Raw genomic sequence first — 63705 nt, 5'->3', positions numbered from 1 at the left:
GCAAGTGAAATTAATATTTCTAACTAACGAAGGTATGAAAGAATCGGAGATATATCCCACTAACCTTCCATACACCTGCTCATCCGACCCTAGATCGGCTTTAAGTTTGTGTTCAACCATTATGTTGTTGAAGAAATTCAATAAAAGGAGACCATATTTTTGAAAATTGATCTGGTTTGTCAGTCAAGACAAGCCTTATTTTTTCTAAATGTAGTGTCTCAGTCATTTCTGTGATCCACATCTTCATTGTGGGGACTGTTATCTTTTTCCAGAATTTAAGTATAAGTTTTTTCGCAATTATTAAACCATAGTCAAGGAAGCGTCTTTGAAATATCGTTAGATTAGGGCAGTCCTCTGATTAAATAAATATTAGCCTGTGAATTTTTTATTATATACTGCAAGCGATTTTATGATTTTACTTCGGAGTCATGTGAGTGATTCCGTGAAGAAGTCCCGCCAGTGCGCATGCGCGTCATTACGCCAGACGCATGGCGCAGCGACGGGCTGCAGGGCGCAGCTCCACCAGCGGTAAGTTAAAAACTCGCAGGTAAGTTTTTAAACTACGCTGCAAAAGTTCTTGGGTTCTGTAAGACTGGTTCAGGAACCAGCGGGAACATGAAAAAAACAGTAAAAGGGAGGGCGAGGTGTGCCGCTGGGAAATTTAGCGAACAAGACCACGGGAGTGCGGTCAGCGGGCGGGCGCTTACTTCACCTCCAGAGCTGCCGACTGATCAGCCAGCGGCAGCTATTCCGGTGCCAATCCAGAGCACCATGGCCACTCCAGTACGGAGGAAGGCAAAAAGAAAATCGGTAAGGCCCATGGACTCTGATGAGTCGGGCCAGGAGGACTCTCCTTCCACCATGAAAGACGTCTGGGGGCATCTGGACAAGATGGAGCACCTTATGGAAAGGATGCTCCATCATGACGTTTTCCAACGTGAGTTCTATACTCATGGGTAACCCCATGAGTTCGCGGCAGCAACCTCCAGCAGAGGTCTATACAGGGAAGACCTGTACCAACAGGAGGAACCATATATCCACGGGTCTACATGGGGGCCCATACCAGCAGCGCCATGTCAAGAGCTGCATGAAGCCTCCCTCATGCAAGAGGAGGGAGAGCCAGGGCAGTATGGCACTGACCCAGAAGTTGGAGGTATAGCGGAGGAGCATATCCCAAGGCACGAGAGCTTAGCTCCAGGTGTGCCGGATGTGGCAAGCAAATTCACCATACTGGCAGGAACTGGTGAGGCAATGGAGGAGAATCTGGCCAGAAACATTATCTATATGGCCTCTCACCAGCTCCAAGAATTAATAATGGATGAAACATCCAAACGCTATGAAACACCTGTAAATTGTGCATCACTCAGAGTGCCCACCGTGAACCAGGCTATCTGGGGGCAAATGGGTGCAACCATGCGATCGCAAGTACTAAGGCTGCAGAAAGTCTTAAAACTAATCGGATCGGGCATAAAAGCATTTGGGCGGTCAGTCAAAGGGGCACCACTATCGGACACACAGCAGGATACGTTGGCCCTGCTGTGTAACGCCCACTTCGAGATCAACTGCCTGAGGAAGAACGGCATCAGGCCAACGTTAAATCCGAAGTTTGTAGCACTATGCAGATCGTCAAACATACAGCCACCAAACTTGTTGTTTGGAGAAGACCTGGCAAAGCAAGTCAAGGACTTGTATGATGAAGCAAAGACGGTCGCCCTTATCAAGGCACATACGACTAGCAGGATGCCGCCTCGTCGACCATACCACTTCAGACGGGTCACAGACGATGGTGCGGGCAAGGACCAAGCCGGGCTCTCCCATCACTATGCCATTGGCGTGCACCAGTGCATATCCCCATGAAAATTCGGAAGCAAAAGAATCCAGCAACCATGGAGGTACGAGCAGCTGGACTTGTTCAGGACATATCCTCCATAGACCAGTCACCAGTAGGGGGTAGATTACAACTGTTTTACAATGAATGGTGCTGCATAACATCAGATCCGTATATACTGGACAGCATTCAGGGGTTTCGAATAGAGTTTATTTTTGAATTACATCCACCCACTCAACATGCAACAAGTTGGAAATTGGGAGTTTTCAAAACCAGATACTTTACAGGTAAATGATGAAAATGAAACATTATTCACAAAAGGTGTAATTGAAAGGATGGTTCATCAGCCTCAGCAGTTTGTGTCTAATATATTCCCCAAGCAAAAGAAGGATGGTGGGTGTCGAGTCATTCTTGATCTAAACTGACTGAATTCCTATGTCCAGTATAAACATTTAAAAATGGAAACTTTTGGTACTGCTAAGCAATTGGTTTCCAAAGGATGTTATATGGCAAGTATAGATCTGAAAGATGCATATTATTCAGTACCAATTCATTACAAATACCGTAGATATTTGAAATTTAGTTGGTGCAGACCATTTCTCGGTGGCTGAAACAAGTTTTGGATTGTGCTGGAGTGGACACTGATGTGTTTAAATCTCACTCCACCAGGGCGGCATCAACATCCGCAGCGAGGGCACTGGACGTCCCTTTAGATCAAATCCTTGGAGCCGCAGGATGGTCCAGTGAAGGGACTTTTCAACATTTCTATAACAAACCTGTCCTCACGCCGGAAGGATTTGGGCATACTATTTTGGGTTCTGTTTTATAACTTCCCCCTGGGAAAGAGTGGTCGTTATTGTTTCTTTTTGTTGTTATTAAAACATTAATTTGTATAATTCAAACTATGTTGAATACATTATTTGTTTATCCTGTGTCAACTGAAGCAGTGTGTCATATGGACCTGTATCTACGGCATGAAATCACAGAGCTATGAAATCTTCATGGAATCACTCACGTGACTCCGAAGTAAAATAGTAAGATTAAACGAGAACTTACCAGTTTGAAGTTTGATCTTTATTTTATGAGGAGTTACGGTGAGCGATTACGTGCCCTCCGCTCCCGGCCCTCATAATCGCAAAGAGCATCTGGTAGTTCTAGTCTTCTGAGTCTTACTATGTTACTTCGACTGTAGTTACTGTGATTTCACGCCGCTGCTTTGAAGATTGACGCGCATGCACACTGGTGGACTTCTTCACGTAATCGCTCACCGTAACACCTTATAAAATAAAGATCAAACTTCAAACTGGTAAGTTCTCGTTTAATCCTACTATTCATCCTAACTCACCCAAACTTCCACCATCCGGGGACCCAAGCATTATTTCCAGGTGTTCGCATGAACAGCCCAGGTGTGGTGTTCACATGAACAGCCCAGAGCTGTCAGTTGCCTGCCATGATCATTCACCATTCCACTCCTTCTCTGATCTCCATTTTTCCCCTTTACTTGGTATCAAAAATTTTTATTTGATTACGAACACAATAAAAAAACAAAAAAAAAACAAAAACCATGGTGACACACCCACCACCATATTACAAAATTACCAAATTATTCAGACACTAAATTCCAAACAACCTTGTTACAAATATACTAAATAACTACAATACAACCATGTCCCTCTCTAACACCACCAGGGTGCGGACGTTACCCTGGAAAAGGGGCAAGCATCTGGCTTGGGCAAAGCCCTCTTCCGAATGGCTCCTTGAGTCGTGGATGGCCAGCTTGGCTAAGCCTAGGAGCAACCCAACCAGGACATCTTCAGCCCTCCCCACTCCCCAGTTCCCGTCACCAGTCCTTCGGTCGCTGACAGCAGAGCCACTCCCCCCCCCCACCCCCTACGTGCCCTAGGTGGCATGGCGGTGCTCCTTGCTCTCCGGACCCTGGCTACAAAGGACGTTCTACTTGTCCCTTCTCTGATCTCCCTGTCTGTGCTCTCCCCCAGTGCCACTGAAAGACAAGGACAAAGGACAAAGGACATTTATTGTCACATACACCAATTGGTGTATTGAAATTTGAGTTGCCATTTGCAGCACACCAATAAAAATAAGACACAACATTAAAGAAGAATTTAACATTATATTGCTAAAGGTAAGATCATGACCACTTCCTGTTTTCTGTTTCATGGTTTTTGAAAAAAACGCTGCCACTTATGGCTGTGATTTTTTGGCCATCTTACTCAGAGTCCCCCTCCGCTGCGCAGGACAAGAGGATTTTTTCCATCAATGAAAAATAAAAGAGTTATTAATGTTTTAAAAATGTTGAGATTCTCTCTGCTGCCCCTGCTGGTGGGAGGGGGGAGGGACTATAAAACCAGGAAGTGTTGTGCCTCACTCAGTCTCTGCAAGATGGAGGAAGCAAGAGGGTCACATCTCTCTGAGCTGTGAATAACACTGAACACATGTCACTCAACTGTGAGTGCCCTTAATGTGGTTTGAAAATGAAAATGTGGTTGCTTTGAAATGCTGCACTGCAAAAGGTTGTTGCTGCTGGTGGGAACTGCTTTGAAATGCAGCACTGCAAATTGTTGTTGTTGGTGGTGGTAACTGCTTTGAAATGCTGCACTGCAAAAATGGCTGTTGTTGGTGGCGGTTACTGCTTTGAAATACACTGCAATAAGGTTGTTATTAGTGGCGGTAACTGCTTTTAAATGCTGCGCTGCAAAAATGGTTGTTGGTGGTGGCGGTAACTGCTTTGAAATGCTGCACTGCAAAAATGGTTTATTGTTGGTGGCTGTGCTTTGAAATGCTGCTCTGCAAAAATGGGTGTTGGTGGAAACTTGACAACTTCCTGTTTGCACTGTATATTGTTTTTAGATAAAACACTACCATTTACAGCTGTGATTTTTCTCCATCTTACTCAGTCCCCCGCCACTCATCAGAGGATTCTTCCCAGCAATGGAAAATAAAAGTGTCATTAGTGTTTGAAAAAATGATGAGAATCTCTCTCCTGTCAATCACGCCATGAAGGCCACGCCCCTTCCGGTTGGAGGGTGGAGAGATTAAAAACCCGGAAATGTGGGTGTGGCTCATTCTCTGCAAGACGGGGGAGGGAGAGGTCATGACTGTCTGAGCTGTGAATCAACTAAACACACTGAACAGTGAGTGGTGTTTATGTGGTGTTTTGTGTGGTTTTATAGTGGTTTTATGGTGGTTTCACCCTGCTTGAAATGGTATGAAACTGCACTTGAATGTGGTGGCCTGGCACCCTGCATGAAATGGTATGAAACTGCATTTGAATTTGGTGCCCTTGCACCATGCTTGAAATGGTTTGAAACTGCACTTCAATTTGGTTGTCTTGCACCCTGCTTGAAGTGGTATGAAACTGCACTTGAATTTGATGGCCTTGCACCCTGCTTGAAATGGCATGAAACAGCACTAGCATTTGGTGGCCTTACACCCTGCTTGAAGTGGTATGAAACTGCATTTGAATTTGGTGGCCTTGCACCCTGCTTGGTGGCATGAAACTGCACTTGAATTTGGTCGACTTGCACCCTGCTTGAAATGGCATGAAACCGCACTTGAATTTGGTGGCCTTGCACCCTGCTTGAAATGGCATGAAACTGCACTTGAATTTGGTGGCTTGCACTCTGCTTGAAGTGGCATGAAACTGCACTGAATTTGGTGGCCTTGCACCCTGCTTGAAGTGGCAGGAAACTGTGCTTGAGTTTGGTGGCCCTGCACCCTGCTTGAAGTGCTAGGAAACTGCACTTGAATTTGGTGGCCTTGCACCCTGCTTGAATTGAAAATGTCAAGGAATAGCCATGAGTCAACTGTTAGCCCACCAGCCGTGAGTGAGCTGCCAGCACATCAGGCTTGAGGGACTGAGCTGCCACCCCAAGAATCCATTTGGCCCATAATGTCCATACTAGCCCTCTGGAAATCAGTCCCTTCAGCCCACAATATCCATACTAGCGCTCCAGAAAGCCCCCCCCACCCCACTGGCCACCAATATTGGAATTGATGGAGAGGTGGAATATTGCATTGGGGGACCAGCCCTCCCTTGTGATCATGGGACCCAATGGGTCCCACTTTGTCTAGCAAAACATCAAAACATCCCCCCACAATGGTTCCCATTGTGAGGGAAGGCACAAAGTCCAGTCCTTTTCCCCTTGTTCACCCATGGTCGGGCCTATTGAGGCCTCCACAATCGCCGCAACGGGGGCCCAATGTTACAGGACCTCTCGCCGGATGATGGAACTCTGCCGTCGGGAGAACACTCTCAGCGGCTTGGAGTGTCTGGAACGGCCGCTTCCTACCTGAGACCGCGGCTCCAGAAGTCCACAGGCCGCGCTAGTCGGAGCTCCGACATTGGCAATCTCGGCGAGAGATCCCATGCTCAGCAGTGTTCAGAGTCAGCGCCGCCCGCAGCTGGAAGCCCCGCGATCACAGCTCCGCGATGTAGGAGTCGGCAGTCACAGCACTCCAGAGCTTACCACATGGCAACCCTCGGTAAGGCATCGCCCACTCCGCGATGATGCTTCGCCGCTGAAGCTGAAGTTCCGGCCGGTCACGGCAGGAAACGCCGCTCCAGTCCCATTGATAGGCCACGAGGAAAGGGCGAAAACCGCATCTCCGACCAGGTTGGGACCGAGAGAAAAATATCCCCCTTCCTCTCCCCCCACCCCCCACATAGATAGACTAGAAAAACTCCAATACAACACTTTTTAGCATACTAAAAATTTAAATAATAATAGGTGAAAGGACGGACAGCTGCAGGCAGGACAGCCATACTCGACAGCGCCCCCACTCGACCCGATGCAACTCAGGTAAAAGCAAACTATCATCCATCCGGGCACAGCCCTCCTGCAGCCTTCCTGACTTAACATTGAATTCTCTAGCATTAGATCTTCCTGTCACCATCAGAACCACTCCCACCTGCCATCCTTTTTCTTTTCCCTATGTGACTCTGGCCTTATGAAAATGTCCTACTATGCCATAACCCTCTTAGGCCCCCTTCGGTCATGGCTGACCATGGGTGTCTTCCAGGGTGCTATTCCCTATATGGAGGACACCTGTGCATGCCTTTGTTTAACGTGGGAAGACTGGTGCACAGACAGCCACCACACGGTCCTTGACAGATCTGGGTCGGGATCCAGTGGCATGGAGTCCAAGACAACCAGAGACCTTTTTCTGCTGCAGCCTTCATCCGCCTTCCCAACCGTTGAGACACTCCATTAAGGTCAGCCATCATCCTCCGCCTGTTCCACCATTGAGGCCTTGGTTGGATTGCTCTTTCTCAGACCTCCTCCCCCTCGACCTTACTGCCATGGGTGGCCCTACGAGGAGCATAGCTCCAGATGGCATCGCTCTCAGGAACTCAGGTCCACATAAGCTTATCCACCACGACAAGGTGACAATCCACATCTGCAATAAATTACACACGAATAGCATCATATCACATCGGTCACATGTGTTCATTCTATCACAGGAAATCCCTACAATAGTTTGCTGCTATCCAGACTAAACTGGTTTCTCTCTTTCTCTGATCTGATGAAGGGCTTGCGTATCTGTGGCAATAATTCTCCCCTGTATCATAGACATGTTGTATTAATGTTGTACTGTGTTACAATAAGTGGTAGGCCATTTAGGACTGAGATGAGGAAAAACTTCTTCACCCAGAGAGTTGTGAATCAGTGGAATTTTCTGCCGTGGAAGGCAGTGAAGGCCAATTCACTGGTTGTTTTCAAGAGAGATTTAGTTTTAGGTCTTAGGGCTAAAGTAATCAAGGGATGTGGGGAAAAAGCAGGAATGGGTTACTGATTTTAGATGATCAGCCATAATGAATGGCGGTGCTAGATCGAAGGGCCGAATAGCCTAATTCTACACCTTTTTTTAATGTTTTCCATGTGGTAACAATATACTGACTTCCTATTTCATGCCAACACTTTACATCTTGAATTAATGTAGCAAGCAGTTAAAAAAAAAATTGCCTTAAAGCTATTCATCGAATGGCTACGTAAGAACATTTGTGATCAAGATCATGTAAAAATATTTAGGATTATACCAAGAAGTGTTGTTCAGTTTAGTTTAGAGATACAGAGCAGAAACAGGCCCATCGGCCCACCAAGTCCGCACCAACCAATGATCCCTGCACATTAACACCATCCTCAACACACTAGGGACAATTTACATTTATACCAAGCCAATTAACCTACAAACGTGTATGTCTTTGGAGTGTGGGAGGAAATTCAAGATCTCGAAGAAAACCCATGCGGTCATGGGGAGAACGTACAAACTCCGTGCAGTCAGCACCCGTAGTCGGGGTCAAACCCGGATCTTAGGTCCTGTAAGTGTTCTAAGGCAGCAACTCTACCGCTGCGCCACCGTGCCGCCCAGTGTTAATCAATGCAGCCAAAAGGACAGTCAAATCCTCAATAAGGATTGTATCATAGTTGTATAGTAGGTTATTACATGTTTGTATTGTATTATGGTGGTGGGTTCTGGCTTGTTTTATTGTAATGTAAATATTATTTTTAATAATTGAATCAAAAGGACATTTAATAGTCTTTCATGACTCATGGTCATAGTTATCAGCTGTAAATGGTCATAGTTTCATTTTTATTAACGTGTGTACTCAGCTGTGTTACTGTGTAATTTAAAACAGCAGCCAGCTATTTCCACAATGGCTCTCAATTGACCTAAAAGCTGAAGAGATTTCCAAGAAGATCGCGCCTTTACAGTAAGTCATCATTTGAATTCTCAAGAAAAGTAAATATTACTGCAGACATTTGATCGATATGTTGCAAGGCAACCCAACAATTGCTGGCTCCTTCTGGCATCACTGATTTTGCCATAAATGCCACAAATGCCTTTTCATGCCTTTTGGTGATTTCACCAGGATAATGCCTTTTTCATGATCGAGTGCCTAAATCAGCCTTTTTTTGCCGTTTTGCTAAAACGTGGTGCTAGTTCTTTAGTTGTACCGTGATTACAATGACGTTTTCTATGTTAACACATTAATATTAATATAAGAATAATAATAATAATTTTATTTATAGAGCACTTTAAAAACAAACATAGTTGCAACAAAGTGCTGTACATCACTAATCATTGACAAAAAAGTTAATACACACCAATAATAACAGTTAAAAGATGGAGTAAGTAAAGATATTCAGAATAAAGAAATATTAAAAAACACTACAAGCAGGAGCAAAGTCTCATGCATAGTCAAAAGCCAGGGAGTATAAATGTGTTTTAATACTGGAATTGAAGATGGACAGTGAGGGGGCCTGTCTGACGTGCAGCGGCAGAGCGTTCCAGAGTGCCGGAGCAGCAACAGAGAAGGCTCTATCCCCTCTGAGCTTCCGCTTAGACCTCGGTACCTCCAGGAGCAGCTGATCAGCTGACCTGAGGGACCGGGCAGGAGCGTATGGGTGGAGCAGCTCAGAGAGGTAAGGCGGTGCGAGCCCATTCAGAGATTTAAAAACAAATAACAGAACAGAATATAGTATAACATACAAGAACATTTCCACCACCGGGGCGAAACCGGGGGCGCCACCGTCGGCCGCTCATTCGTTCGTGCCGCTGCCCGCTGGTTCAGCATTCTCCAAGATCTATTTAAGAAAGAACTGCAGATGCTGGAAAAATCGAAGGTAGACAAAAAATGCTGGAGAAATGGAGAGACGGAATAGTCGACGTTTTGGGACGAGACTCTTCTTCAGACTGATGTGGGGGGGGGGGGACGGGAAAAAGAAAGGAAGAGGCAGAGGGAGTAGGACTGGGAGAGCTCGGAAAGGGGAGGGGAGGAGGATGAAGACAAGGGTTATCTAAAATTAGAGAAGTCAATGTTGATACCGTTGGGGTGTAGACTACCCAAGCGAAATACCCAAGCTTGTCTCCTCACTACATTAAATGCTGGCTCCAGTCGCAAATCTGAGTTTTCGTGTGATCTGTGCAAGGCATTCATTGATGCTGGAATTCCACTGTGGAAATTGGAAAACAAATCTCTCAGAGGTTTTTTAGAGAAATACACAGAGGAACATATACCAAGCGAGCCATCATTACGGAAACATTATGTTGACAGCAACTTCAACATTATTGTGCAGAAAATTAGAGATGAAGTTGCATGCAACAAAATATGGATCTCAATAGACAAGACAGCCGATGCTGTGGGGAGATATGTTGCCAATTTGGTCATCGGTACACTGGAGGCAGGTCAACTATCAAAGGAGTATTTGTTGACATTGGAAGTATTGGAGAAGTCAAACAGCTGAACCATTGCTCAGTTGTTTACATCTTCACTTGCTGTACTTTGGCCAGAAGGTATAAAACACGAGAATGTTCTTCTGTTTGTGACTTAAAGTTTTATACCACAAAATGTTGCATTTGACATGCTTAGCTCAAGGACTTCATATAATTGCCAAGCACATATGTAGCTTGTTCCCAAATGTCGATCGCCTAGTTTCCAATGTCAAGAAAATCTTCCTCAAAGCACCGTCACGTGTGCAGTTGTTCAAGGAAATGGCACCTGAGATTCCGCTGCCTCCTCAGCCCATTTTGACTAGTTGGGATACATGGTTCTCTGCTGTACTCTACTATGCTGCAAATTTTGGAAAGATAAAATAAATCGTCAACTGTTTTGAAGAAGAAGAATCTGCTGCAATCAGGATCGTCAGTGAAATCATGCAGAAAAAGTCCCTCCACCGTGATCTTGTGTTTGTTGCTTCCAATTTTGCAAACTTCCCACAAGCTATCACTTCCCTTGAGAAACGTGGCGAAACATTAGTGAAAAACTTGCAGGTTTTCAACAAAGTAACTGACAATATTCGTAAAGTTCCTGGCGATGTAGGTAAAGACATACAAGGAAAATGTGAGAGAGTGATTTTAGCTAACAAAGATCATGAAGAAATAGAAAACATAGCTAAAGTTCTCAAAGGTAGATGTAATGCACAAGATATTGACATGAATATAGAGTCTGTAGCTTGTTTCGGGTATGCACCAGCGACATCAGCTGAGGTAGAAAGACGTTTTTCACAACTGAAGCATATTCTGTCTGATAAACGGCATAGTTAACACCAGATCATTTGAAAAGAAATGGTAGTAATTATGTGCAACCAGGCAACTATGGTCATTTAATAGAAAGATTAAACGAGAACTTAACGTTTGAAGTTTGATCTTTATTTTATGAGAAGTTGAAGTGAGGGATTACATGAAGAGCCCGCCAACCCACATGCGCGTCAATCTTCAAAGTAGCTGTATGAAACCACAGAATAGTTGCTGACCTAAGCTATAGGAAGATTAAAGGGCTAGAACTACCGAATGATCTTTATGAGAATAGGGTTGGGAGTGGAGGGCACGTAATACCTCACTTCAACTTCTCATAAAATAAAGATCAAACTTCAAACGGTAAATTCTCGTTTAATCTTTCTATTTTATTTCGAAGTCACGTGAGTGACTACGTGAAGATTTCGAAGCTCTGTGGTGTCATGCAGTGACACAATATGTGAAATACTTAAACAGATAAACCATTAATGGTAGGAAAAAACATGAGTTATTAATATCATGATGCTAACTTGCATACATGGCCATTGTTCTTAAATGGACCGTAGTCCCAATAGACTGTTGAGTTAGACAATAACTCATGTAACACTGTGCATAATACTATCTGCAAATATCCAGACATATTCCACCAAATTTTATTATTTATTAACCTGCACTATGTAAACCTCATGCTGTATGATGAAAGGGGATTCCATTCTATTGGCTGCTAATGAGCCATCAGCAATGTCTTGAGCCTATTGAATAACAAAAGAACTATATTCCATTTCATAGGAACTAGCAACAGAGTGCACTTGTATACTTAATGACATCCCTGATCTCTGCTCTGGTGGGTATGCTGTCAATCTCAAATGTACGCAATCCTGCTCATTTTCTTATGAGATTATTTCTATAACAAGCTACCCTAATGTCAGTATGACGTAGAGACTAAGCCAGAGATTGAGTAAAAGCTGTGTTCTTTATGCTGAGATCAGTTGCTGAAAGCATAATCATCTTAAGATACTGGTCCCATTAGGAAAATTAGAGGAATATTTGCATAACAATTTACTGATATACATCGCACATTACAATGAGTGTAGGCTATTAGAGTGGTCAAATAAAAGACACCCTGCATAACATTAGAGAATAGTGGGTGAAGAACCAATCATTTATGTCCTACTTATGGTACTATAGAAATGATAAAGCAGCACAAGCAATGTCAAGTGTGCTATCACATAAAAGCTTCTTTAGGCTCAAATTGGAAGCTATACAAACCTCTGTTACTTCCGTTTAAAATTGACTCACATATGTTGTTCACAAGCTTCTCATACAATCGTGCAGAACTAGCTGCCCGAGAAGACAGGCTGTCCCAGCCGTCACTCGTGACTGAGTAAATAAGAGTTGCTTCAGTTGCCTACCATGGCGTGATTGACTAGGCAAATTGGTACTGTTAAATTTCATGTTGCCTCATTTGTAATATCGTAAAAGATATCTACCGACAATCCATAAGTTTTATCAGCTGCAATTTTGCATATCACCTAAAACTTGATGACATAATCTCCTTTAATCTGAGAAGGGCAGCATAGGCTTTCACCACTAGCTTTGTTATAAAAACAGCAGAATCTGTGCCTTATGTGTGTAGATATGACAGAGTATGCAACTACAAGATCGATTATCTGAGTCAGTTAAATTGCAGAAACCCAATCAGCCATCTTAAACTGGGTAAGTAAACCCACAATCCGATTAGCCTAATGCTAACCCGATTCGGCCTGCACCATATTTCTGTAATCTTGAGAAGTATACCCCTCTAGTTCTTGGCCAGACCACTCATCCTCGGATGAGCTGTCACTGATTGCACTCGGAACCGCTGTTCCTCTATTGATCCTACGGACGGAAAAAAAATTTTTGGCTTTCCTACCCGCGGAAGATGCATTATCTAGTTATTCATACATATCGCTGATAATATATAATAGTAAGATTAAACGAGAACTTACCAGTTTGAAGTTTGATCTGTATTTTATGAGGAGTTACGATGAGGGATTACGTGAAGAGCCCGCTCAGCACGCATGCGCGGCATACTTCAAAGCAGCGGTGTGGAATCACAGATAGACACAGTTATTGAAGTAAACATAGTAAAGACAAGGAGACATCAGTTTATCAGTTTGACCCATATTATTGAGGGTGGGAGCGGAGGGCACGTAATCCCTCATCGTAACTCCTCATAAAATACAGATCAAACTTCAAACTGGTAAATTCTCGTTTAATCTTACTATTTTACTTCGGAGTCACGTGAGTGATTCCGTGAAGACTTCAAAGCTCTGTGATTTCAAACCGTGTAACAGTTATTACTTCATGCACTGCCGAAGTCTTTGAGGGAGGAAGTGTGTTATCGTAATCAACCAATGAATCTGTTTGTAGAAAAACACAATGGTATTTTTTAACAATAACAACAAAGAAATTAAATTGCTCCCCTGGGCTTAAATTAAATATTTGCAGTCTGTAAAAAAATTTCTGCAAATAAAGCAGGTTTTGCCAACGGCTTATTATAAAATTTCTGAACGGTCTTTCCCCCGACCATCCTGCTGTAGCCAGGATGTGGTCTATAGGCACGTCCATTCTTTCAGCCGTCGACGTGGATGCTGCCCTGGTGGAGTGAGATTTGTACATGTTAGTGTTTATCCCAGCAGCTTTTAGCACCTGCTTGAGCCATCTCGAAATGGTTTGGCTCGTCACCCGACCATAAGGTTTTTTATGACTGACCCACAAGGCTTTTCATCTCCCTTGAATATTTTTGGTTGTGTCTATGTAGGATAGTAGGTGGGTCATGGCACATAACCGTGGTTCTGGAGGGTAAGCCCGGAATTCCACGACTGGATTAGGTGTTCCTGGTCTGCTCTGTTTGATCAGTCCCTGGATAATGACAGAGATCTGGTCTGGAGCTGTGAGCATGCTGTCCAGTCGCAATAGGTGTAGTGACTGGAACCTCTGTGCAGATACAAGTGCCATCAACATGAGTGTTTTGAGCATAGATTGTTCCAGGTTGAGGGATCTGGCTGGTGGCCATCCCCTGAGGTATGTCAGGACCACACCGACATCCCATATATGGGTGTACCTTGGTCTAGGGGGTTAGAGTTGTAAATACCCTTCATTAGTTTGACCACCAGCGGGTGGGATCTCATGGCCTGTTGTCCTGGAGCTGGTTTTAAATAGACAGGCAGGGCACTTCTAGCTGTGTTGATGGCTCTGTAGCTGAGTACTTCATCGTGGTGAAGGTTCGCCAGGAATTCCAGTACGTTGGTAACTGTAGCGGTTGAGTAGGTGGTCCCTGTATCCAAGCAGTACTTCTCCCATTTCTTGATGCTGGACAAGTGCTGTTTTTTAGTGGATGTTCGGAGGGATGCTGACATGGTGTCGACGGTGTGTTCTGATAATCCCAGTCCCAGAAGTGGTTTGTGCAGAATCTGCAACCCAGGAGTTTGATTTTTTCATGGCACGGGTGGCTTGTGCCCGACACTGGGTGTTAATAACTCTGGGTCACTGGGGAATACCATCGGAGTTTCAACAACCATGTCATGGAGTTTTGGGAACCATGGCTGCGTAGGCCAGTCGGGTACTATCAAAATACCTGAAGCAGAGTCCATTTGTATTGTGCGTAGTCCCCAACTGATGAGGCAGAAGGGAGGAAATGCATAGAAGAAGAATTTCCCCAATCCAGCGCGAACGCATCTACCGCTGCTGCCTCAGGGTCTGGTTCCCAAGCGACATACATAGGTACCTGGTGATTTAGCCTTGATGCAAATAAATCGATATCTGGCATGCCATATTGCTTGATAACTTTTGCAAATTTTTTGGGGTTTAACATCCATTCGATGTTGTCATTAAATTTACGTGACCTGGTGTCTGCCACTGTATTTAGCTTACCTGGCAGGTAAGTTACTGATAGCCAAATATGTCTTTCGACACACCATTGCCAAATTGTGTTGACCAACTTGTCGCATGATACCGATTTTATGCCGCCCATATGGTTAATGTAGGCCACCACCGTAGTATTATCTATTTGTAACCGTACATGCAAGTGATGCATATTTGTGCATATGCTTTTAAACCATAAAAGTCACCCAACATCTGTAGATAATTAATGCCCAGTGTAAGTGGTAACGATGACTCTGGGTTAGTCCATCTACTACTTGTTAGTGATGATAATAGGTTGAAATTATGCCAAACGTTTTTTGCCCACCAGTGTAGTTATGATATTGCTTCAGTGGGTAACTTCATGACACGATCATAATGACCTGTATGCCATTTTGGTGCCTGTACCTTTGCTCTTTGTAAGTTTTGACAGTGCAAAGGTCCGAATTGTGTAGCCGGAAATGCTGCTACCATTTTCCCAATTACTCTGTTACTTGTCGAATAGTTGGGAGTACGTGGACCATTAAATTGTTGCATGATTGTGCCAATTCAACTGTTTTGTCTCTTGGCAATGTTACAGTCACGTAGACTGAATTAATTGTGAAGCCCAAGTAGTCCATGATTGTGGATGGCTTCAACTTAGATTTATCTGGATGTAAGAAAATCCCAGTGTTTCGAATAATTGTTTGGTAGCTGATACAGCTAACATAGTCAATTCCATGGTCTTGCCTATTTTTTTTATTTTTTTTAAATTTTTTTTAAAGATATCATCAAGATATGCCATGACAATATGTTTTTGTCTTGTGAATATTGCCAGAGCTGGTTTTAGTATCTTGGTGAATAATCTTGGGCTGATGTGAACCCATTGGGTAACGCTTTAAATTGTCATAGCTGCCCCATCCAGGTAAATTTCAGGTATCTGCGATGATCCTTGTGAATGGTACTAAATAGTAAACATCTTTAAGATCAATGCTTGCCATGAAGTATCCTTTGGAAATTAGTTGTTTGGCAGTAACAACCGTTTCCATTTTGAAATGTATATACTTAACAAACATATTTAGTGAAGTTAAGTCAATGATGATGCGACATCCACCATCTTTTTGGGTTTAGTGACGAATATTTGATACGAATTCCAAGGTTTCATGTTTCCCATGATACCCTTTGTAATTAGTCTCACCAGTTCAGCTGGTCCCTCTCGTTTCTTTAACGGAGAGGGAAAATACCCTCTGGGGTAAATGTTGAACTGGTGGCAATTTTTCTAGTATGAATTGTATTTTGTATCCACTAAAGCCATTGAGTATATACTGATCACTCGTGATAGACTCCCGTGCTTCTTAAAACAGGTGTAATCTCCCCCCTGTTAGTATTAAGCCCCTATTTTCTATACGTTGGTAGGAACCAGACCCACCTACCTCCATGGTTATGGGTATTCTTCTGTTTCCTGCCGGTCCAACGAGTCTTGCACGTTGTCTGACGTGGCGGTGATGTTGGGGGGTGGCCCCGAGCTTTCACCAGTACCATGAGGTAGACCCTCCTGGTGGACGCGTTAGAGGTACTGCTGACTGGTTTACGTGTGGTGCTCATTCCAGACCCTGCCCTCTTGCGCCGAATATTTTGGACACTTCGTCCAGTTTTTTAGGCTTGGTTTGGTAACTTAACCAGACAGCAGGATCTGTGGTTGTGAGGTCGGCGTTCTCACAGTCCTGTAAAATTTTTTGAGTTGAGGGCAGGTTTTATAACTTTCTGAGAAGTTGCGGATCACTTCGAACAGTAGGGTCAGGTGTTTTGCCATACTACCCTGACCCTCTGGAAAGAGCATGCGAAAATGATAACCGACGTCAGGGATATCAAAGTCATTTTAAGATATTTGGGTTTTTAAAAGCTATGCTCAATGTACCCCCCAACAACGGTGGGCACTTTGAGTAAATGCAATTTAGGGGTGGCGTGATGAAATCCAACACCTCATGACGACCTGTCTTGGAGAGGTTTTTTGAAAAGAACAGGTAGTAAGCTGGCCGTCAGTTGAGACTGAAAAGCCATCTCGCTAGTGGTGGAGCCACATAGCGGCCACACCCAGCAGCTCTTCCTGACCCTGTACCTCAAGCATACTCCCGATGTTGTTCAGCCAGTGACCCCTCTTCTTGACCAGCCCAGCTCTGGTTCCCATCAATCCCTCGACAAGGGAGATGGCCAGTGCTGTTAGGCACTGGAGTGGGAGTGTTAGCTCCCTTGGCGGACTTGCCCCTGCTCCTGAGGCAGTCTCGCTGTAGTTTTTAGCTCCATGACCTTCCTCTGGCTTGGAGAAACAGACACTCTTGTTTCTTGTTTGAAGTGCTGATCCCATCTTCCGTGTCTGTCTCCAGCCTGAGGTTGGTCCTGACCTTGCTGTTAGAGGCTGTCTGCCGTTTTCGGGCGGCATTTCAGCGGTTCTCGGGCGGCGAGTTTCCTTGTCGGGAGTCTGCAGGGGTGCCGGCCGGTTTTTAAATTTCCCTCCAGTCCGCTGCTGCTGGTCAGACAGCTGTTTTAGCGGACTGGGCATCAGCGCAGCACCCGTGTCTGTGGACCGCAGCATGTGCGGTCCCGTTGCCACCACTCCCCCCTCCACTGTCGGCTCCTTCCCTGCAGTCGAACGGGGGCCGCTTCCCTCTGCTGCTTTGCTCCCCCTGGAGCAAAAACAAACGCAAAGACCGACTTTAAACTGAAGGTAAGTACTTACCTAACGTTCCTTTCCTTCAGGCTCGTAGCGGGAGCGCCTGACTCCCGATGCGCCGCTGTTGCACTGCTGGCGTTAATACCGCGCATGCGTGCTGAGCGGGCTCTTCACGGAATCACTCACGTGACTCCGAAGTAAAATCAACAGCTAATGACTAGAGCTGAAACCACAGTCTCCCTTAGATGTGGGAATACGAGATCCCTGTCAACTCTCATCCAAGTGGGAGGACTTATGCAACCCTGAACCAGGAGCTGCCTCAGGCATGTGTGGATATACTTTGGCACCATCTCCATCACTCCGTTCATCCGAGTGGGAGGAAGATTGCAACCCTGAACCAGGAGCTGCTTCAGGCATATGTGCATATACTTTGGCACCATCTCCACCACTCCTTTCATCCGAGTGGGAGGAATATTGCAACCCTAAACCAGGAGCTGCTGCCTGACATGCCTTCGTAACACGGAGCATTCCTTGTGTTATAATTTGATTAATCAGATGTTCTAATTGAGACAAACGCCCAATCACATCTACCATAGATGTCCCAAGTTTGTAAAAAAACAAACTCAAAATGAAATACGTATATTGGCTGATGAGATTAACGAAATTGATAAAAAATATTCAAAAGCTGCTAGTTTAGAGCTCTATAAGAATAGAGTTGAACTTCAATTGAGACATGATTTGTTATTAGTATCACCGATTGAGAATCAGCTACTTAAAACCAAAAGTCAATATTATATACATGGCGAAAAATCTGGTAAATTACTCGCTAATCAGTTGAAACTGGTGTCGGCCAAATTAGCCGTTCAGATTACTAAAGTGAGTAAACGGGATGGTACGCTGACTGTAGACCATGATGAAATTAATAAATCCTTTCAGGAATTTTATACCTCCCTATACCAATCAGAATTTCTTACTGATTCCAATATAATGCATGAGTTTTTAAAGAAACTGAACTTGCCAAATTTATCACATAATGAGTCTCTGTTGTTAGACGGACCCATCACGGAGGAAGAAATACAGAAAGCAATCCTCTCGATGAATTCTGGAAAAGCTCCCGGCTTAGATGGGTTTACAGTAGAATTTTTAAAGCATTTCTCAAGTTTACTGTCTCCCTGCCTATGTAACGTTTTTAAAGTAGCCTTTTTAATGAATGGATTACCACAATCCTTTTATGAAGCATCTATTTCTTTAATTTAAAAAAAAGATAAAGGCCCTACTGAAGTGACATCATATAGACCTATATCACAGTTAAATGTACATTCCAAAATTATTCCGGCAATAGTAGCACTCTAAGCAATTTAGTAGTTTTTCTGGTTATTAACTAAATCTTAGTATGAGTGAGCTTTTTCCATTAAACAATCTAGTTTTGAATTATGGATAGTTTCCATTTAGATTGACTACCAAATGTTTTACTTATTTAGGTATTAAGGTATTACCAAGAAACTCAAGGATTTATTTAAAGCTAATTTTACGCCTCTAATTGACCATATCAAACAACAGTTCACTAAATGGTCACCAATGTCCTTATCTTTAATCAGCCGAATCAATGCTATTAAAATCTTACCTAAATTTTTGTATTTAATTCAGACTATACCAATTTTTATTGTTAAATTTTTCTTTGATATTATTGACTCCAAAATGTCTTCATATATATGACAGCTCATTCAGTTGGCTGCAGGCAGCAAGACCTTCTTCTGACCATCAAGGTCTGATCATCAAGGAGGTAATTGAGGCATGGACTATTGCACATTTAAGAAACAATTAGACATGTACAAGGATAGGACAGGTTTAAAAGGATATGGGCCAAACGCGAGCAGGTGAGACGAGTGTAGATGAGACACCGCCATTTTATGTGATCATGGCTGATTATCCACAATCAGTACCCCGTTCCTGCCTTCTCCCCATATCCCCTGACTTCGCTATCTTTAAGAGCCCTATCAAGCTCTCTCTTGAAAGCATCCAGAGAACCGGCCTCCACCGCCCTCTGAGGCAGAGAATTCCACAGACTCACAACTCTCTGTGTGAAAAAATGTTTCCCCATCTCCGTTCTAAATGGCTTACCCCTTTTTCTTAAACTGTGGCCCCTCATTCTGGACTCCCCCAACATCGGGAAAATGTTTCCTGCTTCTAGCATGTCCAAAATGTATACAAGCCCAGCCGCTCCATTCTCTCAGCATAGGACAGTCCCGCCATCCCGGGAATTAACCTTGTGAACCTACGCTGCACTCCCTCAATAGCAAGAACGTTCTTCCTCAAATTAGGGGACCAAAACAGCACACAATACTCTAGGTGTGGTCTCACTAGGGCCCTATACAACTGCAGAAGGACCTCTTTGCTCCTGTACTCAACTCCTCTTGTTAAGATGATAATATTTCTGAGTCATTTGTTATTATGAACAGTAGAAGAGTATAAATTAACATTCGGGTGAAGCTGACTATGATAAATGAGTATGATGACTGTTCAAACTTGCCCTGTACATAAACAAATGCTCTCTTTATCATTCAAGTAACATGAAACCAGAGTGTGCATAACTCACTGCTGAAACATTTACTCAGATGATAAATATTATCTAAGTCATGAAATGGCAAATTTAATGAGGTAAGATGATACACAAATCTGTCACTTTGCCTATCTCCTGTTGATTGCCAGCCAGCTCGTGATCATCTGCTCAATGTTGATTGCCAAAGTATAGAAGAAATATCGACACCTTCAGTGAAGTGACCAAGACTATGGAAGATGAAAGGGTGGCCCAGTGGCCCAGTGGTGCAGTGGAAGAGTTGCTGCCTTACAGGGCCAGGGATCTGAGTTGAATTCTGTCTACGGGTGCTGCCTGTATGGAGTATGTACTTTCTCCCTGTGACCATGTGGGTTTTCTCTGGGTGCTCTGCTTTCCTCCCACATTCCAAAGACCTGCAGGTCTGCAGGTTAATTGGCTTAGACAATAGATAATAGACAATAGACCATAGGTGCAGAAGTAGGCCATTCGGCCCTTCGAACCAGTACCACGATTCAATGTGATCATGGCTGATCATCCGCAATCAGTACCCTGTTCCTGCCTTCTCCCCATATCCCCTCTCCACTATCTTTAAGAGCCCTATCTAGCTCTCTCTTGAAAGTATTCAGAGAACCAGCCTACACCAGCTTCTGAGGCAGAGAATTCCACAGACTCGCCACTCTCTGTGTGAAAATGTGATTCCTCATCTGCGTTCTAAATGCCTTACCCCTTATTCTTAAACTGTGGCCCCTGGTTCTGGACTCCGCCAACATCGGAAACACTTTTCCTGCCTTTAGCTTGTCCAAACCCTTAATAATCTTATATGTTTTAATAAGATACCCTCTCATCCTTCTAAATTCCAGAGTATACAAGCACAACCGCTCCATTCTCTCAGCATATGACAGTCCCGCCAACCCGGCAATTAACATTGTGAACCTACGCAGCACTCCCTCAATAGCAAGAATGTCCTTCCTCAAATTAGGGGACCAAAATTACACACAGTACTCCAGGTGTGGTCTCACTAGGGCCCTGTACAACTGCAGAATTACCTCTTTGGTCCTATACTTAACTCCTCTTGTTATGAAGGCCAACATGCCATTCGCTCACTTCACTGCCTGCTGTACCTGCATGCTTACATTCATAGACTGATGAACAAGGACCCCCAGATCCCGTTGCACCTCCCCTTTTCCCAACTTGACGCCATTTATATAATAATCTGCCTTCCTGTTTATGCTATCAAAGTGGATAAGCTCACATTTATCCACTTTAAACTGCATCTGCCATGCATCTGCCCACTCACCCAACCTGTCCAAATCACCCTGCATTCTCATAGCATCCTCCTCACAGTTCACACTGCCACCCAGCTTTGTGTCATCTGCAAAGTTGCTAATGTTACTTTGAATCCCTTCATCTAAATCATTGATGTATGTAAATAGCTGCAGTCCCAGCACCCAGCACCAAGCCTTGCGGTACTCCATGAGCCTTGCACTATCCCACTAGTATCACTCTGACTCTAGGTCTATGACTCTATCAAGAACCCCTAAGCGAAATCAAAATGAAAGGAGAAAACGCACAAGCGATGCTGTGAAGTACTCTGGCAATTTAAAACCCACTTACGTTTTAAAATCTTTGATAATTTTATTAAAATGTCCCACTCAGTGGGACCCAGGTTCCCCTCTGACTCACAGGTTCCCCTCAATGAGGCATTGAATCCAACACCCTCTTTAAATTGACTAGAGTCTTATGGGCCTATCCCACTTAGGCGATAGCCGGTGACTAGACTAATGGGCCTGTCCCACTTGGGCAAATTTCTAGGCGACTGCCGGCGAATACCACAATGGAATTCGCCAAAGTCAGCACTGGTGACAACTTACATCACCTGGCGACAATCTGCGACATCCTGGCGACAACCTACGTTAATCTGGCGACAACCTACAACAGCGACTACGTCAAGCTACGCTCATTGGCGTCAAACCCACGGTCGCTATTGTCGGCGAAAAATGTTTCAACATGTTGAAAATCCAGCGGCGACCAGAACGACGCTACAACTCTTTGGGCGACTGAGGAGACTATTCACTACCATACAGGCGACACCCTGGCGACCATGTGGCGACAGTCTAGTCGCCTGTAGTCACCTGAAAAATTGCCGATGTGGAGCAGGCCGATTATTTTCCCAGTTCTTTTTAAACTTACCAACTTCACTGGAAAATATATTATCATATATATGTTAAAATATACCTTAAAACATATATTTTTATTGGCATCTCACTGTATATTGGGCATTAATAACAGATTGGTTAGCCAACAAGAGAGGGGATATAAATGTGTCAGAAGGAACTGCAGACACACCAAAGTTGGACACAAAATGCTGGAGTAACTCAGTGGGACAAGCAGCATCTCTGGAGAGAAAGAATGTGTGACGTTTTGGGTCGTGACCCTTTTTCAGAATGAGTCAGGGGAGAGGGAAACAAGGGATATGGAAGGGAAACTTAAAATCCCCCAATATAACAACCTTATTAGTCTTTGTAGGAAAGAACTGCAGATGTTGGTTTAAATCGAATTAACTCAGCAGGACAGGCAGCATCTCATTCCTTCACATAATATGTGTAAGAAGGAACTGCAGATGCTGGTTTACACCGAAGACAGGCATTGAAGAAGGGTCTCAACCCGAAACGTCACCCATTCCTTATTTCCAGAGATGCTGCCTGTCCCGCTGAGTTACTCCAGCATTTTGTGTCTCACTTTATTAGTCTTGCAGCTGCCTGCAATCTCTTATTTCAGCATAAAGACCGAGCAGCCTTGTATTTGTGGGAGCTGAGTGAAAGAAAGGGACTTGAAATCTTTGCTCCAAGTTGTTTGTTGGAATACAGGATTCTGAATTGAATACTATACCCGCACACCACCACACCAAACCCTTACAGTTCACTCATGCTATTAGTTTCCATGTATTTTGTTGATAAAAGCTGTACAGAGTGCTGGAGTAACTCAGCGGGACAGGCAGCATCTCTGGATAGAAGGAATGGGTGACGTTTTGGGTCAAGACCCTTCTTCAATGTCCATCATCAGTGTAAACCAGCACCTGCAGTTCCTTCCTACACATATTTAGCTGTACACTCCTTTACTGTAATTACGATCGCAACAACACAAACTTACAGTGGATATTTTGGCTGTATCAATGAATACTTTGTATGGTATGTCTTCCATTAGAAGGTTTAATTGCGTTTATTTTTCATCAAATGAAGAATGCATAACCTGACAGATAAGATCACTAATGATTCATTGAAACTTGAGTCACAAGAAAACAAAGAATCTGCTTGCAATTGCCAAATCTTTCAGCAAAGATTTAACGATTCATTTGAGGATTTTGCTTTGATGAGGCAATGTTGATTGAAATGTTTCAAAATACATTTTTTCCAATCTACAATACAATACAATACAATACAATTTTATTGACCAAGTTACAAGTCCGCAAAAAACAGCAAATTCTCAATTTTGTGTAATTAACACAAGAAACAAAAATATATATTTCTGCGTGTTGTTGCTGCTTGGTTTCAGTAAATTAGCGACTTATTGACACACTTTCTACATATAGTACATTACAGTTAAAATGCTGTAGAATGCCGTTGGTGTCACAAAGACATCCATATGAAGCTTACAGAGCATATTTCTTTCCCTCCTAGACCAATGCAGTTCTACTACCTTTATTTACCCGAAGCTTACGTGACAGTTTTTTGTAAATATTGCGAATGTTTGCTTTTTTCAACCCACGCATTAGTCCTTTAACAGTGTCCACGTGAGGATTGTCAATTCTCCATTGTTTCAGCTGAAGGAAGGTGCGTATTTGGCCTGCCTTTGTCCTCTGCACCCGTCGGGAATGTGGAGTAGTAGCTCCCTTCCCAGGCAAGCTCTCCAGCAGCATTTTCAGCTCTTTAGAAGTCAGTTTCTGACGGGCGATAAATTTAAAGATGGCTTCATCGCACAGCGCAATACCTGAGAAAAACCAGAAAAGGTGTTAAAGATGACATTATCGAGCAACATCTAAATGATATGTCCCAACCACAAATTTGTGATTGTAGCTTTACTATTCTGATGAGCAGGTCCTCAGCGGACTTGAAGGTAGACACAAAAAGCTGGAGGAACTCAGCGGGCCAGACAGCATCCCTGGAGAAAAGGAATAGATGATGTCTTGGGTCGAGACCTTCCCACGCATTTTAGTGGACTTGAAATCGATTAGGAAAAGTAAGAAGAGGATTGGCAGCCAAATTAACAAAAAACATTACAACTTCCATTACATTTTAATTAAATGATCCTTTAGAGTTTGTGATTATAAATGTCAGCCAGGAAGGAAAAGCTTGTAATGGGATCAAGCTAACCAAGGCTGGAAAAGTGACTCAGTAGCATTGAATTTGATGTTCCCTGAAACCAAAGCCGCGAGGTCGAGTCAGGCTGAGGACAGGGTCAGGCTGGGGATGGACCATGCCGCTGGGCACAAAGGAGAACTTGGCGTTGGGGGAGGGGGGAATTGCGAGTACAAAGGGCGACCTGGTGGTGGGACAAAGAGGGGATGAGTACTTTTTATAACTTTATATTCAAAAACTGCACCCAGCTAGGTACAAGTGACAATCAAGTATCATCATCAACGGGTGACCTTTGAAGAAGCGTCTTGACCCAAAACGTCACCCATTCCTCCGCTGAGTTACTGCAGCTTTTTGGTGGAATGAGCCGAGGTGTTCAGCGAAACGATTGCCGAGCCTGCGCTTGGTTTCGCTGCTATATAGGAGTCCACACCTGGAACAACGGATACAGTAAATGAGGTTGGAGGAGGTGCAAGTGAACCTCTGCCTCACCTGAAAAGATTGTCGGGGTCCTTGGACAGAGTCGAGGAAGGACAGGTGTTGCATCTCCAGTGGTTGCAGGGGAAAGTACCTGGGGTGGGGGTGGCTTGGGTGGGAAGGGACGAGTTACTAAACACTTTCCCAGCTGCCAAACACTTTAACTCCCCTGTCAGAGTGAGGCCCAGATCAAATTAGAGGAACAGCCCCTCATATTTCGCTTGGGCGGCTTACACCCCAGCGGTATGGATATTGACCTCTCTAACTTCAAGTAGCCCTTGATTTCCCTCTCTCTCCATCCCTCCCCCACTCCAGTTCTCTGACCAGCCTGACTGTCCCTCTAATTTGTATCTGTTTGCTTTGTTGTCACTTTCTCCGAGTGAATAGAATATAGAATAGAATAGAATAGCCTTTTATTGTCATCCAGACCGAAGTCTGAACGAAATTTAAGCAGTCATACATATAATACAATACAATAAAAAACAACAATAAACACATATTAACATCCACCACAGTGAGTCCACCCAACATCTCCTCACTGTGATGGAGGCAAAAGTCTTAGGGCTGCAGTCTCTTCCCTCCTCTTCTCCTTCTGCGCTGAGGCGATACCCCCCGGGCGATGTTAAAACCTGTCCTCGCGGCTCAAACACCGCGGCCCGGGGTAGTCGAAGCTGCCGCTCACCAGACCTGCTGACGCAGCCGCTGGCCCGCGGCCGAACCCCCGGTCTCAGGCCACCGCCACCAGAACTGCCGTCCCAGCCCCCGGAGCATCGTTCCAGCCCCGAGCCGGATCGCCCTCACGTGAGTACTGCCACCGTCTCAGCCTCGCGCCAGGCCGCCGCTCCTCCCTCGCGCCAGGCCGCCCCGACCAGGCACCGCTCCTCCCTCAGGCTGGGCCGCCCCGACCGGGCGCCGCTCCTCCCTCAGGCTGGGCCGCCCCGACCGGGCGCCGCTCCTCCCTCAGGCTGGGCCGCCCCGACCGGGCGCCGCTCCTCCCTCAGGCTGGGCAATGGTCTATTCATCATATTCCCTGACCTTCATCTCTTTTGAACTCTTACCCTTCCTTATCTCTGTCACTCGCTCTCCCCTGCTCAGTCTGAAGAAGGGTCACAACCAGATACGTCACCCATTCCTTCCATCCAGAGATGCTGCCTGTCCCGCTGACTTGCTCCAGCATTTGGTGTTTATCTTCGGTGTAAACCAGCATCTGCAGTTCCTTCCGACACAATATCATCATGCACACTACACAGAGAGATCCCGTTACCAAACCTCTAGTCCTACTTTCTCGGGACTTTAATGCATGACCAAGAAATTCAATGTTGGCTGTAGAACAGCTAGGGGAATGGGGTTGCCAATTTTATCACTCCCAATAAGGGACAATCAGTGGTGTGCCCGGTTAATACGGGACAGTTGGCAACCCTACGTACAACTGATGCACATAAGGGGGTCCGTGATGGGATGACAGGTGAATCACTCGTGCGTGGCGTCAACAGCACATGCAACACGCACACACGCATGCTGTTGTATCAGATCTAGGATCTGTCTGTAAGTGTGCCCTCTGGTGATTACAGAGCACAGTTGCTCCTCGACCTACGATGCTTCGACTTACGATGCATACTTATGGGGGGGGGGGGGGTGAAACTAACCCGGAGAATGAAAACCCACAAATGCCTGGTGGCCCAACCCTGAACACTCTGGTGATGGTAGGTTACGTGTATTAAATGTATTTTCGACACAATATTTTCGATTTATAATGGGTTTATCGGAACGTAACCCCATCGTAAGTTGAGGAGCAGCTGTAGTAGCAGCCAAATACGGGACAAGGGTGGTCCCGTGTTGGACAAACTAATTTATCCCAATATACGGGATGTCCCGGCTAATACGGGATGTCCCTGGCAACTCTGGTGCTGAACCCTGAAGCAGCAGATGGAGAACATCATGCAGAGATCCAGATGTGGCTCTGGTTGCTTCATGGAAGAAGCTGATCTCTTCGTGATCTCTTCGCACAGAGGGGAGGCAGACAGTATGATGAAATGTCCCAGCCCAGTGTGTATCTGACCCAATGCAACAAGGTCATGGTCAACACAGAAGTGCTAAAGGTTAATCATTTCCTGCGATCCCTTTATTATAAAGCGTAAATTTGTGGTTATGTATCAAGTACAGTATCCCTCATTCATCTGTGATTTGCTTCATGATGATTGCAGAAAGTACCTGAGCTAAATTTTAAAATGCTCTAGATTTTATAAAGCTGCAATTAATTGTAATTGAACTGGTCTTTTTAACAGTTTCAACGAGACAAGTGGACCTTCAATTCTTTAATAGGAATCTTCTGAAGAAACAATGAAGATTGTAACAAGTTGTCATTGATTCAAATCATGTAATGATCCAGAGATGAAGTGATATGAATTACTGCTTTATATCCCTGAATGTCGACAAGGGTCGGTTTACCTTTCTCCATTGGTGGATCCAAGCACTCGAAGGATGAAGCATCTCTCTTCCCACATGGTCGACACACGTTATCCTGAAATGCATCCCCCTGAAGAACTTGTTTCAAGCCGACCAGTGAGCAATTGGTGTGCTTTAGACAGGGGTGTATGGCAGAGTTATTAATGGAGAAGAACCGCTCTGGACACTGCCTGCACTCTGTATTGATGAAAGGCGTCCCTGGGGAGACAGAAAGGGAAAGTTGTAAAGATGCAGGCAAGAATTGCAATTCATATTGTCAGACCAGGGCATCAACTCGGTGAAATACGCTCTTTGGTCAGCCCGAGCGTTGTTGACCTCCCAGCTAAGCGAGATGTCCGCTTTGTGTGTTCCTTTTAATATGGGACCGCTGCCCTCACTTACAGAGACTCTCCATGGATGCTGCCTGCTCTGCTCCCCTAGCAGCCAGGGAGTCTACCATGAGCACAGTGTCTACATGTCAACACCTCAGAGAAGCCTCCAATGCAGGCACATGCTGGTGCCTGCCCTGCCTCTTCCAGTGAGCCAATGCAGAAGCAGATAAAGTCTGGTCTTCTGGAGTAGAAAGCACCAATCAATTCCTTAATACAGATGTGATATGTGGCATATAACTGGCTGGAATGTGGGAAGGAACTGCAGATGCTGGTTTAAACTGAAGATAGACACAAAAAGCTGGAGTAACTCAGCGGGTCTGACAGCATCTCGGAGGTAAAGGAATACTTGACGTTTCGGATCGGAAGAAGGGTCTCGACCCGAATATTCTCTCATTTCTTTTCTCCAGAGATGCTGTCTGACCCGCTGTGTTACTCCAGCATTTTGTGTCTAACTGGCTGGAATGATCCTGCAAGAAGGAGAGAGGGTAATTTGAAGGTTTCTGAAGGTATCAGTGGTGGCCGGGAGATGCCTTTAGCACTTCTGTGTTGACCATGAAAAGGAAAGTTAGGTCTAGAAGTACAGCTGCTCCTCGACCGACGATGGGGTTACGTTCCGATAAGCCCATCGTAAATCGATAAAATATTGAAAGTCGAAAATGCATTCAATACAATGCGATCACGTGGCCAGAAGTGAGCTGCGGCTCGCTGCCGTTGCCCAGTGTTTGCACCATCACAAAGTCGAGATATCGTAAGTCGAAGCATCGTAAATCGGGGAGCATCTGTAATGGGCACTTTTAGCTAGGTTTGGTGTTTGATGAGGCAAGCAAAGCTGAGAGTTCATGCTGCTAGCATGCAGGGTGTGCAAATTATTTATTTTCTTTATTCCATCAAAATCTGTCATTGTCCACAATATCACCAGTAATTCTGATGAGCGTTTGACAGCACTGGGTCTACATTCGCTGGAGTATAGAAGAATGAGGGGGGACCTCACTGAAATGTACAGAATAGTGAAAGGCTTGGATACTGTGGGTGTGGAGAGGATGTTTCCACTAGTGGGAGAGTCTAGGACTAGAGATCATAGCTTCAGAATTAAAGGACGTTTTTTTAGGAAGGAAATGAGGAGAAATGTCTTTAGCCAGAGGGTGGTGAATTTATGGATTTCTTTGGCAAAAAAGGCTGTGGAGGCCAAGTCAATGGATATTTTTAGGGCAGAGATCGATAGATTCTTGATTAGTACTGGTGTCAGGGGAGAAGGCAGGAGAATGGGGTTAGGCGGGAGAGATAGATCAGCCACGATTGAATGGCGGAGTAGACTTGGTGGGTCGAATGGGCTAATTCTACTATTGTTTATGATCTTATGATCTCTGTTCATCTTTTTCTCTGATGAGAACAATTCCAGCACCCCCTTTTTCTCCACAATTATGAAATTACATATTTTGCATTGATCATTTGGTGGGAAAGAGTAATGGCCTGTCCCACTGTATGAGGTAATTCAAGAGCTGTCCCGAGTTTAAAAAAAATCAAACTCGTGGTAAGTACGTAGAATGTATGTAGCGGGTACGTCGGAGTTCGGGACATCTCGTAGCGGCTCGTAATGCCAAAGGCGGGTACTCAGGAAACGCGGTAACTCGTGACGATTTTTCAGCAGTGTGAAAAATGTCCACGAGAGCCCTGAGTACCTACGAACGGCTATTACCGTAATTCTCCGAGTTCGGATCAGGGGAAACTCGGGAGAACTCTTGAATTACCTCGTACAGTGGGACAGGCCCTTTATGAAGAGTCATAATGAATAATCTGTTTGCACAATTGACTTAGGGAGTTTCTGGCTTCATATTTTCATGGGGGAAATAAACATTTTACTTTGATGATGTGCTCATAGTCAGAAATCTGTGCAATTCAAATAAACTTTATTCCACAAGAAAAATAATACATATTAATGGGAAGAAATATTGAGGGTAAAATAATCAGTTTCAAAAGTGACTTACCAAGCTTTTTTACACCAAATCCTGGTGGGCATTCAGAGTGCTTTAAGCAAAATTCAAACTCAAAGTAGCGGCCTTGAACACATTCACATACACGGTTGTGTGTGCTGTTGCATTCATGTTTAACATACTGATACTCTTTGCAAAACACATTGCAATACTGGCATTCACCAAGAGAGTTCCAGTATGCTGTATAGTGTGAATCAGGGCAAGGCGTGCATTCAGTTCTCTTCGATGCATTGCAGTGGCTCTTCCGGTAGGTACCAGGGGGGCATTGCTCACAGATGCGGAACTGTGACAACTCATCATCCCAGTACCGGTAGCGATGAGTAAACGCCATTTCCAGTTTGTTATGATCATCCTGTAGTGAATCACGAGGAAGTGATAGAAGAGATATAATGGAGAGCTAAAAATAAAAATAAGGAGGATTGTAAGGGCCCATCATAGTATACTTCAGCAGGACATTTGTCACAAGTTAGACACCAAAAGCTGGAGCAAATCAGTGGATCAGACAGCATCTCTGGAGAAAAGGATAGGTGACGTTTCAGGTCAAGACCCTACTTCAGAGTCTGAAGAAGGGCCTCGACCCGAAACATCACCTATTCCTTTTCTCCAGAGATGCTGTCTGACCCACTGAGTTATTCCAGCATTTTGTGTCTATCTTCAGTTTAAACTAATATCTGCAGTTCCTTCCTACGCATATGTTAAAGATAGTCTCTTCTGATAAATGTATGCAAATTGCACAGTGTTGAAATAAATATTGCAGCAAACTGTCACCGGGATCGCTCTTAAAGTGCTTCTGCTTGCTCGGTATCAGTTTCCTGCAGAACCTGCCAAGGGGCAGATCTCTACATGATTCATGCTGATTAATTGTCTTTCAAGTCATTGCAAAGGGAGACCTCATGGGCATGTACTGACTCAAACCTACAGTATTTACGCAACTGCCCAATAGCTAAATAGGAATAATAACTTTAGAAATTGCGGGGAGCAGTGTCTCTATTATTGATTACAAATGCTGTTTGACTGTCTACCTGCCTGTAACCCTTTCCTTCAATCAACATGAACAATTAAAACTCATGTTCCATATTATCAACCAGCCTAAAGGGCCTGTCCCACTTTCACGACTTAAATCAAAACCTCTGCCGAGTTTAAAGGACCTAAAAAAAAAAATCAAGATCGTGGTAATCTACGAACTCCTACGACCTTCCACGAATTCCTACAAACTCCTACGAGTATGTCTACGAATTCCCACGACTATTTCTATGCCCTCCTTACGAGTAAAAAGTTGCAATTTCTTTCATCCCGACCATTTTTTTACTCGTGGACATTTTTTATCGGGCTGGAAAAAACGTCCCGACTTACCTGATGCTAGGAGTACCTACGGCTAGCATAACGGGCCACTACGATATACCTACGAACTCCTACGACCTCCACATTACAAACATTCTGCGAGTTTAAATCAAGGGGAAAACTCGGGAGAATTAGTGAATTACCTCGTGAAGGTGGGACAGGCCCTTTACCTTTCTGCAGGTCTCGTGTAGGAAGGAACTGCAGATGCTGGTTTAGACCGTAAATAGACTCAAAATGCTGGAGCAAGTCAGCGGGACAGGCAGCATCTCTGGATGGAAGGAATGGGTGACGTATCAGGTTGTGACCCTTCTTCAGACTGAGCATCAGGGGAGAGCGAGTGACAGAGATAAGGAAGGGTAAGAGTTCAAAAGAGATGAGGGTCAGGGAATATGATGAATAGACCATTGTTCACTAGGAGAAAGTGACAACAAAGCAAACAGATACAAATTAGGGGGACAGTCAGACTGGTCAAAGAATTGGGATGGGGAGGGATGGAGAGAGAGGGAAATCAAGGGCTATCTGAAGTTAGAGAGGTCAATATCCATACCGCTGGGGTGTAAGCGGCCCAAGCGAAATATGAGGTGCTGTTACTCCAATTTGCGCTGGGCCTCACTCTGACAGTGGAGGAGGCCCAGGACAGAAAGGTCAGTGTGGGAATGGGAGGGGGAGTTAAAGTGTTTGACAACCGGGAAAGTGTTTAGTAACTCGTCCCTTCCCGCCCAAATCACCCCCACCCCAGGTACTTTCCCCTGCAACCACAGGAGATGCAACACCTGTCCCCATATCTCCACCCCTCGACTCCGTCCAAGGACCCCAACAACCTTTTCAGGTGAGGCAGATGTTCACTTGCACCTCCTCCAACCTCATCTACTGTATTCACTCATCCAGGTGGGGACTCCTGTATATCGGCGAGACCAAGCGCAGGCTTGGCGATCGTTTCGCTGAACACCTCCGCTGATTCCGCCTTAACCTACCGGATCTCCCGGTTGCTAAACACTTTAACTCTGGCTCCCATTCCCAATCTGACCTTTCTGTCCTGAGCCTCCTCCAATGAAAGAGCAAGGCCCAGCACAAATTGGAGGAACAGCACCTCACATTTCGCTTGGGTAGCTTACACCCCAGCAGATTGAACATTGACTTCTCTAACGTCAAGTAACCCTTACTTTCCCTCGCTCTCCATCCCTCCAAACCTTCCCAGTTTTTCGACCAGCCTGATTGTCCCTCTGATTAAATTTATCTCTGTTTATTTTGTTGTCAACTTCACTTAGTTAACAATGGTCTATTCATCATGTTCCTTAATCTTCATCTCTTTTGATCTCTTACTGCATTTCCTTATCTCTGTAACTCTCTCTCCCCTGAGGCTCAGTCTGAAGAAGGGTCTTGATCCGAAACATTACACATTCCTTCTGTCAAGAGATGCTGCCTGCCCCGGTGAGTTACTCCAGCATTTTGTGTCTATCTTACCTTAGGTCTTTCCCCTTTCCACCTTCTGCAGAGCCATTCCCTCCGAAACTCCCTGGTTAACTCATCCCTTCCCACCTAAGCCACCCCTTCCCCACGTACTTTCCCCTAAAACCGCAGGAAGTGCAACACCTGTCCCTATACCTCCTCCTTCGACAATGTCCGGGAATCCCAACAGTCCTTTCAGGTTTGGCAATGGTCCATTAGCACCTCCTCCAACCTCATTTACTGTATCCGTTGTTCAAGGCGTGAACTCTTATACATCGGCAAGACCAAACATAGACTGGGCGATCGTTTTGCTGAACACCTTCGCTCAGTCCGCCTGTACTTTAATTCCCTTTCCCATTCCGACAATGACCTTTCTGTCCTAGGTCTCCTCCTGGAGGAACAGCATCTCATATTTTGCTTGAGCCACTTACAATGCAGCGGTATGAATATTGAAGGTAGACACAAAATGCTGGAGTAACTCAGCGGGACAGGCAGCATCTCTGGAGAGAAGGAATGGGTGACAATTCGGGTCGAGACCCTTCTTCACTCAAAAGCCTGGAGAATATATCTCTTTATTTAAAATAAACTAAATAACTCATTTTATTTCAAAATAAACGTTTTTCTTGAAATGCAAAGTGCATTGTTTTTTTATATTCATAGTGTCATTTGGTGCTCTGCATTTGGAGAGAACACATTGGGCATGCTAGCACCATTGCCTCACCTAAGGCCTCTCCTGGCCGACTACAAAACCTCTAGCATTTAAGGGGCTTTCACTGCTCCCCCCATGTTTAGCAGCAGAAGGAATTTAATTGTCTGTCACTCTTTTCACCTCGCCCACAGCTAACAATGGCTAGTTTCCTTTATCATCGTAAATTTTTTGGGCATCTTTCATTCATTTGTTCTATATCTAAATACACCCATCTATATCCCTCGTTTCCTTTTCCCTTGACTCTCAGTCTGAAGAAGGGTCTTGATCCGAAATGTTACCCATTCCTTCTCTCCAGAGATGCTGTCTGTCCCGCTGAGTTTCTCTAGCTTTTTGAAAAGAAAATCCTCTCTTTTCTTTGTTGTATCACTGCAAAGTGGAATGTATTTCTAAACTTGTCAAAATGACAACATAATTATACCCGTAGCGACCATTTTGAAAAATACGCAGCCAACATTATCCTGATTCATGATGTTCTTTTTTTGGCAGGATCAGGTTACTTGAAGCCCTGTCCCACAGTACGAATTCATTCCAAGAGTTCTCCCGAGTTTGCATTGATTCGAACTCGGAGATTTACGGTAATGGCACTCGTCGGTACTCTGGGCTATCGTGGACATTTTTCATCATGTTGAAAAATCTTCATGAGCCTTCCCGTGCTTACCTACCATTAGCGAGTCTTCCCGAGTACCTGCCGTTAGCGTTACGAGCTGCAAAGAGACGTCCCCGAGCTCCGACGTACCCGCTACGTTCATTCTACGAGCTTACCACGAGTTTGAATTTTTTTAAACTCGGGAGAGCTCTTGGTATGAACTTGAACCGTGGGACAGGGCTATTATGATGCCTCATGTATTTTCCTAGAAGAGGCATTAATACACCAAATGACACATGAATTATTTGAGTGGAAGCTTTTATTTGCATAAATTCAATATAATTCTGGTAAGTGGTTTTATTATATGTCTGTTTCATTCTTCAGTCACCGTTTAATCAAAATTGTAAGACGTTCTGCGAACGTAAGCATTTGGCCATTGACAGCATGAAACTGCCCTTAAAAAATATTTGACATTTAATAAAATCTCGGTTTGTGGAACTGAGTCACTTGCATGTACAAGTTTAGAACTGCTCTCTTTAAATAAAGTCCCCATTCTCCCAACAGTTTAAAATTGATTTATGCACAAATATTTGTATAAATTAACAATTCCTTCTTTGTTCAGAACACATGTTCTTCCTCAAAAAGAATAACTGATTTTGTTTAAACACTTCCTCTGTGACTCATCTCTAAACTAACAGGATCACTTCTCCAGCTTTGGGTCCGATAAACTATCTGTGTTCTTTCTTTAGTCTGTACAAACTAAGATGGCAGCTGTATTGTGTTTATTTTCTCCCACTAAAAAGAGAGCAGCATTGCCTGAGCTATAGGGAGTAGTTGGGCAGACTAGGACTTTCATCATCATCATCGGCGGTCACTCGAAACAAGTATGACTGTCCTCTTCATAGGGTCATCTACTTGTGTGTCTGCGGATGTCTGTAGAGGCCGATCCGCGATCCACACACCTTGGTGCAACGTGGGCAGTGGAGACTGGCGGTGGTTGGTAGTCGCCGAGCCCCCTTCTCTCTCTCCTTACGGTGCTGGTGCTTTGTCTCTGCGACACGGCGTAGTTCCACTTTTTGAAGTGCAGCTTCTTCCTGCACGGATTTCCTCCAGGGGTGCCTGTCCAGTGCAATGTGCTCCCAATTGCTTGATATGATGTGGAATTTCTTCAGACTGTTCTTGATTTTGTCCTTGAAGCATTTCTTTGGCCCGCTGGGGGCTCGCCGACCTTCCTTCAATTGAGAGTACAGGACTTGTTTAGGGAGACGTGTGTTGGACATGCGGAAGACATGGCCAGTCCATCGAAGTTGGTGCTGCATTATTGTGGTGGTGATGCTGGTCATGTTGGCTTCCAGTTCCTCGTGCTGGCGAGAGCAGGAACAGGGAGATACGTGACCAGAATGTGTGGCTGAGGAACTGGTGCACGGGGCAGGGATTTAGATTCTTAGATCACTGGGATCTGTTTTGGAGTAAGGGGGAATGTACAAAAGGGACGGATTGCATCTTAACAGGTGTGGGACCAGCATTCTGGCAGGCAGGTTTGCCACTGCTACACGGGTGGTTTTAAACTGAATATGGGGGGTGGGGTGTCAAATGGGATAGTCGAGGATGGAGTTAAAGGGAAAGGGTTTCTTAAATGTGTGAGCGTAGAGACAGAGGGGTGTCAAATGAGGGTAGAATCAATAGGTAGCAAGGTGAAAAGTAAAAGTGGCAGGCAGACAAATCCAGGGCAAAAATCAAAAAGGGCCACTTTTCAACATAATTGTATAAGGGGTAAGAGTGTTGTAAAAACAAGCCTGAAGGCTTTGTGTCTCAATGCAAGGAGCATTCGTAATAAGGTGGATGAGTTGAATGTGCAGATAGCTATTAATGACTATGATATAGTTGGGATCATGGAGACATGGCTCCAGGGTGACCAAGGCTGGGAGCTGAACATCCAGGGATATTCAATATTCAGGAGGGATAGATAGAAAGGAAAAGGAGGTGGGGTAGCGTTGTTTGTTAGAGAGGAGATTAACGCAATAGAAAGGAAGGACATTAGCTTTGAGGATGTGGAATCGATATGGGTAGAGCTGTGAAACACTAAGGGACAGAAAACGCTAGTGGGAGTTGTGTACAGGCCACCTAACAGTAGTAGTGGAGTTGGGAATGGCATCAAACAGGAAATTAGAAATGCGTGCAACAAAGGTAAAACTGTTATAATGGGTGACTTCAATCTACATATAGATTGGGTGAATCAAATTGGCAAGGGTGCTGAGGAAGAGGATTTCTTGGAATGTATGTGGGATAGTTTTCTAAACCAACATGTAGAGGAACCAACGAGAGAGCAGGCTATTCTAGACTGGGTATTGAATAATGAGGAAGGGTTAGTTAGCAGTCTTGTTGTGCGTGGCCCCTTGGGCAAGAGTGACCATAATATGGTTGAGTTCTTCATTAGGATGGAGAGTGACATTGTTAATTCAGAAACAAGGGTCCTGAACTTAAAGAAAGGTAACTTTGAAGGTATGAGATGTGAATTGGCCAAGATAGACTGGCAATTGATTCTTAAAGGGTTGACGGTGGATATGCAATGGAAGGCATTTAAAGACTGCATGGATGAGCTACAACAATTGTTCATCCCAGTTTGGCAAAAGAATAAATCAGGGAAGGTAGTGCATCCGTGGATAACAAGGGAAATCAGGGATAGTATCAAAACAAAAGATGAAGCATACAAATTATCCAGAAAAAGCAGCCTACCAGAGAACTGGGAGAAATTCAGAGTCCAGCAGAGGAGGACAAAGGGCTTATTTAGGAAAGGGAAAATAGATTATGAAAGAAAACTGGCAGGGAACATAAAAACTGACTGCAAAAGTTTTTATAGATATGTGAAGAGAAAAAGATTAGTTAAAACAAATGTAGGTCCCTTGCAGTCAGAAACAGGTGAATTGATCATGGGGAACAAGGACATGGCAGACCAATTGAATAACTACTTTGGTTCTGTCTTCACTAAGGAAGACATAAATAATCTGCCGGAAATAGCAGGGGACCAGGGGTCAAATGAGATGGATGAACTGAGTGAAATCCAGGTTAGCCGGGAAGTGGTGTTAGGTAAATTGAATGGATTAAAGGCCGATAAATCCCCAGGGCCAGATAGGCTGCATCCCAGAGTACTTAAGGATGTAGCCCAAGAAATAGTGGATGCATTAGTGATAATTTTTCAAAATTTTTTAGATTCTGGAGTAGTGAAGGGTAGCTAATGTAACCCCACTTTTTAAAAAGGGAGGGAGAGAGAAAACGGGGAATTACAGACCAGTTAGTCTAACGTCGGTAGTGGGGAAACTGCTAGAATCAGTTATTAAAGATGGGATAGCAGCACATTTGGAAAGTGGTGAAATCATTGGACAAAGTCAGCATGGATTTATGAAAGGTAAATCATGTCTGACGAATCTTATAGAATTTTTCGAGGATGTAACAAGTAGAGTGGATAAGGGAGAACCAGTGGATGTGTTATATCTGGACTTTCAGAAGGCTTTCGACAAGGTCCCACATAAGAGATTAGTATACAAACTTAAAGCACACGGTATTGGGGGTTCAGTATTGATGTGGATAGAGAACTGGCTGGCAGACAGGAAGCAAAGAGTAGGAGTAAACGGGTCCTTTTCACAATGACAGGCAGTGACTAGTGGGGTACCGCAAGGCTCAGTGCTGGAACCCCAGCTATTCACAATATATATTAATGATTTGGACGAGGGAATTGAATGCAACATCTCCAAGTTTACGGATGACATGAAGCTGGGGGGCAGTGTTAGCTGTGAGGAGGATGCTCGGAGGCTGCAATGTGACTTGGATAGGCTGGGTGAGTGGGAAAATGCATGGCAGATGCAGTATAATGTGGATAAATGTGAGGTTATCCACTTTGGTGGCAAAAACAGGAAAGTAGACTATTATCTGAATGGTGGCCGATTAGGAAAAGGGGAGATGCAACGAGACCTGGGTGTCATGGTACACCAGTCATTAAAAGTAGGCATGCAGGTGCAGCAGGCAGTGAAGAAAGCGAATGGTATGTTAGCATTCATAGCAAAAGGATTTGAGTATAGGAGCAGGGAGGTTCTACTGCAGTTGTACAGGGTCTTGGTGAGACCACACCTGGAGTATTGCGTACAGTTTTGGTCTCCTAATCTGAGGAAAGACATTCTTGCCATAGAGGGAGTACAGAGAAGGTTCACCAGACTGATTCCTGGGATGTCAGGACTTTCATATGAAGAGAGACTGGATAGACTCGGTTGTACTCGCTAGAATTTAGAAGATTGAGGGGGGATCTTATAGAAACTTACAAAATTCTTAAGGGGTTGGACAGGCTAGATGCAGGAAGATTGTTCCCGATGTTGGGGAAGACCAGAACAAGGGGTCACAGTTTAAGGATAAGGGGGAAATCTTTTAGGACTGAGATGAGGAAAACATTTTTCACACAGAGAGTGGTGAATCTCTGGAATTCTCTGCCACAGAAGGTAGTTGAGGCCAGTTCCTTGGCTATATTTAAGAGAGATGTGGCCCTTGTGGCTAAAGGGATCAGGGGGTATGGAGAGAAGGCAGGCACAGGATACTGAGTTGGATGATCAGCCATGATCATATTGAATGGCGGTGCAGGCTCGAAGGGCCGAATGGCCTACTCCTGCACCTATTTTCTATGTTTCTATGTTTCCTCCTGAACGCTGATGTTGGTGCATATACTTTATTCCTTGGAGCACAGGAGGCTGATGGGTGATCTTATAGAGGTACTGTATATAAAAGGTGGGTTTACCATGAGGGAAATAGATAGGATGAATGCACAGAGTCTTTTACCCAGATTGGGGGAATCAAAAACTATTGAACATACATTTAAGGTGAGAGGGGAAAGATTTAAATGTAACCTGAAAGGCAGTTTTTTCGCACAGAGGGTGGTAGTGGAAGTAGTTCAGGCAGGTACAATAACAATATTTAAAAGACATTTGGACAGGTTAATTAATAGAGGTTTGGATATGGGCCAGGCATGGGCAAATGGAGACAAGCCTGGATGGGGCATCTTGTGATAGAGTGATATAGCGTGGAAACAGGCCCTTCAGCCCAACTTGCCCACACCGTCCAACATGTCCCAGCTTCACTAGTCCCACCTGCCTGCATTTGGCCCATATCCCTCCAAACCTGTCCTATCCATGTACCTTTCTAACTGTTTCTTAAACGTTGCACCAATCCCTGCCTCAGCTACCTCGTCTTGCAGCTCGTTCTAAACACCCACCACCGTTTGTGTGAAAATGTTATCCCTCTGATTCCTATTACATTTTTTCCCCTTCACCTTAAACCTATGTCCTCTGGTCCTCGATTCCCCTACTCTAGGATGAGTTGGCCAAAAAGGCCGTGTTCCCGTGCTGTATGACTCTGTGACACGATAACTCGTCTTTGTGCTGAAGTAAAGGACCCGTGCAAAGTGACTTAATTCATGTTTTTGTCCGTGGTCAATAATGTCAATCATGGTTGGAAAATTAATGGTGCTTCCGTTCCCACAGGATGCTGCCAAAACTGAGCATTTCCAGTAATTTGTGGTTTATTTTAACATGGGGTTCTGCTGCATTTCCAGTAGTGAGTTCAGTATGCTCCGGGAATGGGGATTGGAGTGAGTTATAGAGAACAAGAGTCACTGACGGCTGTTACTGGAAAGACAAAGGAACTCTTTTACTCCCTTTGGCTCTGCACTAGATGAAACTCATCTGTAAGACAAACAATGAAATTGGACGAAATTGCCTAATCCTGATGAAGGTCCATCGAGTAAGATGGGACCTTAGAAAAAGGGGCCACAGATTTAGCCACGGAATCATGACTGCTCAGACCATTGCTAAAAAAGGTGTGTTTTGTGCTCATTGAAATGGTGAATTGTACACAATTTTTATTTCAGTTCCTGGCTTGCCAAATAATTCCAAAGGCAGCACTCAGGAGAACTCCAGATTGTTCATCTCTTTCTCGGCAGTTCCCTGCTCCCTTCGCCACACAGAATCTACTGTAAATCCCTTGCAAATTTCCAACATCTTGCAATTTTTCTGTTTATCGTGTTTAAATACTAACATTCTCTCACATAAATTGGAACCAAGTCCTATGTTTCTTGAATAATACTGTTCTCTTTACATGCTCTTCAGACCTACACAACCTAGAAAGAAGTTGTAATTGCATAATATTGTGGAGTAAATCAATGCAGGAGCTGATAGCCCCGACACGGAAGGCTCCCCGCCGGCTACGGGAGTCAAGATCATCCCGTCAACAGAAGGCTCGAGCGCGGGAGAACAAAAAAGGGAAGAGATTGAACTTTTTTTCGCCTTCCATCACAGTGAGGAATGTGGAGGAGTCACTGTGGTGGATGTTTATGTTAAAATGTGTTTTGTGTGTTCCGTTGCTTTTTATTTGAATGACTGACTTGGCAAATGAAATTCCTCGTATGATGCAAAACATATTTGGCTAATAAAGTATTATTATGATTATGATTATGATTAGAGGTCATGACCAATTCTGGAAGTGGAACATGCTGGATTGTGTTATGGCAGGAACATAAAAACATGGGATCAACAAATTCCATTATAAAACCTAATATAACACGAAACATTATGCGCAATTTGGCAAGATGGTGTTCAGAGCAAATACCTTCCTGTGGACTGCTGAAAATGTTATGATGCGATATAGTCATTGAGAACCCAAAATGTGCAAAAGTTTCAATTGAACCTACCGTTCTTTGAGCACACTCATGTGTCAGAGTATCAGTCCAGGGACAGCACGGTGGCGCAGTGATAGAGTTGCAGCACCAGAGACCCAGGTTCCATCCTGACTACAGGTGCTGTCTGTACTGAGTTTGTACATTCTCCCCGTGACCTGCGTGGGTTTTCTCCGAGATCTTTAGTTTCATCCCACACTCCAAAGGTGTACAGGAATGTAGGTTAAATGGCTTGGTGTAAATGTAAATTGTCCCTCGTGGGTGTAGGGTTGTGCAAATGTAGGGGATCGCTGGTCATGTCGACTCGGTGGACTGAAGGGCCTGTTTCCGCGCTGTATCTCTAAACTAAACTAAATTAAAATGGCTGCTAACAATTCCAAATTCACATAAACTGATTTTCATTGTGAGGCCATTACATGCTTATTTGTCAAAGATCTTTTGAACATGAATGCAAGGAATAGAAGCAGATGATGACTACATGGGTCCCTAAATTATTCCATCTTTCAACAGTATCATGGCTAATCCTATATTTTTCCTCAATTCACATTCCTGCCCATTTCCTGTAACATCTGACTCTTCTTGGGTCCTGACATAACTTTGAAAGTAGTTCAGCTCCCACACAGCGACACGGTGGCACAGCGGTAGAGTTGCTGCCTTACAGCGCTTACAACACCGGAGACCCGGGTTCGATCCTACCTACGGGTGCTGTCTGTACGGAGTTTGTACGTTCTCCCCGTGACCGCATGGGTTTTCTCGGAGATCTTCGGTATCCTCCCACACTCCAAAGACGTACAGGTTTGTAGGTTAATTGGCTTGGGTTTGTATACTTGGTATAAGTGTAAAATTGTCCCTGATGTGTGTCGGCGTATGTTAAAGTTTGGGGATCGCTGGTCGGCGCCCAAGGGTCTGTTTCCGCGCTATATCTCTAAACTAAACTAAACACAAAGGGCGGCACAGTGACACTTCTGGCTGAGCTGCTGTCTCACAGCGGCAGGGACCCGAGTTTGATCCTGACCTCAGGGGTTGCCTGTTTAGAGTTTACGCGTTCTCCTGCGTCTGCGTGGATTTCCTCCAGGTGCTTTGGTTTCCTCCCACATCCCAAAGACGTGCAGGTGTGTAGGTTAATAGTCCTTTGTAAATTCCCTGAGTGTGCAGGGAGCGGGTGAGAAAGTGGGATAACAGGGGACTAGTGCTGATGGAAAATCAATGGTCTGCGTGGACTCGGTGGGCAGAAGGGCCTCAATTCAAACAGTGTGTGTCTGAGCTGCTCACTTTCTTCATAACACACTCATTTATCTCATAGATCAACCTAGTGAACTATCTGCCATGCAGATTGGGGCGTCAGCAGTTCAGGCACTAATGATGTAACCAGGAATGTTAAACCTTCTAAATGAAATATAGGGTTGAAAATCCAAGGTGAAGTCATAGAAACACAGAAATATAGAAAATAGGTGCAGGAGGAGGCCATTCGGCCCTTCGGGCCAGCACTGCCATTCATTGTGATCATGGCTGACCGTCCCCAATCAATAACCCGTGCCTGCCTTCTCCCCATATCCCTTGATTCCACTAGCCCTGAGAGCTCTATCAAACTCTCTCTTAAATCCATCCAGTGATTTGGCCTCCACTGCCATCTGTGGCAGGGAATTCCACAAATTCACAACTCTCTGGTGAAAAGTTTTTTCTCACCTCAGTCTTAAATGGCCTCCCCTTTATTCTAAGACTGTGGCCCCTGGTTCTGGAATCACCCAACATTGGGAACATTTTTCCTGCATCTAGCTTGTCCAGTCCTTTTATAATTTTATATGTTTCTATAAGTCGGGCAGACAAAGTCCCATTTTCAGTGCAGTATTCTTTTCACCCCCCCCCCCACCTTTCTTTCTTCATTTCATTACTTGATAGGTCTGCGCTCACATGGCATTCAAGCTGCATCTCACCAGTTTATCTTTCTTCACATTCTGTTCTAATGAATTTCATTCCCTTGTTCGCCCAGATGACACTGAATCCTTGCCTTTGGTCAGCCCGAGCCTGCAGATATTGGAGCAGATGGGCAGGAAGATTCTTGGTGACCCTCCACACACTGGAGCCGACCAGCATGATAAAACAGATGGGCACAGAATCTCCGGCAGGATGGGAAGGATGGCCCTTCCTAAACAGCTGGCACATCTGGATGTTGTTATGCCAGCTGCCAAAGTTGCCACTGACATGTGGAAGTTAATAATGATTTAAAAATACAAAATGGATTCCGATGAAACAGGTTTTCGGCGCCTTCTATTAAATTGCTAAGCTAGCAAAAAAGCACTAACCCTTGCTTCCAGTACATTAACAAGATCAGCTGACTGTCGATGTTCCTCTTTCCAATAACATAAGCGAGATAAAAAGCACATGTTTCACGAATGTCTCCTCTACAATGTAAACATTGAGAGAGAATTCAGACTAGGATTATGATGTGCGTCATAAGTAGAAAACTCCAAAATGTTTGTTCTGCAGAAATATAGCCCTCTCATATAACCATATATGGCTAACCTTTCCTCTGTCAGAAGAACCTGTCAATCTTCTTGTGCTGTCAATCTTCAGGATCTGTCAAACTTAAGAAGCAAGAGGCTGTGCTAAGCTTTATAGATAATGTATTGCTGAATCGTCGATTATTGGAGTATATATATGTAATTCAATCACTGCCCCTTTGTGTGGGGATGAGAACTCTGTATAGTTTGTAATCTGCATACTGTTAAGAGTTTTACCACACCCACACCCGCAGGGATATTTAAAAGTAGTTATAATTAATGAAAGTAATTGAAAATAAATCACATTTTTCTAAAACATTAAAACGTCAATCATAAATACATACTAAAAAAAAAAGTAATGAATGTGTATGGCATTCTTGACTTCATCAGTCAGAGCATTTGATGTAAATATTTGGGAAGTCATCTTGCAGCTTTATCGAACGTTGGTTCGGCCACAATGGACACAACATGCTGGAGTAACTCAGTGGGTCAGGCAGCATCTCTGGAGAGAAGGAATGGGTGACGTTTCAGGTCAAGACCCTTCTTCAGTCTGAGTTACTCCAGCATGTTGTGTCTATCTCTGGTTTAAACCAGCATCTGCAGTTCCTTCCTACAGCATTGTGGTTGGGGCACATTGGGAGTATCGTGTGCAGCTCTGCTCATTGCATTACAGGAAGGAGGGTAAGGTTTTCGAATCAAGTCAAAGTATCTAATTGTCATATCCACCAACAATGGAAGAGTGAAATTCTTAAACCCCTGTCCCACGGTACGAGTTCATTCCAAGAGTTCTCCCGAGTTTGCCCTGATTCGAACTCGGACATTTACGGTAATGGTACTCGGGGCTCTCGTGGACATTTTTCATCATGTTGAAAAATCTTCACGAGTCTTCCCGTGCTTACCTGTCGTTAGCGAGTCTTCCCGAGTACCTGCCGTTAGCGCTAAGAGACGTCCCCGAGCTCTGACGTACCCGCTACGTCATTCTCCGTGCTTACCACGAGTTTGATTTTTTTTAAACTTGGGGGAGCTCTTGGAATGAACTCGCACTGTGGGACAGGGCTATTAGGAGAGGGTGCAGATGAAGATCAACGGCAGGTTGCCTGGATTAGAAACAATTAACTATAAGGAGAGGTTGGATCTGAGAGAAATATATCAAATGATGAGAATCATAAACAGTCATCTTTTCCCCAAGGTATAAACATTGAATACAGGAGGGACATGGGTTTATGGTGAAGGAGCAATGTTTTAAAGTAGATTTGCAGGGCAAACTTTTATACAGATTACGGTAAATGCTTGGAATGCACGACTATTGCAGGTGATAATACCAAATATGTTAGTAATATTTTAGACATGAACAGGCAGGGAATGGAGGGATACGGATTATTGCAGGTGGCATTAGATTACTTTGGCTTCATGGTAGGCACAGACATGGTTGACTGATGGACCTTTTTCTATCGAAGAAAGACACAAAAAGTTGGAGTAACTCAACGGGTCAGACAGCATCCCTGGAGAAAAGAAATAGGTAACGTTTCGTGTCGAGACCCTTCTTCAGACTGAGAGTCTGGGGAAAGGGAAACGAGAGATATAGACGGTGATGTAGAGAGATATAGAACAAATGCATGAAAGAGATGATAGACGCAAAATGATGGAGTAACTCAACGGGTAAGACAGCATCCCTGGAGAAAAGGAATAGATGACGATTCGGGTCAAGACCCTTTTTCAGACTGAGTCAGAGGAAAGGGAAACGAGAGATATAGACCACGATGTAGAGAGTTATAGAGCAAATGAATGAAAGATATGCAAAAAGATACGATGATAAAGGAAATGGGCCATTGTTAGCTGTGGGAAAGGTGAAAATGAGTACAGACAATGAGACTCGACAGACGACTTTGAAGCTGGTATGACTTGAGTGGGGGATGGATGTAGAGAGGGAGGATGCAAGGGTATCTATGCTTCTATGTTGCACTTTTCCACGTTTCTCCATTTCTGCAGGTACAACCTGTCCTTCAGTTCTTACTCTGATTCTTGTAATTTTCATGCTGTCAATACTGAACAATGTCATGGCATAATAACACACTCAACAACATGCTCACAACGCAGAAAGCATAGCATGATTTTCACGTTGCATTCACTGTGACAAGGATGGATTGTGGATTTTTCATACAGAGAGTTGTGAGTCTGTGGAATTCTCTGCCTCAGAGGACGGTGGAGGCCGGTTCTCTGGATACTTTAAAGAGGGAGCTAGATAGGGCTCTTAAAGACAGCAGAGTCAGGGGATATGGGGAGAAGGCAGGAACGGGGTACTGATTGTGGATGATCAGCCATGATCACAGTGAATGGCGGTGCTGGCTCAAAAGGGCTGAATGGCCTACTCCTGCACCTATTGTCAATTGTCTATAACACTGACGGAAACAGGAAAGGCTGATTAGATCATGGAACATAGAACAATACAGAACAGGAACTGGCCCTTTGGCCCTTTGGCCCACAATGTCAGCACTGAATATGATGCCAAAATAAACTAATCTCATCTACCTGTTCGAGATCCTTATCCCTCCAATTCCCTATATATCCACATGCCTATCTAAAAACCTCTTGAATGCCAGTATCATATCCAGCTCCACTACCATCCCTGCAATGCATGTCAGACACCCACCTCACTCTTGCCCCACACATCTTCTTTAAACTTGCCCCTCTCACCTCAAAGCTGTTATGTTGATTATTGCAGCAAACCTCTGTTAATCTACCATTGAAATTGACTGAGTATCTTTATCTTCCAACTTCCACCGACTCTTACTACCTTACTCAGTGAATTATTGCAATTGGATTATGTTTTGCACAAATATATTTTACCAATAGCTGTCGAAAATTCCAATGTTAGGATAATGCAGGTGTGAGACGAGATCATGTATTTCTGTTATTGTTAATGTTTTCAACCTATTTTCGGTTCACTGATTGTACAAAAAATGTAATTGCTGAACTCACTGAACAGTAAAGTTGCATAAATGCGACTACTTTGAAAGATCAGAACAACAATAACAGTGACTAATCATAATCCTATCACGCAGTCTTACAAAGGAAAGACTGTTTAACAGACATAGAGTACTTACCACGACGGTGGAGAAGGTAATGTCAATCATGTTTGTGCTTTGCATGAGCAGCAAAGTGTAATTTTACGGTAGAGTGGGAACTTTTTTGAGAGTTGCTCTTTTATATTTCCACAAATTGACTTCATACCAATTCATCCAATGAAAATCAGAAGTAGCCAATTAACCTGAGATTTGCATATCACTGATCCTTTAGATTCTAGGTTTGGGACTTCAGGTTTAATAAACACAACACGGATGTTACATTGTTTCTAACTCATTTATAGTATTAAAAATGCACAATTTAGCAATGTAAATGAAAATGAGTCTATCACAGCAACAGTAATTCGGAATGTATGTCTTGGGGTTGGAATGTTAAATGTACATTACAAGAGGGGATTAACTATGGCAATATTTAACTGCAGATGCTGGTTTAAACCGAAGACAGACACAAAAAGCTGGAGTAACTCAGTGAGTCAGACAGCATCTCTGGAGAGAAGGAATAGGTAACGTTTCGGGTTGAGACCCTTCTTCAGACTGACGTTTCGGATCGAGAGCCTTCTTCACTCTGAAGAATTTAGTCTGACCCTTCTTCAGTCTGAAGAAGGATCCCGACCCAAAATGTCACCTATTTCTTTTCTCCAGAGATGCTGTCTGACCCGCTGAGTTGCTCCAGCTTTTTGTGTCTAACCATGGCAAGCTGGCAGATATCATTACAGTGGGAAGGAGTTGGACAAAGAAACAGTTGAATAAAATAATCACGGGAACAAAGGTGAGATTGCCCCGAGATTGACACAAAATGCTGGAGTAACTCAGCGGGACAGGCAGCATCTCTGGAGAGAAGGAATGGGTGATGTTTCGGGTTGAGACCCTTCTTCAGACTGGTTAGGGATAAGAGAAAGGAGAGATATAGACGGTGACGTGGAGAGACAAAGAACAATGAATTAAAGATATGCAAAAGAGTAATGATGATAAAGGAAACAGGCAATTGGAAGCTGTTTGTTGGTTGAAAATGAGAAGCTGGTGCGACTTGGGTGAGGGAGGGATAGGGCGAGAGGGAATGCCGGGGCTACCTGAAGTTAGAGAAATCAATATTCATACAACTGGGCTGTAAGCTGCCCAAACGAAATATGACATGCTGTCCCTCCAATTTGTGTTTAGCCTCACTCTGACAATGGAGGAGACCGAGGACAGAAAGGTCTGTGTAGGAATGGGAAGGAGAATTAAAGGGGCCAGAAAATTGCCCCTATCAGTTTGGCAATAAGAATTAGCAAAATGATGTAAGGAGAAGTTATTTTGTAAATATATGGGGGGTTTTTCTACCCAAGATAGAGTGGCACAGTGGTGCAGCGGTAGAGTTGCTGCCTCATAGTGCTAGAGACCCAGGTTTTATCCTGACCCCTGGTGTTGTCCCTGTAGAGATTCTACATTCTTCCTGTGACTGCATAAATCTCCTTTGGGTGCTCCGATTACCTCCCACATCCCAAAGACCTGCGGGTTTTTAGGTTAATTGGCCACTGCAAATTCCACCTGGTGTGCAGGAAATGGATGCAAAAGCAGGGTAACAGAACTAGTGTGAACGAGGCCAAACTGGGCCAACAGTTAGCTAACCGTTCTCTACGAAACCTTCTCTGACCAGCTGCTCCAGCTTTGTATCTTTGTATCCAACCACAACAGTTTCGGCATCTTTGAGGCACTGCATAGCTACTGGACTGAATAACGAGTCGAGGGCGATTCTGAAGTATTCCATATACAGGCAGTCCCCAGATAATGACGGGAATAACATTCCTGAGAACAAGAGAAGGAATTTGCAGAGTGATTACAAGATGGCATCTTAGAACAAGATGGCTTCTTCTTTGGCGGTGGAGCCTACCAGGGAAAGGGCAATTCTGGATTTTGTGTAGTGTAATGAACTGGATTTGATTAGGGAGTTTAAGGTAAAGGAACCTCAAGGAAGTACTGACCACAAAATATGATAAAATTCAACCTGCAGTTTGAGAGGGAGAAGATGAAATCAGATGCGTTGAGTAAAGGTATCTACAGAAGCATGAGGGAAGAGCTGGCGAAAGTTGATTGGAAAGGACTCTAGCAGCAATGACAGGAATTTCTAGGAATAATTCAGTAGGCGCAGGATCTTTTCATCCTAAAGAGGAAAAAAGATTCTAAGGGGAGAATGAGGCGACTGTGGCTGACTAGGGAAGTCAAATACAGCATAAAACTAAAGGAGAAGGCATATAACATTGCACAGATTCGTGGGAAGCTAGAGGAAAACCAACCGAAGGTAACTAAAAACACAATGAGGGGAGAAAAGATGAAATATGAAACTATCAATAATCTAAAAGAGAATAGCAACAGTTTCTTCAGATATATAAAGAGTAAGAAAGAGGCAATAGTGGACATTGGACAACTGGAAAATGATGCTGGACAAGTGATAATGGAGAATGAAGAAATGGCAGAGGAATTGAATAACTAGTTTGCAACAGTCTTCACTGAGGAAGACACCAGCAACCTGCTGGAAATTCAAGAGAGCCAAGGGGTAGATTTTAGTGGAGTTGCTATTTCCAAGGAGAAGGTGCTTGAGAAGCTGAAAGGTCTGAAGGTGGATAAATCACCTGGACCAGATGGACTGCACCCCAGAGTTCTGAAAGTGGTAGCTTTAGAGATTGTGGAGGCATAGTAGCAATCTTGAAAGTCAAGAATTATCCCAGAGGATTGGAGAATTGCAATTACTCCGCTGTTCAAGAAGGGAGTGAGGCCAAAACTACAGTATAGGCTGCTTAGCCTGACTTCAGTGGTTGGTAAGATGTGCATTATTAAAGATAAGTTCAGAATACTTAGAAGGACATGATAAAATAGGCCAAAGTCAGCATGGTTTTCTGATGGGGAGATCTTGTCTGACAATCTATTGGAATTCTTTGAGGAAGTAAATAGCAGAATAGACAAAGGAGAGTCAGTGGATGTTGTACTTGGATTTTCAGAAGGCCTTTGATAAAATGCTGCATGCGAGGCTGCTAAACAAGATGAGAGCCTATGAGGAAAGATACTAGCATGGATAAAGGATTGACTGAATGGCAGAAGGCAAAGAGTGGGAAGCAAGTGGGCTTTTTCTGGTTGGTTGCCGGTGACTAAGTGCCATTTTTTCAGTTTAGTTTAGTTTAGTTTAGTTTAATTTATTCTCACATGTACCGAGGTACAGTGAAAGGCTTTTTGTCGCCTGCTCTCCAGGCAGCGGAAGGACTATACATGATTACAATCAAGCTTTTCACACTGTACAGATGAGGGATAAAGAGAATAATGCTTCGTGCAAACTAAATCAAAGGTAGATGGTAGTCAGGACTGCTCTCTAATTCATGATAGGATGACTCAGTTGCCGGATAACAGCTGGGAAGAAACTGTCCCTGAATCTGGAGGTGTGTGCTTTCACATTTCTGTACCTCTTTCCTGATGGGAGAGGGGAGAAGAGAGAGTGACCAAGGTGAGACTCATCCTTGATAATGCTGTTGGCCTGGCTGAGGCGGAGTGAAGTGTAGATGGAGTCAATGGAAGGGAGGTTGGTTTGTGTGATGGTCTGGGCTGTGTCCACAATTCTCTGTCATTTCTTGTGATCTTGGATGGAGCTGTTCCCAAACCATGCTGCGATGCATCCTGTTAAAATACTTTCTACAGCGCATCCGTAGAAGTTGGTGAGAGTTGTTGGGGACATGTTGAACTTCCTAAGCCTTCTAAGGAAGTAGAGGCATTGATATGCTCTCTTGGTCTTTGCTTTGATATGGGTGGTCCAGGACAAGTTACTGGTAATATTTACTCTTAGGAACATGAAGCTTTCAACCATCTCGACTACAACGCCATCAATGTATACCGGAGTATGTGTACCATTCGCTTCCTGAAGTTGATCACAATCACTTTTGTCTTGTTGACACTGACAAAAAGGTTGTCGTCTTGGCACCAGGTTATGAGGTTCTCAATCTCCTTCCTGTATTGCGTCTCGTCAGTATTTGATATCTGCACCACTTGGTGGTGTCGTCTGGAAATGTGTAAATTGAGTTGGATTTGTTCTGCAAGGGTCGGTGTTGGTTCCGTTACTTTTCCCACTGTTTATTAATGATCTGGATGATCAACTTGGTGGTCAAGTTTGCGGGTGCTATAAAGACAGGTGGAGGGGCAGGCAATAGAGGAAGCAGGAAGTCTGAAAAGGACTTAGACAGGTTGGCAGAGTGAGCAAAGACATGGCAGATGGAATACAGCATATATGCAGTCATGCACTTTGGTAATAGGAATAAAGGTGTAAACTATTTTCTAAATGGGGGAGGATTCAGAAATCGGAGGAGGAAAGAAACTTGGGAGCGCTGGTGCAGGATTCCCAAAAGGTAAATTTGCAGGTTGAATTGGTCGTAAGGAAGGCAAATGCAATGTTAGCATTCATTTCGAGAGGACTAGAATATAAAAGCGGGGATGTATTGCAGGGACATTATAAGGCACTGTCAGACCACATTTGGGGTATTGTGAACAGGTTGGTTGAGTCCCACATCTGGGGAGAGATGCGCTGCCGCTGGTGAGACCCCGGAAGGGGTTTACGAGAAAGGGGTAACATATGATGAGCATTTGATGTCACTGGGCATGTACTCACTGGAGTTTAGAAGGATAAGGGGGGGGGGGATCTCATTGAAACAACGAATAATGAAAGGCCTGAATAGAGTGGATGTGGAGAGGATTTTCCCATTAGTGGGACAGTCAGAACCAGACGGCACAGCCTCAGAATAAAAGGACGCATCTTTAGAAAGGAGATGAGGAGGAATTTCTTTAGCCAGAGGGTGGTGAATATGTAGATTTTATTACCACAGACAGCTGTGGAGGCTAATCTTTGGGTATTGTTATAGTGGGGATCGACAGTTTAGTTTAATTTAGTTTAGAGATACAGCCCTCCTTCACGTGGTCAGCCCTGTTTCAACGAATGCAATCAACCTGGTGTGCACAATCAAATAAGATCAATTAGAACAAGTTGTCCTACAACTTCAGGCTGTGCACGCCATACACAAGAAGAAGAAGAAGGAGAATGGGATTGTGAGGGAATGATAGATCAGCCATGATTGAATAGCGGATTACACTTGATGGGCCCTAATGGCCTAGTTCTGCTCCTGTGACGTAAACTTATGAACCTCATCTGAACTGTTCATGCGTGGAATTGAACAAGAACAGTGTGTGGGAGAGGATCATGAAAACACCCTTGATGAGAGAGCGAGCAGGCGTGTGAAGAGTCATCGCCACCTATTTTCTCTGACTCAGTATTCCCAGCTCTGCTCAGCTTGATCCAGTCCACAGAGGCACAGAGGTGGGGATGGGAGGAGAAGGCACATGGCAATCTCCTAATCCGACCTGGCAGAAGTAGCCAGCTTCCCCGCAGCACCTGGCAAATCCATCCCCATCCATCCCACTGGCCTGCCAAACGCTCGCTCATGTGAACAGGGTGTCCACAAGTCAGACATCCGTAAGCCGGAGGAGGACCTGTATCGGAAGAACATGAAGATCCATGCAGACCTAGGTGGTGGTGCAACGAGCATGGCCCTTTCAAATGGCGACATTAAACTTCACTACAAATGTAAAGAATGTTTCTTGAAAAAGAAGTGCCGGAGTAACTCAACGGGCCAAGTAGCAGCTCTGGATTATGTGGACAGGCGACATTTCAGGTTGGCTTCAGTCTGAAGAAGGTTCCGACCTGAAATGTCGCCTATGCACCTTCGCCAGAGATGCTGTCTGATCCACTGAATTACTCAAGCACTTTGTGTCTTTGTTTCGTAAACCAGCATCCACAGTTCCTTGTGCCTCTAAGTTTTCTTGTAATTTTGTTTTAATTGGTTAATATATTTGCAATTTGTTTTAAACTGCTTTTGATTATATTTTTTGGTGTGTCTGTAACTGACCGTGGAAAAAGCTTTCTGACATCTGGGCCTGTCGGGAGGGGCGTGGCTCTGGGTTGGCCTCAGCTTCCACTGATGATCGGAAACAACACTGTCTGGACAGTGCAATCAGTGATGGGAAGTGTGCCTGTGGGAGGAATGGAAATGATCCAATGTAGTCCATAACCCTGGCTTAGGAAAGCAAAACACCACCAGAAATTGCAAAATTGCAATTGCTTTTGAATATCATTGAAAATGCCTGGAATAACTATCAGATGGAAAGAACAAGAACTGTCCTGTGGTGATATCATCCAGCAAAAATGAATCACAGGTACATCAAAACAAGGATTCGACTGTAAAAACAAATTAGTCAAGAAAGTGGGTAGGGAGGAACTGCAGATAGACCGAAGATAGACACAAAAAGCTGGAGTAACTCCGCAGGTCAGACAGCATCTCTGGAGAAAAGGAATAGATGACCTTTCAGGTCTCAGTCTGTAGAAGGGTCTCGACCCGAAACGTCACCTATTCCTTTTTCCAGAGAAGCTGTCTGACACGCTGAGTTACTCCAGAATTTTGTGTCTATCTTTAGTCAAAAATATAATTGGTTCAGGAACTGTCTTGGAAATGAATTAATGTTGGGTGGTGACATGGGATCATGTAGGTGTGCAGTAGGGAAACACGTCCTTCTGACTCCTACCACCAAAACAATTTTGGATAGAATTGGTTCACCTGGTCGCTAACTGGTCTCACATTCCAGGCCAGCCCACCATGAAGAATGTTTTCTCGTCAATCCTCTTATTCATCTCTTCCAAAGACTTGTGGGAGCTTTTATCTAATGAAGAAAACAATGAACATTGCAACATTTAGTATGTGCCATCATGGCTGATGATTAATCAATTGATATATTCCCAGCTAAGTTACTTCAGTAATGTACATTAGGTGATAAAGGTATAAATACCAAGTTTAGCACATCGGGATAAACCAGTAGATTGGTTTGACATCTGAGTTAAATTAGTTAATGGAATAATATATCTTCCTTTAAACTGTCAGAACAATTTTCTGTTGTCTTAATGGACAAACAAGAACTTTTTGTTAGAATATGGTCTCCATTCATTGACTATTTGAAGGGGTAGATCGGATCAGCATGGGAACCTAACTGAAGCTTGAACTCAGAATTAGATGAAAAGTTATACTTTATAATCCACGAACCTATCTCCAAAGATGTATTATTAGTAAATCATTCCATTCTTTTTTTTATCTTGACATTTGTGGGGTTTTTTCTCTTTCTCTCTTACTTCCTATCTTTAAAAAAAAACTAGATGCAGAACCAATCAACAATTGATAATATTAATAATATAAGACATGAAATGTTTATAATATGTGTTTGCTTCTAATAAAAATATATATTTTTAAAAAGAATAATTTCTGGACATCAGTAGCAGTAACAAAAGGGTATTGGTCTTTCTTCGTTCTTATCAAGAAAGAGTAATGAATATAGACACAAAATGCTGGAGTAACTCAGCGGGACAGGCAGCATCTCTTGCGCAGTCGTAGAAGGGTCTCGACCTGGAACCCATTCCTCTCTCCAGGGATGCTGCCTGTCCCGCTGAGTTACTCCAGCATTTTGTGTCTATCTTCGGTTTAAACCAGCATCCTACACGCGAGAGGCAGGAACCATGTTCCCGATGTTGGGGGAGTCCAGAACCAGGGGCCACAGTTTAAGAATAAGGAGTAAGCCATTTAGAACGGAGACAAGGAAAGACTTTTTCTCACAGAGAGTAGTGTCTGTGGAATTCTCTGCCTCAGAGGGCGGTGGAGGCCGGTTCTCTGGATACTTTCAGGAGAGAGATAGGGCTCTTAAAGATAGCAGAGTCAGAAGATATGGGGAGAAGGCAGGAACGGGGTACTGATTGGGGATGATCAGCCATGATCACATTGAATGGCTGTGCTGGCTCGAAGGGCCGAATGGCCTACTCCTGCACCTATTGTCTATTGTCTATTGTCTGTCTGCAGTTCCTTCCTACAACAAGAGTAACAATTAGATTGATCTGAACCATGCCTGAGGTAAAATGAACAACGCCTTGTAACTTGCAGCTGCTTTGGAGAATATAATTCAGAAACAGTTCAAATATGAACAAAGTATATGAGATTTATTGAAATAACAGCTGCAATCAGAAGCCAAAAATCAAAAGGAAATTAGGAATCAATTTGAGGAAAGTCAAATGGAGAAATAAAAAAATGGTGAAATGAGAAAATGAGCCAAGAAGGAAATAATTTAGTTCTGCAGTTTCTACTATGTCCACAAATAACTAGAACAAGGCATATTTTGTTGTTAGATTGCCTTTTTTTTATTTGTGATGGATCCAGGTGTCTTGTACGTGTCAATGAAAGTCACATGCAGGTGCAGTAAGGTAGTAGGAAAACAAATAACATTTGTGGTCACGTGACGCAGCGGCAGAGTTGCTGCCTTGCGGCGAATGCAGCGCCGGAGACCCGGGTTCCATCCTGACCACAGGAGCTGTCCGGACAGAGTTTGTACGTTCTCCCAGTGACCTGCGTGGGTTTTCTCCAAGATCTTCGGTTTCCTCCCACACTCCAAACACGTACAGGTTTGTAGGTTAATTGGCTTGGTAAATGTAAAAATTGTCCCTAGTGGGTGTAGGATAATGTTTTTTTTTATTTGTATATTTATTTTATTAGAAGCAATTGTACAAGGAAAAAGTAACAATTATACAATTTTCGTACAGCTTCAGTTTTAACATTTTATAAACTGATAACTGAATCGGAAAAAAGTAAAAAGGAAAGAATGAAAAGGAAGAAGAAAGATACGAAAAAGAAAGAAGAAAAAACCCTGAACTAACAAAGAAGTGAAAAAAAAAGCATAGATATATCCCACTACCCTTCCCTACGCCCGCTCACCCAACCCTAGCATCGGTTTTGAATTTGTGTTTGACCATTCTGTTGTTGAAGAAATTCAATGAAAGGAGACCATATTTTGTCAAATTGATCTGATTTGTGAGATATTTTCTAAATGTAGTGTATCGGTCATTTCTGTGATCCACATCTTCACTGTGGGAACTGTTATCTTTTTCCAGAATTTAAGTATAAGTTTTTAAAGTATAAGTGTAGGATAATGTTAATGCGCGTGGATCGCTGGTCAGCGTGGACCCGGTATGCCGAAGGGCCTGTTTCCGCGCTGTATCGCTAAACTAAACTAAATATGCCTTAATTATAAGAAGGTTTGATACAGCAAAGATTTCCTACTACAGTTATATACCTTAGTGAGAAAAATAGGCAGTCCCTAAACATAGAAACATAGAAACATAGAAAATAGGTGCAGGAGTAGGCCATTCGGCCCTTCGAGCCTGCACCGCCATTCAATATGATCATGGCTGATCATCCAACTCAGTATCCTTTAACTGCCTTCTCTCCATACCCCCTGATCCCTTTAGCCACAAGGGCCACATCTAACTCCCTCTTAAATATAGCCAATGAACTGGCCTCAACTACCATCTGTGGCAGAGATACCTACCTGATCTCCCGGTTACCAAACACTTTAACTCCCCTTCCCATTCCCACACTGACCTTTCTGTCCTGGGCCTCCTCCATTGTCAAAGTGAGGCCTATAATGCATATTGGAAGAACGGCACCTCATATTTTGCTTGGGCAGCTTGCAACCCAGTGGTATGAATATTAACCTCCAGTAACCCTTGCTTCTCCCCTCTATCCATCCATCCCCTTTCCTAGTTCTCCGACCAGTCTGACAATCCGCCTGATTAAATTTTATATCTGTATGATTCATTGTCACCTTCCCCAAGCTTACAATAATCTATTCTACATTTTCCTTGAACCACATCGCTTTGATGTCTAATTTTCACACCTTAGACTCCCTTATCTCTGTGCCTCTCCCCTGGCTCTCAGTCTGAAGAAGCGTCTTGACCCAAAACGTCACCCATTCCTTCTCTCCAGAGATGCTGCCTGTCCCGCTGAGTTACTCCAGCATTTTGTGCCTATCAATGATAAAGTGAGATATAGAACAAATGAATGAAAGATACGCAAAAAAGTATTGATAAGGGGGAGGTTTGGGTGAGAAGGGATGAGTTGACCAGGGAGTTGCGAAGGGAAGGGTCTCTGCGGAATGGGGGAAAGGGTGAAGGTGGGAAAATGTGACTAGTGGTGGGATTCTGTTGGAGGTGGCAAAACTGACAGAGGATTATTTGTTGTATGCAATGGCTGATGGGGTGAAAGGTAAGAACTAGGATGTTGCAACTGGGGGGAAGGGGAGCAAGAGTGGAGCTGCGGGGTACCAAGGAGACCCTAGTGTGGGCCTCATCTATGATCGAAGGGAATCCCCGTTCCCTAAAGAATGAGGACATCTCGGATGTTCTATTATGGAGCACCTCATCTTGGGCACAGATGCGGCGTAGATGGAGGAATTGGGAGTAGGAGATAGAGTCCTTGCAGGAAGCAGGGTGGGATGAAGTGCAGTCGAGATAGTAGTGGGAGTCAGTAGGTTTGTAGTAAACGTCAGTCGATAGTTTATCTCCTGAAATGGAGACGGTGAGATCAAGAAAAGGGAGGGAGGTGTCGGAGATGGTCCGTGAATTTGTAGGATGGAAATTGGTAGTGAAGTTAATGAAGTTCATGACAATAGACAATAGACAATAGGTGCAGGAGTAGACCATTCGAGCCAGCAGCGCCATTCAACGTGCTCATGGCTGGTCATCCACAATCAGTACCCCGTTCCTGCCTTTTCCCCATATCCCCTGCGCTATCTTTAAGAGCTCTGTCTCGCTCGCTCTTGAAAGCATCCAGAGAACCAGCCCCCACCACCCTCTGAGGCAGAGAATTCCACAGACTCACAACTCTCTGTCAGAAAAAGTGTTCCCTCATCTCCGTTCTAAATGGCTTACACCTTATTCTTAAACTGTGGCCCCTGGTTTTGGACTCCCCCAACATCGGGAACATGATTCCTGCCTCTAGCGTGTCCAAACCCTTAATAATCTTATATGTTTCAATAAGATCCCCACCATCCCGGGAGTTCTACATGGGTGCAGGAGTTAGCACCGATGCTGTCGTCAATGTAGTGGAGATGGAGTTCGGGGATCAGGCCAGTGTACGCCTGGAACATGGAATGTTTAACATACCCTGCAAAGAGGCAGGTATTGCTGGGGCCCATGCGGGTGTCCATGGCTACGCCTTGGACTTAGAGGAAGTGGGAGGAGACAAAGGGGAAATTGTTGAGAGTGAGGACCAATGTTAGTAGAGGGAAATTGGCTGGCTCTGCGGTCGAGGAAGAAATGGACGGCTTTAAGTCTTCTTAGTGGGGAATGGAGGTGCAGAGTGGCTGAACGTGCATATTAAAGATGAGGGAGTGGGGCCTAGAAAACAGATGTAATTGAAAGTAGACAAAAGTGCTGGAGAAACTCAGCGGGTGAGGCAGCATCTATGGAGCGAAGGAATATAGGCACCGTTTCAGGTCGAGACCCTTCTTCAGAGTCGAAGGGCGTGTGAGGTGTCTTGAGCATAGGTCAGGAGGGATTTGACTAGGGGAATAGGATGGAGTCAGGGTTTGTGGGAATGATTTCAGTGGGGCAGGAGCAAGCAGAAACAATGGCAGACCGCCGGAAGTGATAAAAACAGGATATATATATATGTATATTTATATATACATGTATGGATATATATATATATATATATATATATATATATATATATATACACATCCATACATATCTATATATTACTAAAAGTCTGATCTTGACCACTTCCTGTTGTTCTGTATATCGATTTTAGAAAAAACGCTGCCACTTACGGCCGTGATTTTTGGCCATCTTACTCGGAGTCCCCCTCCGCTGCACAGGACAAGAGGATTTTTCCCATCGATGAAAAATAAAAGAGTTATTGGTGTTTTAAAAATGTTGAGATTCTCTCTCCTGTCAATCACGCCATGAAGGCCACCCCCTTTCTGGTTGGAGGGGGGAGGGACTATAAAACCCAGAAGTGTGGTCGTGGGTACACAAAATTGCTGGGGAATCTCAGCGGGTGCAGCAGCATCTATGGAGCGAAGGAAATAGGCGAAGTTTCGGGCCGAAACCCTTCTTCAGACTGGTCGTGGGTCAGTCTCTGCAAGATGGGGGAGGGAGAGGTCACGACTTGCTGTCTTTAGTGGCCTTGCACCCTGCTTGAAATGGTAGGAAACTGAACTTGAATTTGGTGGCCCTGCACCCTGCTTGAAATGGAATTTCAAGGAATAGCCGTGAGTCAACTGCAAGCCCACCAGCCGTGAATGAGTGAGCTGCCAGCACAACAAGATTGAGTGACTGAGCCGCCAGCCCAATAATCCATTCGGCCCACAATGTCCATACTAGCCCTCTTGAAACCAGTCCCTTCAGTGCACAACACCCATACTAGCACTCCAGAAAGTCCCCCCCCCCCCCCCCCCCCCCCTCCAACTGGCCATATTGGAATTGGTGGAGAGGTGGAATATTGCGTTGAGGGACCGTGTGATGCTGGGACCCAACAGGTCCCACATATATATGTGCATATATATATACATATATATATATATATATATATATGTATGTATAAAACAATAAGAGTACCAGTTGTGGCTTCTTGGGGCCACAGTCTTAGAATAAAGGGGAGGCCATTTAAGACTGAGGTGAGAAAAAACGTTTTCACCCAGAGAGTTGTGAATTTGTGGAATTCCCTGCCACAGAGGGCAGTGGAGGCCAAGTCACTGGATGGATTTAAGAGAGAGTTAGATAGAGCTCTAGAGGCTAGTGGAATCAAGGGATATGGGGAGAAGGCAGGCACGGGTTATTGATTGGGGACGATCATCCATGATCACAATGTATGGCTGTGCTAGCTCGAAGGGCCGAATGGCCGCCTCCTGCACCTATTTTCTATGTTTCTATGTTTCTTGGTTATAAGACTGTGACGATAGAGGTCCATTAATGCCAATGGCTTAAGTTGAGACATTTTGCTGTTTACCCTTTAACTAAACAATGCATTGTGGGATTGAAGCCCTGTTTTGCATTATTGTTCTGTGATGACCAAAATACCTATCATTAAAACCATTTGTTAGTCTATTAAATAGTTTGTGATCTTTCGAAAAAGTTAAAATGTTGACGGTCAATGACCTTTCATTAAAATCAGGAAATGTTATAACATATTTTAAGTTGTTGAGAAATGAAAAAGTGTAGAGGAATGAAGGTCAGGTAGAGAGGCCTGGTCAGGATGGATTGATTCCTGTTGCAAACGTAAAGGTGGAAGTAAAAGCAACTTGGGAGAGTAGTTTGGGTCGAGACCCTTCTTTAGATCTGCAATATCACCCATTCCTTCAACTGCACCTGTCCCGCTGAGCTACTCCACCATTTTGTGTCTCTCTTTGTTGTAAACTAGCAGCTGCAGTTCCTTCCTGTACAAATCTACCAAAACTGATGGAAGCATTTTGTGGCGCTGAAGGGTGCAGTGTGTGGTTGAAAACTAAGGTGCTGTCCTCGAGCTTATGTTCAGCTTCATCAGTTGGGGTGAGGTCGATGTGTTAGGTCAGGTGGAGAAGCCAGGAGGGATAATGGTGTCTTTAACACAGCAGTGAATTTACTGTCAGGTCAAGGCGCAGCCTTGCAACTGGTACCATGTAGTCTAGTGCAACCTGTGGGACATCTCATCCTCCATGGAAAGTCTGCTTTGGCGGACCATGCGGAAGAGATCTTTATGAACCAATGGCTGGAAAGGTGACGCAGCAATGCACTGTGGAATGCGAAGGGCTAGTCAGAGCACTAAAGATGACATGGCCATCCACAGCAGCCAAGAGGTCTCCAGACCTGATGATTTTTTCTACCACTGGACTCTGACTTCTGCGGCCGAGAGGGTGGGGTTGTTACAGTGCAACAGCTTCTTCACCTTAAACCCATTCACATGCAGGTTTTTGTGCAGCCCTCTTCTCCGGCTCGTGAGCCATGTCAGAACTAGAACTAGGGGACATAGTTGCAGAATAAGGGGGGGCTCTTTTAAAACGGAGATGAGGAAGAACTTCTTCACCCAGAGGGTGGTTAATTTATGGAATTCACTGCCCCAGGGAGCAGTGGAAGCAGAAACTTTAAATATATTTAAGACTAAAATAGATGGTTTTTTAGCTGCCAAGGGGATAAGGGGCTACGGGGAGAGGGCAGGGATATGGACCTAGGTATGGTTAGTATAGTAAGACCTGAGTGATCTCCTGGACAAGTGTCGATCGCCTGGATTGGGGTCGGAGAGGAATTTCCCGGATTTTTTTCCCGAATTGGACCTGGGTTTTTATCCGGTTTTTTTGCCTCTCCCAGGAGATCACGAGGTTTTTGGGGTGGAGAGGGGTGATAGCGGTATAAAGGGGAGGGTAGTGTCTTGTGTTCTGTGTCTTGTGTCTACTGTTTGTGGGTAAGTGTGTCTGTTTAGTGTTCAGCCATGAGCGAATGGCGGTGCGGGCTCGACGGACCTGGTGGTCTACTCTCGCACCTACTTTCTATGTTTCTTCTATGTTTCTAACTCACCAGAATTGAGACTACACAACCTGCCATCGTCATTACCGACGGGCCACCACCAATGGGAATTTGCGGTGATCCGTAAGCCAGGGAGGGCAATAAATCGGAGATGGTGGGTGGCGGGAAATAAAGTGAGATGCAACTGAAAGCTCAATGTCATCGTCGTGGTCGAAATGGAAATATTCTGCAAAACTCTCACCCAGTCTGGGTTACATTTCCCTAATCTAGAGAACACCACATTGTGAGCAGCATATATGTCTTTAGAAAGTCTGTCCCCTCAGTACAAGCTGAGAGAGGTGGCTGCTGCCTGCTGTGCCTGCTGCAGTATAATCCAAAGGGAAAGACATTGAAGACCATGTACATCTTCATTTCACTGGTAGAGTGGTCCCAAAGCTGTAGATTTCAGTGATGACCATACTGACATCCTTAGGCTTGGTTACATTGCGGCACAAGTTGGTGTTCGTGTGGCCTCTGCTGTTTGCGTGCTCTTGGAGGAAAGTTCTTCTGTTTGGAATCCTTCTCCCTTCTTCATTGAGCTACTTTTGCCAGGGTGCTCTCTTGTCTCCACCAGCCATGCTGGGGGCATGTGGGATGACCACCAAAGCTCTGCACAGAAAGCTCTCACATATCTCAGTGACAGACACAAAGGTCACCACAGTGCAGCGGTAGAGCTACTGCCTTACAGCGCCAGAGACCCAGGTTTGATCCCGAGTAAGGGGTGCTACCTGTACGGAGTTATCCCAATGACCTGCATGGATTTTCTCCAAGATCTTCGGTTTCCTCCCACACACCAAAGACGTACAGGTTTGTAGGTTAATTGGCTTGTTATAAATATAATTGTCCCTAGTTTGCGTAGGATAGTGTAAGTGCACGGGGATCACAGGTCGGCGCGGACTCGGTGGGCCGAAGGGCCTGTTTCCACGATGTATCTCAATACTAAACTAACTCCCTGAAAGTTCTCACTCAGCCTGATTTGAAAGAAAATGGCCTGATCTCCCATGCTTCCTATTCAACCCCAAACAAACCAGGATTTGAGGATGACTTGAAATAACTCAGGTGTTTACAGTGGGATTAGGTTTCTTGTTGTTGCTAACATCAGATTCTCTGTGCATACTTTGCATGCCATGTAAGCTGAATCAATGCAGCCCAGTTCGGCAGGCCAAGTGTTGAACCGTGCATGTGGCTATCGTGACTGACTGCCACAGTGCAAACCCTGACATTTTTGTGCTCACTTCTGTTCACCGAGTTGCACAAGTTGTACTGTAAATGTACGCTCAGAATTCACAACTGAAATTCTAAGCAAATTGTCACCTACACCACTGAACTATGTCCTCCTTGGCTTTCCCATTTTGTTAGTTACTAGAACTGTTACTATTTGAGTTGGGTGTGATCCTTTTACATCCTACCGAACACATGAAGGAGTTTGGGGTATTGAAGTGGTGCCATCGAGGCGCCATGGTGCAGCTGGTAGTGCTGCTGCCTCACAGTGACACTGACCCAGGTTCGATCTTGACCTCCAGTGTTGCCTGTGTGTGCAGTTTACACGTTCTCCCTGTAATTGTGTGGGTTTCCTCTCAGTGAACCAGTTTCCTCCCCCATCTCAAAGACATGCGGATTTGTAGCTTTTGCAACTTTTGTAAGTTGTCCCCAGTGTCAATGCAAAAGTGGGATAACATAGAACTAGTGTGAATGGGTGATCGATGGTCAGTGTGGACCCTATGGGCCACAGGCCCTGTTTCCCTGCTGCTTCTTTCAATCAATCGATTCACAGGCAGCAGACCAGACTGTTATTTTCTGTACCACTTGCTATACAACACCATTCATCCATCAAGTCCTTGCACAAGACAGCTGAGTGGCAGCAATAATCATGAAGAAACACTCCAAAGAAAAACAAAGCCACCGTGTGATTCAGACAAATGTTACCACATCTGAAGCTCAGTTGATAGTCATAGATGGTATAAGAGTCATATCCAAAGGATGCAATGTCTGAGCAATAATGGGTTGCACTTTATCCCGACCACGGGGGAACAAAGAGGAAGATGTCTGAACTTTATTGCATTCCACCACAGTGTGAAATGTTGATTCCACTGTGGTGGATGTTTATGTTAAACTCTATTGTGTATTGTGTTATTTGTATTTGTATGGCTGTATTGTAACTCAAATATCACTGTACCAATTGGTGCATGTGACAATAAATGTGAACTTCAACTTGAACTAGAACGTGAATCATTGCACAGATATGCCTGACGTCTGTCTGGATAGGTACAATGAGTGAAAGCAGGTCTCCACTTATTTTAGAAACAGACAAGAGAATTGGTTCAAGCCCAAGATATTGATATTGCTGTTGTTTAAGGAGGAAGGGAGAGGTGGAGTGATAGAGGAATCGATTGCAATGTGGTATTGAAGTGAGTGCTGTCTGACTAATTGGTTCGGACAAAAGCTTTGCATTAATGATTCAAGAAAGAACATTTAGAGATAAAACATAGAACATAGGACAGCACAGGAGAGGAACACAATGTTTATACCTAACATTCAACCAAGATAAACTAATCTCATCTGTCTGCACATGGTTCTTATCCCGCCATTCTCTGCAAATCCATATGCCTATCTGAAATGTTAAATTTAATTAGATATTGAAGAATGAGGAAGGCAAAACATACTGTAACAGATTTAAAGGAGTTAAATGTCCGTTATTCTATCTTGCACTAATATCTTATATTTATGGTGTTACTTTGTAATAATTCATGCTGAATACATTGTGATCTGTCTTTCTCCTGGTTGAATTAGTATATTTCATTTCTTTGTTGGCTATTATCCTGAACATAAATGTCAACAGATTTTTTTTGCCAATCTGCCAATTGACATTGCCAATTGACATTGGCGGAAATATAGACATTTTCTAAAATCGCTGGTCCTGCATTTTCAAACTGACCCGATGAAACAGTTAAGGACCTGTCCCACTTTCACAACCTAATTCACGACCTTTTTTACTCGTGGACATTTTTCATCAGGCTAGAAAAACGCCCCGACCTACTTGATGCCACGAGTACCCACGACTAACATCACGGCCTGCTACGACCTATCTACGACCTCGTGACGACCATGCTGCGAGTATGAGTCAAGGGCAAACTCGGCAGAGGTCGTGTACTAGGTCGTGAAAGTGGGACGGGCCCTTTAACTAGTTTCTGCTAAATGGTATTATATTTATGAACATAATAATCAATTTACTGAAGAAAAGCTGTGTGTATTGTAAGATGATGTTAACCATATGCTC

The 63705-nt window shown here is 44.1% G+C and overlaps 1 protein-coding gene across 1 annotated transcript; it reads right to left on the bottom strand.

The window, feature by feature from the left end:
* Window positions 1-23429: 23429 nt before the first annotated feature.
* LOC116971975 (tumor necrosis factor receptor superfamily member 11B-like) lies at window positions 23430-46090 on the bottom strand. The gene is made up of 4 exons (XM_033019202.1): window positions 46034-46090; window positions 29626-30028; window positions 27252-27467; window positions 23430-23961 (listed from the first exon to the last, which is right to left on the bottom strand). Exons 1-4 carry the CDS (start codon window positions 46076-46078, stop codon window positions 23648-23650), a joined length of 978 nt encoding a protein of 325 aa, XP_032875093.1. The 5' UTR covers window positions 46079-46090; the 3' UTR covers window positions 23430-23647.
* Between the last annotated feature and the right edge of the window lie 17615 nt (window positions 46091-63705).

Source organism: Amblyraja radiata, chromosome 4, assembly GCF_010909765.2.
Source record: "Amblyraja radiata isolate CabotCenter1 chromosome 4, sAmbRad1.1.pri, whole genome shotgun sequence".
Classification (NCBI taxonomy): Eukaryota; Metazoa; Chordata; class Chondrichthyes; order Rajiformes; family Rajidae; genus Amblyraja; species Amblyraja radiata.
This window is presented reverse-complemented; position numbering and strand designations above follow the sequence as displayed.

Excerpts from the sequence above, each read along its gene's own strand:
- LOC116971975 (XM_033019202.1), bottom strand. The coding sequence starts at position 46,078 with ATGCAAAGCACAAACATGATTGACATTACCTTCTCCACCGTCGTG. Across the intron at positions 30,029-46,033 it reads TTACCTTCTCCACCGTCGTG|CTCTCCATTATATCTCTTCT; the intron begins GTAAGTACTCTA and ends TTTTATTTTTAG. Across the intron at positions 27,468-29,625 it reads ATTTGGTGTAAAAAAGCTTG|GGACGCCTTTCATCAATACA; the intron begins GTAAGTCACTTT and ends CTGTCTCCCCAG.